The sequence below is a fragment of the Oreochromis aureus genome, linkage group 1 (assembly GCF_013358895.1).
Source record: "Oreochromis aureus strain Israel breed Guangdong linkage group 1, ZZ_aureus, whole genome shotgun sequence".
Classification (NCBI taxonomy): Eukaryota; Metazoa; Chordata; class Actinopteri; order Cichliformes; family Cichlidae; genus Oreochromis; species Oreochromis aureus.
Genome location: NC_052942.1, coordinates 19677429 through 19738376, shown reverse-complemented (window position 1 = coordinate 19738376; position 60948 = coordinate 19677429). Strand labels below are relative to the sequence as shown.

The 60948-nt window shown below is 41.9% G+C and overlaps 2 protein-coding genes across 2 annotated transcripts; both read right to left on the bottom strand.

The window, feature by feature from the left end:
• Positions 1–397: 397 nt before the first annotated feature.
• On the bottom strand, positions 398–31930 carry lgr4 (leucine-rich repeat containing G protein-coupled receptor 4). The gene is made up of 18 exons (XM_031748685.2): positions 31005–31930; positions 22137–22208; positions 15980–16051; positions 15031–15102; positions 10802–11017; positions 9322–9393; positions 8027–8095; positions 7446–7517; positions 7164–7235; positions 6922–6990; positions 6772–6843; positions 6467–6532; positions 6268–6339; positions 6103–6174; positions 5891–6016; positions 5467–5564; positions 5127–5180; positions 398–5032 (listed from the first exon to the last, which is right to left on the bottom strand). Exons 1-18 carry the CDS (start codon positions 31184–31186, stop codon positions 3624–3626), a joined length of 2937 nt encoding a protein of 978 aa, XP_031604545.1. The 5' UTR covers positions 31187–31930; the 3' UTR covers positions 398–3623.
• Positions 31931–59289: 27359 nt separating this feature from the next.
• On the bottom strand, positions 59290–60151 carry LOC120440585. The gene is made up of 3 exons (XM_039613317.1): positions 59956–60151; positions 59713–59851; positions 59290–59581 (listed from the first exon to the last, which is right to left on the bottom strand). The coding sequence occupies exons 1-3, from the start codon at positions 60149–60151 to the stop codon at positions 59290–59292; spliced, it is 627 nt and encodes a 208-aa protein (XP_039469251.1).
• Between the last annotated feature and the right edge of the window lie 797 nt (positions 60152–60948).

Below are 60948 nucleotides of genomic sequence, written 5' to 3'. Positions count from 1 at the left end.
GCAGGCAGGTTGAAGACACTTTCACATTGGCTTCATTTCTCCATCCAAGAAGCCATGTCCTGGTTTTATACGCTTTAAGGCTCTAGCTCAGAACTAGCATTGTGTAATTAATCACATTGTTATCTTCAAGATCAACTAAGTTTCTGTAATTTACATTTAGTGGCAGAAATGGTATTTCTGTTTTGTGTACCCATCACATACTGGGACTGATAACTCCTCACTTTAATTCATCAGTTGTACCTCAACTGAACATGTGGACAGAGCAGCTGGCTCAAGTCACTTCAAATGTGGTACAAGCAAGCAAACAAATGACCTTTCTTCTCATATACCGCCAGTCAAGCTGGTTTGTGAATATGACTTTCATGGTCTTAAAAGCAACACAAAAGTACAAGAATTATTGTGTTCATCTAATTTTATTCATTCAAAATTTAAAGAAATACCTTTTTTCTACTTGAACAGAATAAAAACAACTCGGGGAGATCTCACGTGTAAAACTACAAGTAAGATTTAATTTGAACTGAAAATAAGTGAGATACTTTATATATAATCTGTATAATCTGCAGGTTCATATCTATAAAACATAAAAACAAAAAAAAATTCATAGTTTAAGGTTGGTTAAAAAAAAAAAAATCACAGTATACAGTACATAGATTCCTCCCACAATTTGCAAAGAACTAAAACGATGTACAAACAGAGGTGACAAAATAAAGGAAAGGCCAACTTTAAGCCGTATGTAAGGTGTGGCATTCATTCATTCATTCATTCTACAAGTCTGTTTGGATGACGGTGCCGGAGAGCCCCGTCTTACTCATCAGTCTACAATCTCCCATAGGTGCTGAGATCTGGCGACTGTGAACACATGACAAACATTATTAACGATTCAATGATCCCTCATGCCCTGTGGGATTATCATCCTGGAAGAGACTGCTCATATGATGACAGAAATGCGTCACCACAGGATAAAGCTAGTCGCTAAGGAAAAGTTGTATTTTGTAGAGAGACAAGCAGACCTAAACATATCAACAAAGCACAGCAAAGCTTCCGAATCCACCCCACTGCATGGATGTCAGGTGTCTGAGTTTTCCTTTAATTTGTCACCTATCCTCTGTCAATGTAAAGCCAAGAATGCAAAAAAAAAAAAAAATTAACAAAGCACTGTTGGTAGCCACTACAGCTGAGGAGGTAGCTTCCTTAGTTAGCATCCCATTCTTGATTATCTGTGTTCAAATAATTTACAGACAGACACAAAAACAAAAAACAATAATCAAAACTACACAAGAAGAAAGAAAGAAAGAAAAGGATGCAAACATTTTCACCACGTGGAGCATCGGACATCTCAAACAGTCAGCGAGACATTTTGGTAAGTGAACTTATTTACACACTCAGTTGGCTGGTGCGTGAAAACAGACGATGGGAGTCGAAACTCCGAAATTGAAAGTTGCAGTAGAAGAACACAAGAACGTTTTATTGGTGGAAGAAAATGTTTCCCTACATTGCCTGAATTCCAAAGCGCTCACATGACGTGCACTTGTGAATACATGCTCAGAGGGTGTATCCACCTCAATGTGTACAGTCATGCTCTAGCACAACACCAGCCAATCCCTCGTCAAACACAGCCTCACTCAGGTCAGCTCTCAGGATGGAAAGACCTACATTTTATTTTAAAGCATTAAAAAAATGCTTTTCTGATCAGCTATACGGACAGGACTCAGTATAACTGAAGCTGATAGCGAGTCTCAAACAGCAGAGTTAAAGTAGTCCATCTGTTTGAAGATAAATCTTCCTTTTTTTCAAATCAAGGCCTTATTTTCCTTTCTTTTGTACCATTACAGTCAATCCATCATATACAGGAAACACACAGGCTGCACAAAAACCTTTTAATACAAGAGCACACTGCAGATACTTGTCTTTAAATATCTGTGGCTGACTAACAACCGCCCCCGTTTCAGTTATACTCGTCCATTTCATACTTATTGGCAATGCTAATGCACCATCTTGTCAACTCAGTTGGCTGCCAGTCTTGTGTAGTGTTCAAATCACGTGAAAGTGAAAGCAGGATTACATTCATGTGTTTGTCTTGGATGATATTCATGACTTTTTGTTTTTTTTTTTCTTGCTCATGAGCCAAAATCTGTTTAATATGTATACGGCTTCAATCAATAGTATGAAAAAAAGCATGTTTTGGCTGCTCCATTGCCACAAGGGGTCACCGGAGCGGGTAGCTCTGCATGTTTTTGTAGTATAACCAGCGTAAATGTAGCCGATTTAAATTTATAGGCTGTTTATTGCCTTTTTTTTGCAACATATATGTGAGTTTTCATGCTCTGAAGTAAATCCAGGGTCGTAAATGTATGCTAAACATAGAGCTAGAGCAGCAGGTGGATAAAAAAACTAATACAAAAAAAAGCCTGGCTTAGGTTATGCTAAGCTAACAAGCTGCTGGCTTTCATCTTACTCTAAGCAACAAGCACATTTCCCAAAATGTTGGTTTATTCCTGTGATTTAAATGATTTCTTTTTTTATTATTATTTTTCATAGGATTCAATTTTTGAGCAGTTTATGCTTATAAATACTCTGTATTCAGCACCATTAACAATCACCCTGTAGGCCACAACCAATCTGAGTATCAGGCCTAGGCAGATCTCATTTGAGTGTCATTGTACTGAAAAGGCTAACAGCGTGCATCGCTCAGTAATTTAGCAAACAAATAGTTCAAAAAGGAAAAACAAATATGAAAATAAGGCCCGGATTTTAAAATAACTGGAATTTTCCTTCAGAAAGATGGAAAATAGTGACATGAACCTGCATGCGAGTGCTTGTTTTGGTTTTTTGGTGAGGAAAAACTAATAAAGGTGCTGTTGTTTTGGTGAATGCTTGTTATTACACTGTATGGTGTATTTATCATTCAGAGGCCAGAAACTGTCTCCACCCAGGCAGAGACTTAATGCTACTCAAACAATAAATAATCTTTCACAACCACCGCGCCTAGTTGTTGCTGAAACAGTGATATCTGCTACTTTTAATCACATTCTTAGTCTTAAAGTAAAGACATGTTTGTTTTAGACTATTTTAGACACTTTACAATCACACGCAGGCAGGGCAGAAGTTATTGCTGACTTTATATTATCCCCCCGCTAGGTGAAGACCACCTGAAAGTTACATTCACACATGAAAGTTTAGAGTGATTATTACATTTGCTACATTTTTGTAAAAAAAAAAGAAAAAAAAAAGTATAAAATCAAAGGCTGCTGTGAAGAAGCTTAAAAAATTGACAAGATGTATAATAATTAAAATTTTAAAAGCTTATAAGTACAGGTGAAACAGGGCAAAAAAATCTTTAACACATACATGGAGGCTTGCAGACGCAGGCACCGGTGGCAACATTTTCCTTTGCGAGATCCTTTGTCGACCAGTTTGTGATGCAACGTGCTCGGTTCAGGTCTCCTAGAAACCGTTTCTCAGCTCAAAAAACCAAGTTCCCTTTAAATGATTGGCTGCGTCTGTTAACACAGTTATTAGAAACTAAGTGCTTGCTGAATTTTAGGGTAGTTGGCACATTTTGCTGTTTGATATAAAAACGTTTATTCTTGTAGCATCCAAGTTCACATGACACAGATGCGTCATTAGTCCTTGACTCGAGGTATGTTGTATGAGTAGTGTACAAGAGGAAGGCCTCTGCTCTGACAAAAGCAAGCTCGGCCACACGCCTGAATCTGGTCCGAGCTGTCTGACACAAAAGAGTCCCCCTCGTCTGCGTACTCAGACTGTGCAGACGGCGTGCTGCTGTCTCCCCAAAACCCCTCCGAGCGCTGGTATGCCGCAGTTCCAGCCAGGAGGGTGGGACAGCTGTGGGACTTGACCAAGTGTCTACAGACTGTGGAGGACGAGGGGGAAGAGCAGGTCCTGGCACGCAGTGCTGCCTCACACTGCTCACAAACAACCACCTCACCGCAAAGCTGCGAGTACATCCCACAGTCAAAGCCTAGGTGTGTGGAGGAGCCCCCGTCTGTGAGCTCAGACCCTCCGCCACTGTCGTCTCGGTGACCTTCTGTGGTGGTCTTCATCTCCCTGGTTGAACTTCTGCGACTGCGTAGTCTCAGCCAGTCCTCCCTGAAGGCTGGGCTGAAGAACACGTACAGCACTGGGTTCAGGCAAGCGGGCAGCGGGAAGAAGATGAGGGTGACGGTCTTGGCGATCTCCGGGCCACCAGCTGTGGAGCCAGTCAGGAGGGGGGCAAAAGAGAATGCCGCCACAGGACAGAAGAAGATGCAGTTGGTGAAGATGAGCCAGGCGATGTGTCGCAGGGCACCCGTCTGCTCCGGATCAGCCAGCTCCACCCTGCCCAGTGTGCAGTACAACTGAGTGTACACAGCTGCGGTGAACAGGTAGGCCACGGCGTTGAGCAGCACCAAAATGACCGTAACACTCAAAGCTGGACGCTCGCCGCCGGCAAATGGCAGGCAGAGAGGAGACGAAGACTGATCACCGGAGGTCACGAGAGGCAGGCAGGCCCCGGCGGCGGCCAGCAGCGCCAGCAATCCTGCAGCGAGGCTGAAGCGTCGATCTCCTCTTAAGCACCCGCGACGGCTGCTGGCACTCCTCCTGGGCGACATCATCACCTTCCCAAGAATCATCCGCACGGCCACGCTGCGCTCCACGGCTGCCAGTGACAGCAACAAGACCGACCACTCTGATGAGAAGACGGCCAGAACTCCTGTGATCTGACAGCCGGGTCCCATCTCCCACCACACCCCGAACTCAGCGAAGGATCCCCACGTAGCAACATCGAGCACAGTCAGCACGCCGACGTACAAGCCCGTGAGCAGGTTGGCCAGAGCCAGCAGCCCCATCAGCAGCCTGGCTGGAGAAAGAGACGGGGTCGGGCAGTGGGAATGGGCAGCAGCTCGGTGTGAGGGAGAGAAGGTAGCCACCAGCACCAGGCTGTTAAAGACCAGCGACACCAGGCAGATGAACCAGACTGTCAGACGGATCATCCAGTTACCCAAGAGGTGTTCACAAGGCTTGAAAGCTCCTGAAAAGCCAACAATATGACAAATTCAGTTATTATCTTTTTTGGGATTATTTCAAATCTTTAACACTGATTGATAAACACAAAAGCTGACTACCTGGTGAAGGAGAACAATGCATAACCATTGAGATTTTTTCCACATCTTCCCCACCTACAAGAAGAAAGAAAAAGGATATACTAAGAAGGAAAAATTGTTTTGTTTTTTTAAAAAAAAACCTCAATCCAAACTAGTAACATTGCTGTTTAAGCTCTCTATGATACTTTCAATTTAAATTTAATTTAAATTTTTTATATCTTTTTTTTTTATATTTTACACACTCATGACAGCCAGGAAATATAGCACAGTATTTAATGTTAGTAAGATGGAGTTACACTAACACTGCAAACAATCTTTTTACTTAAATAACACATGGCGTTAACATGTCCGCCATCCCCACCTGCAGTTTTCTTCATGTGCTTTTTCTCAAAAGAAGTTGTCACTGAGTCACATCCAACGAATGCACAGCACTGGTAGGCGTAAGGGACAGAAATGGACCTTAAAAAAAAGAAAATGTTTATCATTTAATAGCACTGGCAGTTTTAAGTGTTGTATATACATTTCTGGCCCTTCTGATTGCTTCCAAAAGTAGTATTTAGATGTGGACTAGCCTCCTCATTCGTGGAAGCTGTTGTGTTTTCCTCGGTTTTTCTATACCATTGTTGATTTGTTTCTCTTTGCTGTACTGAGGGACAACTGTTCAGTTTATACTTGTGTGCACCATGTATGCTTTTCAATTCTTGAAAACTACTTGCCCTCTTTGTCTAAGCATGCAAGTGTATTTTACACTTACATGCCCTCAGTCTACACAGCGTCATTCTCACCTGAGTTTGGGCAGGTTATTTGCAGTTAGCACATTTTTCATCTGCGGGTTCCCGGAGAGTTTCAGCTGACTGAGCGCGCTCAGTCCAGCTGTTGGAATCCCAGTGAGAGAGTTCATACTCAGGTCTCTGCAGAAATGATTGCACACAGACAGTTTAATTTTGTACGGCACAGAGAGTGACACCAAAACAGTGTGACTGAAGGTCCTACTCACAGGTTGGTGAGCGCCCTGAGGGTGAGGAACGCATCTCTGTGGATAACTCGGATTTCATTTCTACTCAGGTCTCTGTGTAACATAACAACTCAGTGAATTCCCAAATCAGGCATAAAAACATGTGTTTATATTGCAGCAAGGAAGTTCATGACTAAGTGGACTTACAGTAAACGGAGAGCAGAGAGACCTTGGAAAGTGTCTTGGTTAATTTTTTCAATATGATTGTGCTGAAAGTTTCTGTAAATGGGAAACATAATTTTATCAGGCTATAAACAAGCAAACATTTCTTTAATCGCCTTATTTGTTTATTTGTTCTGCCTTTTAAAGCTTTCTTTTGTGTAATGGCTTTTCGATCTTCACTCACATCTCCTGCAGGTGGGTGCAGCCCTGGAGGGAAGGTAACTGTTTTATCTCATTGTAGGACAGGTCACTGATGGAGGAAAACAAACAGCTTCAATAACTGCACAACTGGGACAAATTAAAATGAAAGAACAAAGACAAAAAGGTTGGACTGTTCCATTCAGCGATAACTGGTCTGTAAAAATGAGTGCACAGACCTTACTAAAACACTATATATAGTTCTGCACTGTTCGACCTACTCTACTCTCTTTGTATGTTCCTAACAATCAATTACCTGCTGTGGGTAACAGAAAAGAGAAAGTTTCTTACAGCGTTCGCAGCACTTTGAGGTCCTCGCACAGATCACTGGGTATGGACGATATCTTGGTGCCCGACAGGGTCCTGAATATGAAAAACTACTCAGTCACTTCTGAAACACAAAATCGCACAAGCAAAGATGCAGCATCTGAGTTCACTCACAGACTCTCAAGGTTGTTGGTCCACGTAAGGATGGGGAAGACCTGCATCATACTGGCACCACGCAACATCCTGAAAACACAAGTTTGAAGAATAGTAAAATCATTATTACAGAGATCAAAGTGTGAGATGGTGTGACTTAAATAAGACTGACTGACTCTTAGAGCACATTCAAAGTGCCTTTTTCATATATTTTTATTCAGCACTACCATCTGTCAGGAGTTGAGCCTGATGGAGGGACTTACAGTGAGTGCAGGCTGGACAGGTTCTGGAAAGCCGACGCACCCACAAACGACAGAGGGTTGTCATAAAGATGTCTGGGAGAGCAGAGGGGGGAGAATTCAAAGCAAAAGTCATTCACTATGCGAGAATGGCACCATCTTCTGGACATTCATCTTTCTGAAGCCTCAAACTTGTATACAGCGTATTGTGTAAGGTGGCATTTTATTTACAAAGTTAAGCTATGAGTGTGCCATGTCTGTTTATAAATGAGTGTCTGCAAGTCAGAGGGGAGAGTTGGACCTTACATGGTTTTCAGCAGGGGATTGTTGTGGAAGGCCCCCTCGGGTATGGAAGCAATATCATTGCTATGAAACCCACTAAAGAGAGAAATTCAAGGCAGGAGTGTCAGTAAACTTTCCACAGTTCAACACGTGGCATACACATTACTTAATTTCGCATACTCGAAGCCAAAGTTTAAAAAAAAAAAAAAAGACATAATGATTCTATCAGTGAGTTAAGTGTCAAATGCTTTAAAAAAAACTTTTATCAAAAAAACATGTTATCTATTTCTCTTTAAACATCATATCCAAGAGGTAAAAGCTCAGATATACAACGATGTAAAAAAAAGTCAACAGAATATTTTGTTTCTGTGTGTGACAAACAGAAACAGTCACAGAAATGAAGGTAGCTTAAAATAATTTCAGTATACATGTGTCTAATCCTCTAATATTTAATATAATTAATATTTTCCTCATTACATATCTGTCCTTTTTTAAACCAGAAAAAAAGACAGCAACTTGCCTCAGTGAGGCATTAAAAGCTTCCTGGCTTTAGTAACAGTACAAAATGTCTTTCTCAGGCAGCAGAAATGGGGCCGTATACTCACAGCTCTTTCAGTTTGGGGAGGGCCTGTATTGCTTTGGGAAAAACCTTCAGGTTGTTGAAGTTAAGATCTCTAGACAGAGAGAGACACAGGAAATCAGCGCAGTTTCATCCACCCTTTTTCGCATCCAAAAATCAATGCAACATTCAAACAAGGACATCTACAATTAGGAGGAAAGACTGGTTTTGTGACTAAGGCTAGCACAGAGTCACGCACTAATGCTAATTAGGTTTCCAAATGTTTTATTTATTTATTGGGGGGGGGGCAGAGTCAAAGGAAAATTATCAGCCCTGTAAATATTTTATAAACACTTTTGTTAATTGGGGTTTCATGTACTCGGACATAACTGATGTTTTTGTTTATTAATGGTCACACATAATGGGGAAATGCATTGATTTCTGTCAAATAAGGTAACGGAGACTTATTGCCTCTAATGAGCTACTGATCTACTGAGCCTGTTTCTTCCCCCAAAGGCCCTGGAGCTGCTCGTTTCTCTAAATATAACAAAAGCACATTAATCTATTAAATATTAAAATACTGAATGCTTCCAAGTACACTGTGTTGTAAGAAACTAGTTAATAATCCATTTTTAATCAATTTATTACTGGGTTCATATTTTAAGCGAAAAAATAAATATTGTTGACAATATCCTTGTTCAGGTTCCAGAACTGAGACATATTCAGTTTCAGTCATAAGCATATTTTTTGCTTAATAAACATATACAATAACCCACAATGAGTCTGCCCCTGTGAATGTATGAATGAATGACTATTCAGCAAAAGCAAAGAAAGCCCTTCAAGTCCTTAGCAAACCTTTCAGTCAGCAGCTAAACCTCCTGCCTCCACAGATATTACACACTTAAAAAAAAAAGATACATTAAAAAAAACTGTTGAAATGTAATACTACACTAATTTTATAAGCTTACTTGTGTCCTCTGTGCTGTGTCATTGTGTCTGTAAATACCGACAATGGCTCAGAGCAAGAGCCACCAGATTATGTGTTGTACAGTAGCCATTTGCCAGGAGGTACGGCTGTCACTGAAAGGTTTTTCATGGCTCTGTGGCAGTAGGAAGTGAACAGTGGGAGGGCAGATTTGATAAGCATCATGTACTTTGCTCTATTTATCCTAGAGCAATTAAAGGAGGAAGTGGACACAATGATGTCTGGAGGACTGAAGCAGAGGAGGGTGGGGCGAAGGGGGAGATGTTAACACACACAAATATGAGCACCAACACACACGCACGCACGCACACACACACACACACACGACAACAATTACTATACGGCTGTGTACTTACAGCGTCTCCAGGTTTACAAGTCCAGAGAAACAGTTGTCTCCTATCTCGTTGATTCTGTTGTTGTGAAGATGCCTGGAAAAGGTAAAACACAGATCTGCAAGACCGTCGTACCAAAGAGAAATAAAATCATTCAATCATTCCTCGTGGGTTCTACTACTTTTCTACTTTTCAGCTTTTGCAAAAATATTCCATGGATGATTTCTGAATGGCGCTTGTGAATCAGGTGTCTGTGCTGTGCTGTGATGTGTATATGCAAAGAGTCCTCCTCGCCTAATAGATTCAAGGTCTTTTCTTCCTGTTTATTCTGACGTGTTTATACTAACCCTGCAGCAATGCCACTCAATGCGTGTGTTCTTGAGCGTGTGTTTATGTGAACGTATAACAGCAGCAGTGGAAAAAAAAAAAAAAAGGTCTGGAACAATCCCTTGGATTCGCAGTGCAACGCATTTTTGTACAAGCTCCTGGCAAAGGATGGTTTTAGGATTTCCCTTAATACATAAAACAACATAACTTCTGCGTCACTGCTCAGCATTGAGCTCTTTTTACAAAGATTTCGCTAACATTCATTTGCGAGGTCCGGTGCCTGTGGCTTGTTTCACTGCAAAAATGCCCTCGCGCATAAACACAGCAGAGAATGAGTAGCGACCTGTTTAGCTGACTTATTAAGCTGTAAGCTGTGGAAATAAACTATGGTATGTCTGTGTTTGGAATTTGACCCGCAGTCCCGCTGAGGATACATTGATAGCTAAAGCTCAGCACAAAGAAAGGTATTTTATGTTGACTTGTGGTGACGGAATAATACAAATGATATATGAAAAAACACATACTATAGCTTACTTAACTCAGATGGGATCACAGGCAATACCATTTAGATTTTACTAACATGATGTTAATTATACAGCCAAGTAGAAGAGATTTACCCATGACTCAGAAACTTAAGTACCTTTAAACTATAGCTAAACTCACCCTATAGAGAGTTAACATGTGCTGGCATTTCAACCTGAGAATCATCCTGATCTTATCGACAACCCACCCTCGAAGAGTTTCACTTTGGCATCTCCCTCAGGCCATGTGAATGTTTGCAGTCACATTACCTGCTTAATTATAGTTTTTCCAAAAAGTACACCAACAAGTTGTTCCTGCTGAGTTATTCTGTGTATAGTTCTATGAAAACTGCATGCAAAGGTCCTTTAGCTATCCTGGGAAATCTACTTTTATGTCAACTGTTTCACAGGCAGGCTTAATAATTTGATATTTATACCAACTATCAACAGATCATTTATAGATTTACATCCATCTAAAGTTAAGGGCACAAGGCGGTTTGGTGCCCTATGACGTTCATCATCCGACCTGCACTGTGCAGCATTGGCCCGACTGGCCAGAAACAATTGTCAAGTACACTGTAAACATTTGCGCTCAAACGCTACTGTGCAGATTTTCATTCTAAACCACAATTAAACAGAAGCTTAATATAACTTACAGTACAACTAAACTGGTGAGGTTTGCAAAGGCGTTGTCTGGTATGTACAGGATGCGGTTGAGTGCCAAAGTCAGAGCCTGAAGGTTCGCCTGATGCCTCAGAGAACCGACGGGCACCTCCATCAGGTTGTTATCATCCAACCAGAGGTGGCGAAGCTGCTGAAGGCTTTCAAAGCTGTCATCTGGAACAGTTGTAATATGGTTGGCATCCAGGCGACTAAAAAACAGAGCAAAGTAGAAACGCATGGATTTAATAAATGCATATAGAAATGACATTGGAATAATGGCACCGCACCTAGTGCTACGATTACCACTGGGACCAGTGTTACCTTCACCCTCTACATTTTCTCGAGCTCTTCTCTGAGCCCTTGGTATTTCTCGAGCTTCTCGTGTTCCTTCTTCCTGATGTTGCTGTCACCCGGAACCGCTACATCTATAACTACACCAGTCTTCTTCTGTTTGTCTACCACCACTATGTCCGGCTGGTTAGCCACCACCATTTTGTCCATCTGTATCTGGAAGTCCCACAGGATCTTAGCTCGGTCATTCTCCACCACCCTAGGGGGCATCTCCCATTTTGACCTCGGGACTTCCAGGCCGTATTCGGCACAGATGTTTCTGTATACTATGCTGGCCACTTGGTTATGGCGGTCCATGTATGCCCTGCCTGCTAGCATCTTCCACCCTGCTGTTATGTGCTGGATTGTCTCAGGGGTATCTTTACACAGCCTGCACCTGGGGTCTTGCATGGTGTGATAGACCCCAGCCTCTATGGATATATATATATATATCTATGGATATATATCTATGGATATATATATATATATGGCATTGCTGGCACTAATCATGGCAGCACAGGAACAAGCTCTGAGCACAACATCCATAGAGGATGTGCTCCAACTTCAACACAGAAAAACTGAAAACCCTGTGTAGATTTATGTCTTGATGCATGTTCAATCATCCAGGTAAGAAAATCCCAGAAAGTTGGTTCTGTTCACGTGGACGGAACAAAAACAGCAAAATAAAATAAAACAAAATAAAAATAGGGGGAAAAAAAACAAAAAATAATCCACCTATTAAGAGTACGCCTGTGTCAATAAAAAGGTTTTTAGTCTGTTTTTAAATGTATGCCGATGTAAAAAATCTCAAACAACAGGTCCACAATAACTGAAAGCACCCTCAGCACACTTAGATCTAATTCTAGGAACAGTTAAGAGATCTGCACCTGATGACCTGAGCGCTCTGACTGGACTGCAAAGTGAAATGCTTAAACAGGGTGGCTGTGGCACAGGAGGTAGTTGGGTGGTTCAATCCCTGGCTGTTCCAGTCGGCATGCCCAAGTATCTTCGGGCAAGATACCGAACCACAATTTGCTCTCCGATGCATCCATCAGAGTGTGAATGTTAGACAGGAAGCACTTAAACACATTAAAAAGTGCTTGTGTGAATTAGCCAAGTAAGCGCTTTGATTGCTCAGGTAGAGCAGAAAAGCACTATATAAGAACCAGTACTTTTACTAATACTTCCTACTTTATTTAATTGGATAGAAATTGTATTAAACATGTAAACATTCTGTTACAACCCGGCTTAAAAGCCGCAACAAAAATATGGAGACTAATACCAGAATTTCACAGAAAAGGGGTTTTATTTTAAATTCCATAACAAGTGGGGCGTAGCACATTCATAACTTTACTGACAACAATGGAAATCTTTCTCTTTTCTTTCTCTCGTTTTCTTAAACTGTCCATGTTGTAGATTAGGTGGTGTCAAAAGCAAATTGCCTATATCATCATGTTTCTTTGGCATGTTCTATAGAACATAAGACAAGCCCTTTTGCCACAGTGAATTAACTCATAGCCTACTTTTATCCCTCACTTCTGAGAAACAGTGAAGCACCTGAAATTCTCCACTTCCCCACAAACTTGTAGCTAAGACATGAATGTTTATTTAGCAGCCATATATAGCAAAGTCTAATTCTTTGTAGACAGTTCACAGAATTTACATTTAAAAAAAAGCAACACTCTTGCGTGGATATTCTGGTAATCAACATCTGCGTGTACCATGAATGTAACAAGATCCTAAAATTTTGATCACTGACAGTTTTGGGATTAAAAAAAAATAAGAAGGTAAAAAAAGGATTTAAACCGTTTTATGAATGCACAAGTGCTCTTTTCACCATCATCATGTTACGTTCTCCTGCTATCCTCCCTAACTGAGTGTCTCACCCTCCCTCAAAATTCCTCAAGTGTCTGGGCTGTAAGAAAAACAGACATGATTGACATTTAGCTCTCTACAGGCTTTATACAAACCAAGTCCTTACTCTGCCAGTGCATAATACTTCAGCTACAGACCCTAAAACCCCAACAGAGAAAAGACATCTGTTAAAAAAGGAAGAAGAAAGCCAGAAAAAAGAAAAGGGAGGACATATGGAGGGATACAGAGGAGTGATTATAGCTGAAGGCAGAATTTTCAGCACATTTCTCCAGCTGGATGCATTCCTACTTTAGTCTCTGTCAAACGCAAAGGCACGGTGCTGGAGAGAGGTGGTGTCTCGAAGAAACTGGTATTTTGAAGTTGGTGAAACGACACTACATATGAGGGTTAATGGAAAAGGAAATTGTGAATTGGCCGATGCTTACAAGCAAACGTAAAAACTCCAGAAACAAACAGAAAAGTTAGCAACGGATTGGCTGAATAAGACTCACCTACAAATACAGCAGTGGAGTGATAAGAATGTGATATGACTGAAAGAATGTTCAAATGCCTCATAACAGATTAGGCAAATAAATCATTTCAACAATCACTCTCAACATTTTAGTTACTGTGTACAGTCACACATTAAACAGGAGCCACTATCTACAAGAATTTGGTCCACCTGGTGCGCAACATAAATGCAACTCCACCACACACTCAGGCATGAGACAACAAGACTATACAGTTTACAGCACAAATGCTTACATCTAGAACAGTTATTAGAAAAATTCAGCACACATTTTTAAAGACTTGGAGCTCAGAGCCATGCTGGCTGTGCGTTCAGCTAAATCCTAACAGCAACACATCTGCAACAACAACACTAACATGATGAAGTTCAGGAGGTAAAGCGCTTACTGTCACCGTCTTAATTTTGCAGTTTAGTAAATAAATGTTTACTAGTGAGTACTGAACACACAATACATCCTAAATACTACACAAGATGAAAACCAAGATACTCAGTTATTCATTAGTTGCTGAAGACAACTTTTGGGAGTCACTCCAAACCACACGGTAGTACTGTGAATCACATAGCGGTACTGTGAAAGTAACTGGGATTTATCATCTGACATTTGGGAATCTTTGTGGTAAATTTAAAAGCGATCCCTCTCGTAGATGTTTACCACCAAAATTGTGGGCCAACTAATCAACACAGCAAGAAGCTACAACACAGCCCTCCCCCAAAAATAATCCCAGTAAAAATCAGCGCAGCCTTTCTTGATAACCCAAGATTGATGTGCTGAATTCATTTCTACAACTATTTTTTTTCCTGTTTTTACAACATGAAACTAAAAGCTCAGCTGCACAGTACAGACCCATTTGAATACATTTGTTATGCAAATTTTCAGCAGCGAATATTATCGTTACATATCATAGTAGATAAACTGTCCTGCAGTGCTACTGTTGCTTCATTATCATCTTTGTGAGTACCCATCTTGAATGGGCTTGTTAGTTTGACATTAAATTCCATTTCCACACCGTAAGTTGCTTAATACACTAAGAGTGCTTTGTTACTACAGTGCATATTCCTAACTACACACTTAAAAGACATCAGTATCTGTAAATTCTAGAAGAAACAGGCTTGTTAGTTGTTGATTGAGCCTCTCTAATAGAAACACTGTATGTTTATAGTAATAATAACAGGACTTTTACAACAGCATCTCCACTTTTTGACCATTCATGTTTTCCATAAGCAATCCAAAACAGACAGTTGAGGCTAAACTTTATTTCCCCTGTGAGACCACGTTTGGAAGTTTACAACCTTTTATAACTAATCAAACAATATATCTAAACAGCACTGGAATACAATAATAAAGAACTTTTACAATCTCTGGAGCAGGCCTGTGCATCGCTTCCTCCAAGGTTGCTGCAGGAGAGGAAGGTCCACTTGAATCCTTGAAGGATTTTTAACTAGACAATACCCGGCACATGCTTATACAAGCTGCACGTGTGTGTATGTGTGTTCATGCAAATGACTTACAGAGACTGGAGAGAGTGAAGGTTCTTCAGTGCCGAGTTTGGCACCGTCTTCAGCTGATTATTCTGGAGCATCCTGAGGACAAATTGGAAAAAATATATCTGAATATTTCAATCATTTCAACTCTTGTTACAAAATAATAAATTCATTTCCTGAGGTTCCCGTCCATACGCTATCACGTGGCTTCACTTTGGCTATTATTACTCACTATAGAAAACGGAAAAAAAAAAAAAAAAAAAAACCTTCACAGAGTTTCCCCGAGCAAATACAGACAACCTAAAGTCTACAAAGTCTCCCACAACTTTTGTGTGTTTAATAAACTTAAAACAACATCACATTCCTGTCTAACAATAACTCTAAAGTCTAAAGTTTGCAAACAAAATGAAGAAACTGTAAATGGTGACCCTGACCTGAAGTGAATATTAACTTAGTCTGCCTGAAGCCAATATACAGCCAATTGTTTTCATTTGTGTACTTATAAGTAACATGAATAAATCACTGGATATGACACGCATATATGTTTCCATGTGTTTCTGTTTGCAGTTTCTATTCAAAACTTCCCCTGTATATCAGCAGGACTTTGAACTTTTGGCTAAGTGCACAATCAACAGGACTGTGCTTTGTTTGTCACTCCCTGTGTGCAAGCACACTAGGGTGTGCTGCCTGATGTACATTTTGGAGTTCTAGCTTTTAAAGCAGAGCATGTACGCAGTTCTCTGTTGGGGGTTCCCATATACACAGTCATAGTTGGGGAAGGGGTGGAAAACTACATTTAGTTTACACCAAGTGTATGCCTAGCCTTTCAGTAACTGACACTGCCACAATGTTACCGCAAACTGCAATATTTACTCTCTCCCCCAGTGTGTAGAAAACACTGTCACAACCGTAAGTGCGTCTGTGTGTTTGTGGGGGTATGTGAGTGTTGAGATTGGCAGAGAAGGCGAATGCTTACAGGACTTTGAGCTGATGCAGTCCAGAAAAGGCTTCGGGGTGGATGAACGACAGGTCATTTCCTGGAAGTCGACTGGGTGAGAGAGAGAGAGTCAAACTTGTATTTAAGACATTTCTCAAATGATCAAAAGCTGCAAGAGGCATTTAAGCAAAAACAGAACAGAGTGTAAGAAAACTGCAGACTGGGTTTTATTTCTGAAGCTATGCATTCGGTTGAGGACTTCTTCATATCCAGCGTCTCTGCATATCATGTTCCAGCTCTCAGGGTGAACACGGGGCCTGGAGTGTCAAAGACATGCGTCTGTGCCCCTGGCCTGTTGTCACTTCATCTGTCACCCATGAGAGATTAGAGCTGTTCCTGGATATCCCCTGCTTAAATCCCTTTCTGAGCCTCCAAACCATCACTATGAAGTGCTCTTTTTAGAGAGAGTGAAAAATAATTCACCTCTCTGAGGCTGACACAAGCAGAGTTATTCCCTTTGAACACTGCTGCCTTGTTACATTTATCATCACACAGCTCCTTCAGAGCATTTATGAATAATTTGAGGCTGAGGGGACAACTCCCTTTCCTGTTGGAAACAGGAAATATATAGGAAATATGGGTGTAAATAAGCATGGGACAGACTGACTGGGATACAGAGCCCAAGTATTCTATCTAGCCTGAGAGATTAGCAACAGATTTATCACTCTGCAATGCGAGTCAGGCCAGGCTAAATTCCCTGCAACAAGAGCTGCTGGGTGTGAGCCTGAGAATCGAGGCTGAGCGTATTAGAAGACAGTTTATCCGACTTAAAATTTGTCTTTCTTTGCATGTCACGTGTTCAAATTTATTTGAGAGTTAGTGCACTTTAGTGCACAAATTTAATTGGTTGGATTAAGGAAGAGGTCAGGTCAGAAAGTTAGTAAACTCTACACATAATAAGCAAAAAACACAATAGACTCAAATGTGTCCGCTCTCCCTGTTCAAGATCGTTTCCTTGTGAAGACTTGCGTCTCTGCCGGCACTGCTGCAGATGTTGGATCAGTCTGCAGGAGTCTTGTGCTGACCACCTGCACATGCTCATTTGTCAAAGCTTTAGCATGGCCCTTAAACTCATTCAGAGAGAAAGCATTAACTTCTGTGTCAAACTGACCCGACCTTCATGCCGAAGACCATCAGTCGTGATACAAGCAGGGCATCTGGGATCCAGAGAGCAAACATCAGACTAGGTGCTTCTCATTTGATCATTGACAGGGATTGTGCACCACCCCCAGGCTTGTAAAGCCCTGAGGCATCTGAGGGAAAATGTTTGGCGGAAACTTTCTAAACCATGGCGCGTGCCATAACGTCATCGCACACTTTCCAAAATGAAATTCAAGTTCAAGGGTTTACATTTTGTTACTGGGGGAAATCAACAGTGTGTTGCAAATGTGCGCCTGCAAGTGGTCAGAACAGGATTTCTAAGAAGGGCTTCACATGAGCCGAGGTCATGGTGAAGTTTGAGCTGGGTAACAAACCTTTTCAGAAACATCTCACAAAAAAAACTGTCATATATTTACTGTGGTGTTATACTTTTTGTTATACATGTTCTTTAAACACTAAGCAGTTTTCTTATAGTTACATGTACGCATATTGTACCACAGATGATTAATACAGGGCATTAATCATCTGAGAAAAAGATTTTTTGTCATTATTGAAGTAATCTAGTGGTGATTTCTAGTGGTACACACTGGATGCAACGGACAAAGAAACATCAGGTAACCTTGCAAGATTTGTACATAATGGGCATTGTGCTGTAGATTAGCAAACTATATCTATAATATTAAACTTATTAAATCTGCTTTCAGAGTTTATATCTGTTCACATGAATAAGACTTAAAAATATTATAATTTAATTGCAGAATACCATCAACCCATTTTATCCATCACACTAAATCAGGCACAGCTACTTTGCTGCAAGCTTATAAAGTGCAATAAATGAAGCAGTGAAGTTCCTGGTCAGACAAATCAGACAGATTAAATATTCCTGCTTCAATAGTCAAATTGGGTCCACTGTTGACTTTATCACAAAATCAAAAAGCATGAAAAACAAGCCAATATTTGTTTCTTTTTTTCTGTTAGGGTCATCTAAATAACTTGATAAATTCTGATTTTGGACTTGCATGATACGCACATTTCACGGCTGTTTGACTTTAACATTTAGTATTAACTGTGAATGTTTGCCAGCTATTAGAGGCTGCTACCTCGCACTTTGAGACAAACCCAATTATAACCTCCAAAGCAGAAGCCCGTAATTCACAACACCAAAAAATCAACCGATAAATATAAACATTTGTTTCACTTCCGACTTAAAATTTGTCACAATGATGTCTTGCAACAGATGTTGGACTTCTAATTATTAAAGACCAGTCTGCAGGTATAATCGTGACTGCAGCACAAGTTGGCACACGCATAAAGACGCCTACAAATCAAACATGACATTAATCTTGTCAGTAGCTGTTGAGTCACTCTTGTTCATTTCCAACAGATAGTGACCAATGTGGCTAATTCGATGTGACTAACTCCATGGGAACTCACACAACCCAGAGCTTGTGGTGACTGTCACAAGCCGCTAATTACGACGCGCAAACACAGTTTGACAAATCGTTCAGGTTTCTCAACATTAAAAAGGTTCCCCGCCTCTTGCGTCTTTAAGCGAATTCAGGACATGTCCCCTCAGGGCTTTGATGGATCTCACTGAGGAAAGGCTAAATCCTTTCCTTGTGCAATACCACTCCCACAGGTCTGCCTCTGTCAACAGCAAATTCACTAGAAAATGCACAGTTTTGTAGCAGTAAATCAAAACAATACGATTACTTTCTATCTGGTAAACCACTGTGGGTAAATCAAAACAAGGACCCCCTCCCGCACATGTGTAATGCACACCTGTTTGCACCACTATTAGTACAGTTACCTGTGATTATACGGGCCTGATGTCATTTCCTATCTACACACAGCAGACGCACTCCTATGTTTTGGATGTGAACTCCTCTGGTTTATCATCTGATAGTGAACAATAACAATTAGAACGTGATCTGTGCCGTATCGTCTTCTGCCCTGCAATAGTGGCTGGAACTTCAACTTCTCAGAAATGAAACCATGTTATAAAAGCAGGAATACGGAGTAAACCCCATCACAGAACCACCATTTCTTCTTTATATACTTTATAATAGAGATGGCACGATACCACTTTTTTATGTCCGATACCGATACCGATATCATAAATTTGGATATCTGCCGATACCGATATGAATCCGATATAGTGTGTTTTAATCAATAAAACTGTTTTTTAATATCTTGCTGCATTTTGTATAAGTTCATACTCAAGTTTAAATAAACAACAACACTATTCTGTTATACCTTGTATGTAAAAAATACACTGCACCCAAAATATTTCATAGTTCAGCAACACTGATCAATCTAATAAACTTAAACCTGCTCCATCCTCCCTATTCTGGTATTTTAAAGAGTACTTAGCAGAAATATTAAGCAACCTAACTAATAGGGTTGCAAACCCCCCCCCCCAAAAAAAATAGGGAACCACCCCCCCACCCTCCACCTCATGACGCTTAATTGATGTAATCAACTTAAATTTGATGCAGTGTGAAAAAAAAATGCACAGATAAATTATTTTTCAAGAATAATTAAATAGATTCAACATCTTTCTTCAACAGAATTGCAGAATTCACAAATGGTACTTTCCCAAAGGAAAAAGTACTATAGCTTACTAGGTTAGATTAGACTATAGACTACAGTTACTATATACAGTAATGGACTTCTATACATTTTACATCAGATTAAAACTTTGGGTGTAAGATTCAGATAATTATTTATTAAAAGCTAGACATTTTAAATGAGAATAAGAAAGAAAAGTATGTCTTTGTGCCCCTTTTCCTGTTAATGCCCTATCGGCCCCCTGGCTAAACTTTGCTAGATCCGCCCCTGCACAGTTACCAGCAGTCAGCTACGTGAAAAGGATCCTGGTGTAGAAAGTAATAATAACTAAATTCTAACAACAGCTTATCAAGCTTAAACGTGCTGCTGTTGTTCAGCCGCTGGTTTCCTCTTTCTGGTGCAAAGTGGGCCAAAAACAAAGAAGAGAGACGGACTCCCGACAGAAAAGCCGATCAGCTGATCATTAAGCAGTTTCATGATTGAAGTAGCAGCAAGAAGAGGCAGTCGCTCCATATATGGGTTGTTAAGCTTAACGTGGGAACGCTTTACAAACATTCAGAGATGAACTTACACACTTGCTTTACTTCTCTCTGGGATAACTTCCTCAGAGATGAAATGCTGGTTTGGTAGCAGGCTACAAATACACACAGCCACTCTATCACGTGATGCGCACTGCTCCGACGTGCTACGGTTATGAGCCGAGTTACGCCATGTCGCAAGTTTTGTGAGGTGCTTTTTTGATATTTAATGGATCGGATTACATTTTTTATTTCTCACCGATATCCGATCCAGTAATTTACGTCAGTATCGGACCGATACCGATACGTAATATCGGATCGGTCCATCTCTACTTTATAACTCAACAATTTTCATTACACTGTTATATATTAACTTTACTAAAAAAAAAAAACTAAAAAAAACCTAAATACATAAGCTTACATTTACTAAAATAATATGCCAAATTCTGCAACTTATAATTATCAGAAATAAAGAAACTTTTATGTAACCATTTCAATGCACAAAAGAGAAAAAAGATGTGGGCCATGCAGCTGCAACCAAAAATATTTAACAAGGATGACTAAAAATAATAAACACATTAATGTTTAAATCTTTGTGTCACGAAACTAAACATATCAATGCTGACTGACTCAGCTGACCGCAATTCCCTCTTGATACACAGAGAGCCAATCAGTCACAGGTTACTTTAAAGAATATAAACAAACGGTGAGGGAGACAGAAAATACCTCTGTCATCACGTCTGTTGAGCTTTGTTGTGCCTTTGGCAAGAAAGAAAAAGAGTGAAGGAGATTGCGTGACTAAGAAGGAGGGAATATTCCTCCCTTTTCTGTGCTCCTGTTCTGTAAAGGGATGGCCTGCACTTTTTTTTTTTTTTCCCTTCTCCTCCTGATCTCTTTCTCCCCCTGTTTTTACTCTCAGGGCCCATGCATTGGTTCACTGACACTGCTGAAGCCCTAAAGCGAAACAGTCGTCCACCAGAATTCACGGAATACTGATACTGCTGATTTGCTCCCAGAAAGAAATGTAAAAAAAACAAAAAAACAAGGGGGGGGGGGTTTAAACAAACACAAAAATGAGCTAAGGGTTTTTATCAATAAACCCCTGGAAATGCCTTCTCTGGAAACACACAGCTCAACGGCGGTCAGACAGTTTTGATGATCTAAGACGAGACAGAAGTGGCAGCGAGACTGGGTGGGTTTTTTTGGCCTTGTTTCCATAGAAACCATTGTTTTGCCCTCTTCCTTCCTGCCTTGCATTCCTACACACAATATGATGAAAAGTAAATTGCCCCTTCCACAAAGCAGGTTGGAGTGGTACACTCGATGAAGACTCTGCCGGCTGAAAGATGCACAAGGAGCTGGAAAAAAACAACAAAAAAACAACAACACACAACCGCATCGAGTCAAGTGGCGCTGGAACTGCCCGAGTATGTTCACTCGCTGGTCATTTTTCTCGGGGCTGTGTGTTACCTGATACCAGGTAGACAGATTTTTATCTCTGGCACTCAGGAGCGCCGAGCCAGACAGCGAAGTATTTAAAGAGCATAGAAATAACACCCACGAAGATTAGATGGAACTCCACTCCAACAAAGCCCCAGAGCACAGATGTGCTGTTGCCACCCTGATAATCCCTTAAAAGCAAAAATCCACACAGGATGTCACATGATCGTTGCCTCAATGCATGTTGCCTTACCTCACCTTTTTAATTGAGCATTACTGCACCTTTTATTAATGCCCTTGCTCAATTCGTGAATGGTGAGTGATTCGTAACCTCAGTTAATGCTATGCTTATCTCCCTCAGCTAAGAGGAAGGGCACACTCTGTGCACTTTACAGTGCAAGCTCAAATACCCAGGTGCGTATCATAAAGACCAGCCCTCATGTCAACACTGTACAGAATAAATACATCATTTAAAAAGGGGGGGGGGGGGGTTGGCATGTACTCACAGTTCTTCAAGATAGGGGAAGTTTTTGAATACGTATGCTGGAAGCTCAGTGATGTTGTTCATGCTCAGGTCACTGTGGAAACAGGAAAAAAATTTGTTTCAGTTCACTGATACGTTTGCAAAGATCACTTTTCATTCATTCAAGACTCTTTTTTTTTAAGCTCTTTTTCTTTTGGCTTGATTTTACACTAATTTTCCAAGTGTTCACTTTTACGTTGATTATAGTTATCCCCTCATTTTCAACAGCTGTAAAGTATTCATTTAACCCTAGATTTAAATAGTAAAATACTCAAAATAAAGTTTTGCTTAGTTGCAAAATAGCCTCCACGTGAGATCATCTGTCTATGAAGCCTGATTTTATCACATAAACTAAACATGCAGACATGAGATATTACCGTGATGCAAGATTTTGATTGCCCTTGCAGCCTATTTACACAAACAATAGGGTCGTTAGATCATTCGTCCCCAATGGCAGCTTTCTATCTTTGACTGTGCCTGCATGACTCTAACTTCAACCAAAAAAAACCCTTGAAAAAGCCCTTCTCTTTAGCCCCAGGGATCTTCATTTTTCAAATCAACAAGTAAAGATAGGCATGTAGCAGCATGAAAAATATGCACAGAGGACTTGATTTGCTTCCCCACCAAACCTAAAGTGAGTGAGTGTGTGTGTGTGTGTGTGTGTGTGTGCGCGCGCGCAAGCCTGTGTTTACATAACAATAATAATAATAATAATAATACTAATAATAATAATACTAACTTTAAAAGTAAGACTTTATTGTGTTTAGAACTGGCAGTACATTGTTTTCAGCTGGTGATGAAAAGTAAGCGTCTCCAAGAATAAAAGAGCGGAAAAGGATGTCTTGGGGTTTACTGCGGATATCACGTCTGGATGCCTACTCCTAATGTGTAAAGAGACATCAATCCACAACAGAGAGGGATAAAACATCCGGGATTCGCGAATGAAGCAACCCCCTGCACCCCGCTCTCTCTCCCCTCTCACTCCTTTCACTCCCTGAGTGACCATCTTGAATTTCACTGCCAGATCTCTCTTGGACCTTGTGTGTGGGCCCCTGAATCTTACAAGGATCATATTGCTCTTCCTCTGCAGACCCAGATACACACACACACACACACACACACACACACACACACACACACACACACACACACAGATACATAGCCAGGCAGACACACAAACACACACAAAAGCCTTAAAAGGCAGGCCCTGACAGAACCCTCATCATCCCTGCAACCTACAGCATGTCCCATCTCCATTTATCTGGTTATCCAGTTACCATATAGACTATATAGACACAAAAACACTTGTATCAACAGTCCTTATGGCTTTGTTCCTACACTGACAACATCTCAAGTGGTGTTCCCCAACCACGGCTGCAGTGGTCAGATGGATACGTCCTTAACCACATTTTTTAACCTTTTGACTAAATCATCCACGCAGACTGTTGAGTGGCCTAAACCACATGCCGTTCTGGGGAGTACAGGAGGCTTGAATGACTCTATCACACTTCCTCCCCTCCCACTGTGCCTGGCTGCTTTACTCATCAAGGTCCTGGCCTGTCCCTGCTAAGACAGATTGAAGAGGACACTAAAACTGCAGCTGTGATAAATGGTGACAAGCCTAAACGCTTCTACAAACAGGTATCTGCAAATTTCTATCCCGTGTGCTGTTTGGCTTCATTTTGCCAGCGAGGAAAGAGATAATCTGAGAAAGGTATGAGATGTGCTAAGAGAAGAGGAAAATATGGAGAGCTAAGGTGAAGCAGGGATATATATTCTTAAAGTCAAAACATAGGATCTTAAAAAAATGCAATCTAAATCTGTCAGATAAGTTGGGTCAAGGCAAGCAAGCGCTTGCCATAACACAGAAATACTACATATAAAACTGTGTTGAAAGTGTTGGCACCCACACAGACATTGTTTAAAACATCTAAAACATTTCTGAAACTTCTTACATTCTCAAGTAATTATAAAAAAAAAAAAAAAAAAAAACCAACATAGCTATTTGTGACCTAGAGCCAATTTCAGGTAATTTTTGGCATCATTTTAAAATCAGCAGATTAAGAAATTAAACAAAGCACAGGTCTGCAACCTGCAGCCTGTGGGTTCAAACTGAGTACAGGTATAAAAACTGCTAAATTACCACAAACAAAGTCTTAACAGCAAGCTTACATGTCAGTACTTACACCTGATAACTACTGGGTGTAACTGTTGCTCAGCCCCTTTAACCACATGATTCAGCTCTCTTGGGAAACAGTGTGACAAAATTTCAGAGAGAACAAGAGGACTTATAAGAAGGAAATAAAAAAGCACTTGCGCTGATTCTCCAGAGAGCTAGCTGTCTGACCAAACATAAATAGGAACCGGGAAAGGACTTTAATTAGGGTCTGAGGCCAAGATGCCAAGAACTACTGTAAAATAACTCGAGAGGTCATCGGTTCCTGTGGGACACTTCACCGGAAGAGAAAACAATCGCTGCAGCGCTTCACAAATCAAGCCTGCATGACAGAGCCAAAACAAAAACCACAAAAAAGGGGTTGTGTGAGGCACTTCAACATTTCTCCAAATCCTTTTACTTAATTTATTATTTTTTTAATCTGGCATTAAATATGAATATTGTCAGTATTTACTATTAAATGATTACTTGCAGTGAGACAGTAAAAGCTGAACAATAGTTAAATAAGATTTAAGAAAAAACAAAAGTGCGACAGAGACAATCTGACATCTGGGATATGAAAATTAACTCCTATCCAAAGCATTTTTATATGCTCCTAGATCTCAGATTTTTCCAGATCTTGTGTTGTAAGAGCAAAAAAGTAAAACATACAGACTATTGGAGCACACTGTGCCACCTTTTTCCTCAATCTGTAGATTGATGACTGATCTACTTCATTCTCCATGTGTGACACTTTCCACCAGTTAGATAAAGAAATGCACAATAAGCAGAAAATGGTAGAAACCTTTATACAAATATTTGACTTTTTAAAAATAGTCATTCACTGGGTAAATATTTTTAAATTCAGATCTTTGTTTTTTCAAAATGTGGAAATATACTCTGCTTCAGTGCCTGATACCCTCATGACATACTCACAGCAAAAGCTAAGCAATGCTTTCATGCCACACAATTACATAAAGAAGACATTAACTGCCCCAAAAACTGATTCAAATACACATGAGTATGGAAAAATTTCAACTGTGCTGTTAAAGGCTTGTCAGCTGGGATTGATCCCCATAGACTCGGCATTCTCGTGATGCCTCTAACAATCACAAATTTGAACAAGTTATTGTTTTTGTTTGTGTGACAAACAAATTGCAGGACTTCTTGGTAAGTTCTTAAAGTCACCCAACAGCCACTGGCTTTCATGAGCGACTATTTGTGGGCCTCAAAAAAAACACAAAACTACCCAATAAAGAAGCGGAAATATAGCAACAGCCAGCAGCCCTCCAACCACAAGCACACCTTGTCTACTTTGTTCAGTGAGGGGCTGAAAGAAGAGAGCAGCTTGCATGTGAGCAGTTGCGTGGCTAAAGGCCTCTGAAACCCTCCACTCCACTGAACTGGACTAAGAATTAACCGATAATTACAACTATTTTAACAATGCTGTCAACTGCCATTTATAAGAAAATTATTAGGACAAACCTTATTTCATGGAAAATGCATGCTATATAACATACATTGAAAAACACATAATAGCACTTATTAATAATATTAATACACTATTATTAAGTTAAGCAGATGGTTAAGTTGGCTTCATTTAAGCTAAACTGTGACGAAGCATAATCAGAAGACCTGTTGCTATGGCTACAGTTCAAAATCCTTGCACACCAATGGTGGTTCAAATGTTGACCTGAACAACATTTTATTTGCTCTGGTTTTTAGGTGAATATACACCCACCCGCCACTTCATTAAAGACACATGTTCAACTAGCTCATTGACACAAATATCTAATCAACCAATCACATGGCAGCAACTCAATGCAATTAGGTATGCAGACGTGGTCAAGGCCCCGACTATATTCTGGTTGCTGCTTCACGTGCCGTGTCACAAAGCTCAGATCATCTCAAACTGGTTTCTTGAACATGACAATGAGAACCTCAAACACCCTCCACGGTCACCAGATCTCAACCCACTCCCGCAGGGATGTCAAACTCAAATTAAATTGTGGGCCACAATCTATACACTATACACAGTTTCTCTCACTGTGAATAAGTTTTACTATACATTTAATCAATGAACTACACACTCAATCTTAATGTAAGAAGAGAAGAGCATTTTCAACATTATTTCACAGAATATATAAGTGGTAAAGAAATGCTGCTGTGGTAAAAAGAAATCTGTCAGCATTACCTAAGCTGTAAGAAGTAAATGTGTAAAATTACAGAAATTAAAAGGTAAAGGGAGAGTCGAACTCTATCCCAGCAAAGTTAGAACCAATAAAGTGTCAGACAGTCGTTAACGGGCTACAGGAAAAATAAAATACAGCTTTTAGAACAATAGATTAAATGTAACTAATGTACTACTGAACTACCAATTTCTGGAAGAAGAACTGAAAATGTGCACAATAGCCCATCCTGTTATAAAGATATGCAATGGCATTTATGAGGGCATTACTCTGAGCTATGGCGCAGGTTGCACAGCAACACTGCAGTTAAACTGTTATATTGTAAACTATTGCACAGGGCAGTAACTGATTGTCAAGTTTTGCAAATGCTGTTGGAGTGATTAAAAAAAATAAACAACGAATCACAATTTCAGGTAAAAAATTTTAATTGCAGTGGCAATGTGGCCATGAATCATTCATGTTTTCTTAAACACTCCAAAAAAAAATTTAAATAAAAGGTTTGGTCATTTAATGTTAAAAATATTAAAATAAAGGAACCCAGTTAAAAGCAACTGCAACTATTATGGGGGAAACAAATAGAGTTGAAACATCTCCACTGAACTTTTGGGGGTTTTTTTAAACTTTAATCTAGTAAATTAATTATTTTTTGAGAATTTTAAATGACTAGTCTACTTCACTGGTTGACTTATTTTACAAGAAAAGTAAGTATCACCCTTCACAAATGACTCCATTACATCAGTGATGTGGAGCCTCGTAATTCACTCATAACATATAATTAGGTTGTTAAACAGTTCAAGACACTGAACACAAAACATACAATTAGATTAATGCTAGAGAGCACTTCACAATAATTTAGCACGACAGCAAATAGACAACATGATGATAAGCATTTCATGTGTATGTGTGAGACAAACTGGTGGCTCTGGTATATTAATGGCCAACAAAGCATGTTGGACGACTCATTTTAGTATTGAAGTACTTAATCCACCAACTAGTTGGTGGGTAAGCTACCAGGCTAACAGCTGTAGTTCAAGTCCATCCACAGGACAAGAGATCTACTGGAGAGCCAGCTGAATCCAAGCATTTAACATCCACCATATTACCTAAGTGCCACCCTTAAGCTGATTTGCCAGACTGTCATTTGCATATCACCTGCCACAGATTCATTTTCAAGGATGTGGTCTCACATCCTTTTGAGTTACCCTGAAACCTCTTCCAGTTATCTCTCTTTGACATTATAGAAGACCAGACACTTAAGTAAAAAATCTGAAACCCTGAGTTTCTTGTAGAGTTTTGTAGAGAATTTCTTAAAAATCTCTGAATGTTTGAAGCTTTGCAGGTGGAAAGGAGGGAAATAGGTATGCCAAAAAAGCTCAGTGTTAAGAACTCAGAGAGGACGTTGATATTCTTCCATCCACAGCTCATCCTGTTTGGAAGCAGGAACTACTAACTGGCTCCTTTCACCTCTGCTGACCAAGAACAAAAGTATCATTCAGTTAAAAATGGATTGAGGGCACCAGTGGTGAAGTCGGCAAGCTCCACCAGCAGAGTACAAGACCCCTGACGCCACCCTCCCAAGTCTCAGGCGCCCTCACACTATGAAAGGACCTAACATTACTGAGATATCAGCTCTAACAATGCCTCTATGCTTGCTTAAAATACACACGTTTGTGCAGACACTGCAGCAAAAGCGAAACCTATGTGGGGACTCTGTGACAGGTACACTACAAGAGTGTTTGCCTTGTCACTGGCTGAGGGGCCTCTTCTTCCATCTGCTTTTCTGTGACAGGCCTGTTTCCATTATAGAAGCCAAAACTCAAGCCCCTGTGGGCTGAAGGTAAGAGTCCACGCCAACACTGTCACATGATTTATTGTAAAAATGCGTTGTCTCCCATTACCACGTTTATTTTTTCCTTCATGACAACGATACTCTATTCCACAACATTGAGATCATTTCCTTACCTTTGGGCGCTGAATCTGCTGTTGTGAGCGAGCACACTTGTGTTTGTTTCTTCACACACCTTCTTTCCTGTTGCTGGCACTCACCAGTCTGGATATAGAAGTTTCTACTTTTGGAGTGTTTCTGATTCACACACATGATAAACAAATGGCCCTTACTGTAGTGACAAAACGCTCATATGAGACATTTCCTTTACACTTCAGCGGGCCATTTTGGGTGCATTAGCCCCGAGAGAAGGAGCCCTTGCAGCTGCAATATGTCTCACTAATCCATCATGATCCTTAACCCCCACCCCCCCGCCTTGCTCTACATACAAAAGATGGAGGGAGTAAGAGAGGACAACTAAAGTTCAAGAGACCAGGAAGGGGAAAAAAAGAGAGAGGGACAAGCAACCTTTCACATACTTTAAGTCTCAAATGAATCCATTAAGCGGTTTAAAATGTGTCACAGAGCATTTAGATTGCTATGAGTAGGACAAACTATGAGAACCGAGGACGCCACAAGCTCGCAAACAGCACAGTGTTTTCCATTTTGGCATAAAATTAGCCAACAGAGTAGCATGGAGGGCAGCAGTGTTTTTCTGTGAAAACACTGCACCATATTGTAATTCAGATGTCATAATATACTGGTGAACCTTTTATATTTTTTTTTACCCAGAGGAGCAAGTATGCCGAGAGGTTCAGCTGTAAACCTCATGTGCCATGCAACCACTTCCCCTCTGTTTAGTTCACCTTACACCTTCAACAATGGGAATTTCAAGTGGTACACTGTCCATTCTGGTGCAGCAGGGCTTTGGCCGCCGTTCTTCGGAGACAGCACAGCAGCACAAAGGTTTCAACAAACAAGCCTCTACACTTTTGTGAAAGTTGCATGCACTTTTGCGCATTTAACAAGGCCAAAACTTGAAATGGCTGTTCGTCTGTGTGAAGCTCAAGTGTGTTTTTCACGCGGGAACTGGCAGAGTCAGTGACTAAAGAGTTACTTTAGTTTGTGATTAACCCAGAAGTTGTGACACAAACATTTTCTTCGTGGGCCAATCATCAACTGTATCTGCACCGCTCCATAAAAGACCAAACCTACCTGGTCTCTATTTGCTCAACTTGTTGTAAAAATGAGTGCAGCAGTTAAACATAGCCAGACTTGCTGTGAGAATGTGATAAAGGAACAGGCTTGACTCCTTATTTTATTGTTTCAATCTTACAGTAGAGGGAACAAGACACTACTGGCTACCATCCATGCATTACTCACCCAAATCTAGCCCTATTTGTGATCACAGCACTTGGTACATTACTCTGTGATTCAGTCATTTTTCCCACAAAAACCTTAGGAGAAACAGTTGGATAAGTTGTGCCTTTACCTGGAGGATTTATTTTAAATATATTAGTGATACTTGTGTTTACACTTCAGGAGCTAAACCAATGTATAAATATAATATTTCCACATAGACTGTCCATGCAATCTGCACAGATGACTTAACATGGTTCAGGTAAAGGAAAAATCAAGAGAAACTTTAACTGTATTTGGCCACTAAATGGACGGTGCTTTTGTAGTGCTTTTCTACTCAATTTGAACACTCTAAGCACTTTCTTACAACAAGCCTCATTCACCCATTCATAAAAACACTTGTAACCCAACATTCACCCCCGACTGATTCATCAGGGTAACTCTGGATTCAGTATTTTGTGGGATCCAGGGATCGAACCACAAAACCTTCCAATTTACCTCCTGAGCCACAGCCACCCCACTGGAGAACATTTCATTGATCGTGGCAAAAGTCAGACATCACCGAGTTCAAATCTACTTTAGAAATGGCCCTCTGAGGCTGGGCAGTATTTAACCATGACAATCGAAATAGGTAAATATGTGTATTTCATTTCTTTGCAGTGTGTTTTCCTTTTTCCTTTATGTTGTCATGTACCATAGACAAAAGTTTTGCATTAGATCAAGTATTGCAAAATCAATGTATCGTGGGAAGCTTAATAGTAGCATCATAAATCTTTCACTTCTCAGTGTCTACTGCTTTCACTCTATGATTAGTAGTAGATATTTTCTTATAAGGAACCACTTTTAGTGGCAAACCAAGCAAAATGTTTCACCCTCTGCTTAAAAATGACTTTATTCACCTGTTCTGAAAACAACTTATGCAGATCCATCTATCAGCTGATTCCCTGTTTTAAACAATAACTGATAATCTAGTTAGTCATTAGCTACAATCATTACACATGTCATTACAACATTAATGGAGGCTGTGCTGTTATACTGACGCTATAATACTGATAAGTCCTGAAGATTCAGCTGTGTATAATTTGTTTCTGAACTACGCCAAGCTTTTGAGTGTTGTGATGCATTAGATAACAGGTCAGCTTTTCTAAGTCTGAAGTCCTAACATCCCCGGCAGGACATTCCCTCCATCTGCACTAAGTTTACCCGGTGATGTTCAATGGCCATCACTCACTTACGTCGTAAACACAGTACAGTAAACTATGAGGCAGTTTTTAAGTGTGCAAACAGCTTGTGTTTCATCGTGGATGCTTGGTTGTCACTTACAGGTAGTAGGTGAAAGTACTGAGCCCGGTTGGGACGGCGGTCAACCCTCTCCCGGAGCAGTCTGCACCCCCATCTTCATCGCAGCTGCATGAGAGCGAACAAACGGCCGTCGACTGCCCTTGACCGGTGGCACCGGGGCGAAGCAAACACCACAAACAGACCCAAAACAGATCCACACGCATTTTCTCCTCTTCGGTTCAGGTGGCAGCGACGGGAGAGGGGGGGGGGAAAGAAGTGGGGCCTTTGTTTGCGGTTTAATCTACTCCGGACGTCGTCTTCTTCTCATGTGGTTTGGTAGGTTGTGAGGCATGAAGAGGTGAAGCCTAACCGACGCTTTTCAAAACAAACCCCAGCGGTTCAAACACTTCATACATTCACAACCCCGACCACACAAAACAAAAAGCAAAAAAAAAAAAAAAATGTACCCACAAAAGCGTTTAGCTAGCTCAGAACACAAACACTGCCTTCGAAGACGGCCAGTTTACCTTGGTGGGAAACATTTCTCAACCCGTGTGTCGTATTAGTCCGTGAAAATAAAAGTAGCTCTGCTGGCGACAGGAGCGGTAGCCTACCTTGCGTTTTTTTGCGTTTTCGCTGTCCCATTAAATAATCCCCCCCTCTGTAAAAGAAAAGAAGAAGAAGAAGAAAAACACTAGCAGTGCTTGTTAGTGCGTCGCTGAAAGGCTGGTCCGGGGGGCAGTCAGGTCTTCAGCTAAACATAGCGGACGTTTGTGTCCCGGTTTGTTTCCTTGCGGGAGATCACCGTCAGTTTTCAGCCATTCCTCACGTTCCTCTCCTCTGCTCCTGACATCAACAGCATGCTTGTAGCTCGGCAGGCACCCTACCGGACAACCTGCAGCACTGGGCCCGGCCTGTGTAACACTGAAACCTGCACCACCGCATCAGGCAGCCAACCACTGCACACTCCCCCACCACACACACATAAAAAAAAAAAAAAGTCAGGTAAAAGTGCTCACACATGCATGGAGGACCAGTACGGCTGCAAATTTTCTTGCAGCATTGTGCTGTTGTGCATATTAGGGACCGAGCCAACTGCTTCTTCAGCCTTTCAATTGTATATAAGCATGAAAACTTCTCAAGAGTAATCGTGCAGTACACGTGTGAACATGCACACAACATGCATATATGTAGTTTAATGGTTGTTAAATGCACAGGTAGTTCATGGTGCAAATACACAAAGCCCAGTCTTATATATGTAGTTTTACATTATATTTAAGATAAGATATACATTATTATACAGTTAGGACATCTCTGAATATATCCAATAATCATCACCAATCCAAAAGATTGTTTTTTTTAAAATCATTTATTAGTAAGCTGCTATTTTAGCAGTAATGAATCTTTTAAAAAGTTTTTTTAAAAGTCCACAACATTTGCGAAATATTGTGTTTATAACACAGTAACACATCCATGTGCAGTCTTTTACATAATATATTTATTATGTAAGATTTAGATCTTGGATGTAACAGGTAATGTAGTACAATACAGCTGAAGAATGCAGTTTAGCTTTTCTCTATGTTACCTGTAAAGGAACAAAAGTATGTGATTTCACAAAATGGGAATAAGCACATGTCATTCTGCTTTAACTACTTTACACTTTGAATGTAGTGACTGAGCACCAGTAGTTTTGCTCACTAATCTGCCCTGACAGATAATTGACTGGGTGTATACTTGTCAAAGTAGATTTACTACGTACAGAGTTCACTTGAGATCACATTATACATGCATGGATGAGCCAGGTAACTGTGCATGCAGTGGAGGATGTCAATAAATGTAGATATCATTGTAAACATATAGCAAGAATTAGTTTCAAATCATATGACAACAATCACACATAAATGTATTTTTTTTAAATGTGCAGGCTTTTTTTTTTTCAAACCTCAGAAATGTGATGATTAAGCATAAACTAATACTGTGAAGGCAGCGTCAAAGACTCCTTGTTTCAAGGGGATTACATATTGTTGTTTTTAGGGTTATTTTTTTATCATCTTGTCTGTTAAATGTGCAAGAGACGGGAAAGCACTCTAACGAAGAATAAATCAAAAACTCCCATCAAAGAGCTTTGAGCAAGAAAACAGTAAACCGCCAACAGCTCCTGCTAAACTGTTTAGCAGACCACAGCTTTTCCCTGAAATGCTTTGTGTGTCTGTGTGTCATTAAAATGTGGGCATGTTGTAGATAACTAATCAGCTAGACTTGGCCTGCTGAATGTGGGGGAAAACTACAATTCTAAAGAATAAGGCTAATAGTGAAATTTAACATTTTAATGACCAAGTGAGTTTCAAATGATTTACTGCCTGTGTTAGGTTTTAATGCTTACACAAAGTGCAATCAAAAAGTTTCACAACTGTGAAATATTCTTATGAAGTGTGGTGTCTCCAGCACCCTGGTTATGTTTTGAATCGCATCCTGGATCGCACTGACCATTTGCACCTCAGCACTGAATTCTGCATGAATTTCAATTTGGGGAAGAGGACTAAGTCTCAGAGAATGCCATCTGGTGAGTTAAGTAATGGTATAGACTGGGACAGTAACTGTAAAGTTATACAGGTTATCCAGATGAAATTCAACTTATCAGGGGGAACTTTTCTGTTGTAAATATATTCTAAATTACCCTTAAGTCTGGTAATGCATGGTCTTGCATTTATAATATAGACACTTGATATGTTTTTGGAAAAGTGCCTTCAACAGCTCTCTTTTTCTTCTTCTAGTTTTTTGAGCCAGCACCATTTGGTGCACTGTGACACTAAATGGCAAGCACATTGCATTATATGCAGGAATATGCATACACTGAATACAATCATTCAATTAAGTGCTGACTGCAAACATAAACTGGCACAAGAAGCTGCAATGCAACCAGAGTAAACCCACAGAGCTCTACATTAACAGCTTGTCTTAAACACCACAGCAGTTACTTCTTTTTTTTCACCCAATTTAGTGACCTTGCACTTGCCTGACTACTCTTTTTTCTTTGTTTCCATGATGAAGAAATTCCTCTTATTCGCTAACTACATACAATTTCAATTTAACAGCACCTGACACTCAGAGCATCTCTACTGTTTGCATTATAGGATAATCAGTGGTCCATGGGCTAAAGGGCAATCAACCAGAAAAGGCACAAGGCGCACAGGGTGTGGTGACTATGTTAGGTATCTGTGTGCCCAGAAGCACATGGCGCACCTGCGGCACAAGTAGAAATTGGTATTGTATTACTATCAATACAGTGTGGTGTTTACTATTTGGTATCTAAATCAGACTTGCATATTCACTTTAAAAGGACTCTCAGCAGTCCTGTGAAAAACTAAGTACACCCCACGATTCAGTAGACTGTACTACTTTTAGCAATAGTAGCTTGAAGTTTTCTGTTTAAATTTATCTTTCTCTCACTTTGTTGTGGAGAAATTTTGGCCTCCTCTTCTTTATGATGTTTCAGTTCACTGAGGTTTGCAGGGGTTCATTTATGCACAGTTCTCTTAAGGTCCTGCTGCAACATTTCAATCAGGTTGAGGTCTGGACTTTGACTGGTCCATTGCAACACCTAGATTCAGATGACATAGGTGACTCTAGAATACTTTGTTATGTAGAGGAGTTCATAGAGACGTCTTAGAGAACCACATCTGGCAAGTTGGGTAATAGTGTAGACTAGGACAGTCATTGTTCTAGTCTATACCAAATTACTGTATTCAAGGGAAAACTCCAACAATCAGACAACATCCTAAGAGTAAGCAGTTTGCAGTGGTGGGAAAGAAAAACTCCCTTTTAACGGGAATAAAACCTCCGGCAGATACAGGCTCAGGTACAGGCAGCAGTGAGAGAAAAGAAAAAACAGAGCATAGGGAGACAGGACAAAACAGAGTAAGGGAGAGAGTAGAAAATTTTTAAATAGCATGCTGGAGTAGTATATAAACATGTGGAGAGTGAAAAGACATGCATGGAGAAAAAGTGCTCAATGCACAATTCCACAGCAGTCTGAGCCTATACCAACATAACTAAGAAATAGGTCAGGGTCACCTGATCCAATCTTAATAACAAACTTAATCAAAAAGGAAAGATCTTGAATCTGGAGATGATGTGCATCTCCTGAATCTAAAATGGAAGCTGGTTCCACAGGAGAGGGGCCTGAAAGCTGAAGGCTCTGCCTCTCATTCTACTTTTAGAAACTCTAAGAACCACAAGTAAGCCAGCAGTCTAAGAGTGAAGTGTTCTGTTAGGATTATAAGCTACTATGAGGTCTTTAAGATATGATGGGGCCTGATTATTCAAGATTTTGTATGTGAGGAAAAGGATTTTAAATTAAATTCTGGATTTAGTAGAGAGCTAAGGAAGAGAAGGCGACAGAGGATAAACATGGTCGCTCTTTCTCGTCCTTGTTAGCAGGCTCAGTACAGTGTTTTGAATACACTGAAGCTTTTCACTGAACTTTTACAACAACCTGATAATAATGAATTAAAGTCATCCATCAAAGAAGTAATGAGCTCCTGAACTAGTTTTACAACATCAATCTGAGACAGGAGGTAAATTTAAAGATATTGTGCAGATGATAGAACAGCCCTACATATTTGTTTGATATGGGCTCTGATGGACAAATCCTGATCAAAAATGACTAAAAGATTTCTCACAGTGTTGCTGGAGGCCAAAATAATTCCATCCAGATTAAGTATCTGATTAGGCAACATGTTTCAAGGAAGTCTCAACTAATTGATTTGTGTCATCTGGCTTGATGGATAAATAAAGCTGGGTATCATCTGCACAGCAGTGAAAATATGCAGTTTTCTGATAATCTTGCTGAAGGGAAGTGGGTGTAATGTTAAAAAAGAGTGATCCCAACACAGAACACGGTGTAACTCAATGACTAACTTTTGTGTGTGAAGACGACTTCACACACAAAAGTGATAGATATGTCTAAGGAGCTTGGAAAGAAAAGCGTCTGGACTTCTTTGAGTTGCTTGAAGAAGAGGGTGGAGCCAGGTTTCACAATGAGCTCACCCGAAACCCTGGCTGATTGGGACCCACGCCCACTTTCACACCTTGGCTCATGTGATTAGGTAGAGGATCATCAGGGGGTCCTTTGTCCCTCTTTGGGGGGAAACTCCCACTGGGTTTAAATCTGGGACTCTCCACCATTGACCCTTAGAACTGAAGAAGCTTCTCCGATGAGAGGTGAAACGTCTTCAAGTAACTCAAAGAAGTCCAGACGCTTTTCTTTCCAAGCTCCTTAGACTACGATGACCTGGATGACTGAGAACCTTCACAGACATCTGATAGATATGGTTCAAACATTGCAGCTTATTTGTTTGAATAACAACAGTGTAGTCTCTTCTCTGTATTAAAATGTTATCATCAGTGGTACTGAATGCTGCACTGAGGTCGAACAGGACAAGCACAAAGACTCCACTGTCAAAGGTTATAAGAAGATGATTCAGAACTTCAGTAGTACAGTTTCACTGCCATGGTGAACGTCTGGATTTAGGACACTGATCCAAGAGTCTTGTGGTTTGTTCAGATGCAGCTTTGCAAACCGAAGCTCTGCTTCCATCTTCTTTCTACATGTTAACAAGGCTTGTAGAGTCTGAGATGTAGCTCTTTATTTTCAGTTTCTCTGTACATTGACCTTGGTGTCAGTTTGCATTCACTTCTAGGAATATTGTGGCATTGTGTCAATGCACATGTGAATCCTCCAGACCATCAGACACTTAACGATAATCAGTTAATCAAGTGAATTTGATTAGCAGCACTATTCCCTAATTCCTATGGAAGCAGGAAGGGCGTACTGCAATTTTTGTTTTGTTTTGACTATCCTTTTTTTTTTTTTTTTAGGGACTGCAGATTCCTGTGAAAATGTTCTTTTTCAGGTGATTATATAGGAGGCCATGGACCTCACAAAGATTAATGTCATCTGAATGTGCAACTTTATGAGCAATGTATTTTCTATTGAATTTTTAAAAAAGTGATTGATTAATGTCTGCACACTGTAATTACAGGTTAAGTTCTCATGCATGGTATCTAATTGACTAAGAAATTAGACTAAAGGTCAAAACACACTTAATTTACTTCTAGACTGAGGTTATTAATTTTAGGTAGTGCTGCAGAGAGTACACCTTTCGGTGCATACTTTTCTTTTTGTTATAATACTTCCTTAGGACAGTGAAAAACATCAGTAGGAGGCTTGAATTCTGGTACGGTATGTTCATTAATATGACTTTAAAAAATAATGTGCAGAAGTGTAACTGTAAACAATATTACTGAATAGGAGCACTATTTACTGAGAGTTTGCAACAAAAAAACCCATTGAGATCTGCATTTATTTTATACGTCCACACAGTAGAAGTCCATGTACTATGATATTTCAGTCCAAGCAAAGAGAGGTGAGGTGAAAGTGCATATTATTTTTATAATCTTTTCTTTATTAATGTATTTGTGGGTGTAGCCAAATTCTTATGAAGAGAAACACTACCCCACAGTGGTTAGATTTTCTCTGTGCTCCAAAATGTTTTCCTGTGTCACACAAGTGGAAATACTTTTGCCCCCCGCAGAAAGATTCTGTAAAAGACAAAAGTGCATTTTTACATACGTCATGTGAGCAATTTAAATTAAGGTATATGTGTAATAAATATAACCTCCACTGCCAGAAAGGGTTTCATCTGCCTTTAAAAAGAAAAGAAACAATGCAAAAGGGGAAAGAATGCTTTAATTTAATGCAAATGAATTTAATGATTTCTTTGTACATGTTGGCTATAATATAGCAAAAGAAATACCAGAGCCAAGAAATAATAATAAAATAAATAAACATATTACTCAGAATTTGTCCTCCATGTTTATTGGTGCTGTAAGTCATAGCGAAATACCTGATATTGTGAAAACATTTAAAAAGTCCACTGATTGTTTTGGTATTGATATGGTATTACTTGAAACTGTTATAGAATATATAGTGCAACCTTTCACATACATTTGTAACCTGTCCTTTCGAACTGGTATGTTTCCCTCAAAAATGAAAATAGCAAAAGTTTTTCCCATCTATAAAAATGGAGAGAGGTGTCAATTTACCAACTATAGACCAATATCACTACTTCTGCAGTTCTCAGAAATCTTAGAAAAATTATTTGTTTAAGGACTTGATAAATATATTGAGAAACATAATCTTTTAGGTGATAACCATTATGGCTTTAGAGCAAAAAGGGATATCTACTACATTAGATAATAAGAAATATACTGTTGGTGTTTTTATAGACTTAAAAAGGCATTTGATACAACTGATCATAGTACATTAATGAATAAACTAGAGAGATATGGTATGAGAGGGATAGCGTACAAGTGGATGAATAGTTACCTGGATGATAGACATCAATATGTGCAAGTCAATGATGTAAAATCAAATCAGTTTAAGGTAACTTGTGGGGTTCCTTAGAGCTCTGTATTAGGCCCTAAATTACTCATATATAAATGATGTATGTAATGTTACCAAACTGTAAAAAAAAAAAAAAAAAAAAAAAATTTAAATTTAAAAAAACAAAAATAATTATTATTTTGGCACCAGACCAATGAAAAATGTGGCTACAGTTGGGGATCAGTGGCTCCGGGAGGGAGTATCGTCACGCCGTACAAGCTGGCTACAGCGACTTATTTCTGGCTTCCCATGGCTACTGGATTCACTTCACCCATTAATTCAGGACTTTCTCCTCAACGCCCTGCACCTTCACCCTCCGACTCCAACCGCTTACCTGCCCGGCCCGCCGGGGGATTCCCTGCCCGGCCCGTCGAAGGACTTTCAGCTCGGTCCACCGGAGGATTGACTGCCCAGCCCACCGAAGGATTTTCTGCTGAGCCCACTGGTTCTGCCTTCGAGGAGGAAGGAGCGCCCATGCCGCCGATGCTCCTCACGACAGCCAGATGCCAGACATGTCCAGACGTGATAATATGACTGCAAATAAAAGGCCGATGTTCCCAAAAGGTTGATTCTGATAATCTGGACGTAGCGTTTTCAGTGGGAGAAACGCTTTGTCACTCATCCAAGTGACTTCTTCAGTTTCAGCCTACTGCAGGTTTCCCCAACCTTATAAACAGATCAGTGATCAGTGGTCTTTGATCAATGGTCTTTCAGGGGGCTTGTTTCAGTTATTGCACAATGTACTATTTATGGGTCTACCTTACAATAAAAAGCGCCTTGAGGTGACTGTTGTTGTGATTTGGCGCTGTACAAAATTGAATTGAATTGAATTGAATTGAATTGAACTGACCTCTGGCGGAGACGTTGCTGGCCCAGATGGCAGTGTGGCAGTTGCAAGTGGTTCAGCTGGTGGCGGCATGGAAGTCGTGGAGGGTTGAGCTAGTGATTCAACCAGTGGTTAAGCCATGGTTGGTGGAGCCGCAGGCGACGGTGTGGCTAGCGTTGATAATGGCACAGACAGCTGGATGGGCTCTCCTAAGCCTCCGGCAGGAACAGGTGGCAGCGTGGAAGCCGCAGAAGGCCGGACAGACTCCTCGGAGTACCCAGCGGAGACAGACGGCAGCATGGAAGCTGCAGACGGCTGAAGCGACCCCCCAGCACAAACAGACAGCGGCGTGGAAGCCGCAGATGGCTGAAGCTGCTGTCATGATCCCCCAGCGAAAACAGATGGCTGGAGCGGCTCTCCCGATCCCCCAGTGGGAACAGACGCAGGGCCAGCACGTGCGGAGAACTCTGGCTGAGGCGAAGCAGGCTGAAACTGTGAAGGGCACAAAGCTGGCTCAGGAGGCTGTGGCTGCACAGCATAGACAGTCTGTTCATGCAGCAACAGTGAAATGAGGTCCATTAGTGGCTGAGTGAGCTCACCAGTGCACTCGGCAGATGATGGAGGTTGCTGGTTCGGCTCACCCGAGCTCTCAGCGGAGGCTGGAGGCTGAGACGACGCGGCTAGCCTCCCAGGTGGAAAGGCTGTGCAGATCTTGTTACCTCTAGGGGCCACAGGCTCAGCCTCTGATGAAGCCCTGGGAAGAGATTCAGACTCTGGGGGGCCTGACGAGGCCGAACAATGCATAGTCTCGGAGTGAACAGTCTCAAGGGTGACTGACTCTGGTTGACTGACCCTGGGCTAACAGTCCATTCAGCTTGAATAAACAGCCTCCGAGGAAACAGTTCTTTTACTTTCAGCCAAGGAACAGGCACGAGTTAAACAGTCTATCTTCTCCACAGCACTGGAAATAGCATGCATAGAAAAAACAGACTTGGAGTCAAAACACTCAGACTTAGAAACAATCCAATTAGTCTCTGACAGAACAGTCTTTCTTCATCTTCACAGTCAGAAGGAGTACTAAAAAAAACGTGTTCAGTCGCCATGGATCCGGGCGTGGATGCTGCTTCCTCCTGGCCGAGGAAATTGAGATGATTGGAGAAGCTGGGGAGGACGGAAAGATGAAGGTCGGTAATTTTCACCCGAGTCCTTCTATATCTCTGTGGCTGAAAGGGAGTTTAAACTGGTTTTCCTGTTGTTGCCATACAAACGGACATTGCAAGTGGCTGATGTCGCTTCTTTGCCTGTAATCTGGTCCAGTGCACATGGCCACCTCTACTGATAGATGCAGGTAATTCTTGATAATCGATTTCATCCCCTGTGTCATCTTTATCCTCTGGCTTCTGAGTATCACTGGCAAACCATATGCTCCTTCCAGCTTCTGATCCAGTTGTGTCCTCTTCCTCTATTTGTCCCACTATCCTAGCATTCAACAAGCCAGTCTTTGTCCACTTTATTTGTTTGTTCTGTTTTGCTTTTCCCTTGGACTTCTGACGACCCTTAGTTTTCTTAGCATGTTTCTTACTGAGAGCCTCAATCTCCTCCTCATGGTCATTATCAGTGTCTTATTCTTGACTCCCATAATCTGAGTCACTCATCCTCTCATTTTTTCTGGGCTTCTGAAGTCCTATTGGAATCCCGTGATTTGCCACACAAACACTTCGTACTGCAGCTCTCCCGGCGTTGTGCACACCTCCTGATGAAATCCATGAATCCACTTAGTTATTTTAAGGGACCTACTGGCTGAAGGATGTGTCCTAATATATTTGGTTTTTATATTCTGTTTCTTTAGTCAAATAACAGGAACAGGAATAGATTGAGTGTTATGAATGAAAATATCACACTGTCTAAACTGTGGTGTGTCATACCCAAACAATGTCACTAGATGCTTCTAGCAGTGAAAATACAGTCAGCTATTAAGTGGGTGCCATAATTAACAGTACATTTATTGTACTATTCGGAAATAAAGACCTCGGGCCTTGGAGTAAACACAGGCATGGAAAGCGCTCCAACCGTAATGGTAATAGGTGGAATATGGGAGGAATGCTTCATCTGTCTCCTTAGTCAGGTTGAAAGGAGGTATTTAAGTGTGTCTAACATTGTTTTGCATCCTGAATGAAACATTTCAGTGACATTTGCGTTTATGCTATCCTCGTCGAGTACAGCCAGCACTGAACTGGTCTAACCCGGACTACTGTTTAAGGAAAGACAACCTTGGACCGGAAACTGATCTATGTAAGGAACATGTAAGGGTAACACCACCTGGGTCAAGGTGCAGTTTCCCCCTCTAGGGGCATGGGTACCTGGACCTGGGGTATAGAGTATGTTTGGGGAGTGTGATTGTGTATACAGTGTCTATTTATGTCTGTCTCCACATTGGGTGAGTGCTCCTCCCAACACTCACTGATTAAATCATAAAGGAATAGAAAAATGAGCGTGGGGGTGGGAATGGATGTTCATATCTGTGTGTGCCTGTTTGTCTGTGTCTATATGTCAGGTCGGGTATTACACGCCACCTCTAGGAACATCTCAGGCCCTCCAAGGTATGGAGGCCTATCTCCCCTCACTACTCTCCCTGCCGGTGGCTGATGCCCTCAGACATTGGTGCATTAGGGGTTCTTGGTGTCTGGGGCTGGGCGCTCAGGTATGCACCGTCTCACTCCCGGTGGCTGCTTGTTGGGGCCTGGCGCTTGTGGCTCGGTCGGGCCCCTTCGGGGGGGTGAGGTGCCCTCGGCCTCTGGGCCTGGGGCTTGATCCATTCTGGCACAGCTGGCTGCCAGCGGAGCTCGCGGACACGTCACTGCAACCCCCTCTGGCTCCTGCTCCATGGCTGCTGGGTGACCCCTCGTCTGGGGATCCCCTTAGCTCTTTCCGGGAAGGTGGCACAGTTGCCCCTCCGTTGGTGTTCCTTGGACTTTCGCACTCTGGGGGTTTGATTGATTGATTGATTGATTGATCATACTTTATTCATCCCGAAGGAAATTGGGTTAAGGCTCCCAGCCGTGCCAGTGCCGTCTTACCCTTCCGACCATATATACATTACACAAACATCACATGGGGAAGACAGGTCAGAGGGGTATAACATGGAAAAGCACAACATGAGGAAAGATAAGGAGAAAAAAATAACTCCCCCCAGACTGAGTTTCTGGATGCCTGGAGCCTGGATCTCCTCCATACCTGCTTCATGCCCTGGGGGACAAGGCTATGGCTCCCACCCTCTAGCAGATCGTTACATGAAGAAACCTTTTGAATACATGCGCGCTCATGCTCACAGGTGTACACACAGGTGTTCACAGACACAAACTACACCTTTCTCGGCTGCTACCTCAAAGCACACTGTGCGCTGTCGATCTTATGTGCTGTACAATAATATTCAATATTTAGTATTTACTGTTATATACACATAGATTATCGCGATGGTGTTGTTTATTATATTGCTCTCTTTTTTTACCTGTTTTCTCTTTTTTTTCTCAACAGGTGATCCAGGTGAGATATTCTTTTTTTTTTGATGATGTGTTCAGGGAAGTAACAGTCCTTTCACATTCCAGCTGCATAACTTTGAGAGAGAGACAGAGGGAGAGAGAAAAAATTCTTTCCAAATTCAGTTTTATTCACAATGGTATCTCTCATTCCTTGTCTTCCTTTCTGGTTATGTTTTCTTTCTGTCCCTGCCTTCCTCCTCCCCTCCGTGTTATTCTCACCTCCAGCTCCCAAAACTGCAGCCTGGCTGACTCATCACTAGCCTTGCTATTAGGTTCCTGCCAACACTCACTGATTAAATCATAAAGGAATAGAAAAATGAGCGTTACTGAGCAAACTGGGCCCTATGCATGTGCCAGTGATAAATAAAGAGAATACCTTAAACAAGGTAATAAAGCCTGCACAGGCAGTGGGGAGTGGTATGTTTAAAGCATATTTGACAACTTAAATTCTCTCATGTCCGGCTGGTACATAACACACATAACAGATGTACAGCGAGTGGATTGCAGAGTATAGACACGAGTTTCATCTGTGTTATTTAAACTGTCATTACAGTGATCATGAGCTCTACAGTTTAAGCTATAATAATATATTTATTTTCCATTAGAGGGCAGAAGAGCTCCAAAACGAGCTGAGAGACACACACAGACCTCAAAATGTTCTCACCTTGTAAATATGGCAAGCGTAGCCGACTCATGGTAAAAGATTAGACATCTACCAAACACTGGACAACATTACAATCCCATCCAGTGTTGAGGAGTAACAGAATACATGTACCGGCATTACATATTTCAAATACAAAATATGAGTAACTATATTCCGTTACAGTTAGCGTTTAAAAAGGTGGTATTCAGAGTACAGTTACTTTGTTGAAATAAATGGATTACACGGCGGTCTTTTCCTGTTACACATGTTAGGCTATGCCCTCTCCATTTCTGGCAATTCCACACCGGTGGAAACCCAAAGAAAACACGCAAACAAAACCCAAACAGGCTCTAATGCCTGTGTCTCAATCTCAATGTGAAGAAATATTTTTAAAAATTATTATTCAATTCTTTAATATAAAGACAATAGGCAGAGTGTTACAGGCATAGCCCTAAAGAATGTAGCCTCACGGGCAGTGTAGTCTGTGCTGCAGGGAGAATGGACTGCCATACCCGTGTCTGTGAGCGCGAGGGAGGGAGAAAAAGGAGAGTCGAAAAGTACGAGTTGTCACCGACCAGAAACGGGAGATGGAAGCATGTAAATATAATAATAACCACTGAAGCCAAAAAGAGTGTCTGATGAGCCCAGTTGTAAGTAAGCAATTAAGACTCAACTGTGCACTGTGTTCGTGTTTTCCTCCGAAACAATACGTTCAGTTGGAGCAGCCTTTCAGCGCCTCTCTCTGTCTCTCGCTAGCAAAGTTGACCCAGACAACAAAGTAAAGCTAGTTTTCGGCTACGAGCCCAACACGGAACCTGACGTATTAGCCAGAGGTCCCTTTACTACGCGGACCTGTTTTGTATACGCGCGGAATAGTTTACTATACGAGATCGCTGCAAAAAGTGCAGCCTTACCTAATGTCCACCCTACTGTTACTCATTTTATATTAAGATTTAAAAATCTTGTTGGTATCGGTATGGCAAATAGCCTTCAGTAATAGTAATAAATTACACAGGAATAGTACATTCATGTAGTTGTAAAAAGCATGATAATATATTAAGTAATCCAAAGTATTCAGAATACATTACTCTCATTGAGTAACTTAACGGAATATGTTACAAAATACATTTTGGGGCATGTATTCTGTAATCTGTAGTGGAATACATTTTAAAAGTAACCTTCCCAACTGTTACGTGCCAAGAGATATGGCTTTGCTTTTGTGTTTTATTTATCTTTCAGGTGTCAAGCCTCCACCTATTGGCCAGTTCGAAGTTGATTGGCATGTGTCTATTGGCTGGTCTGGGCCCAGTTGGCCAATCGCACTCTAAGGATCACTACAAATGAGCAGCTCCCTGGCAAGCTGGTGGCTGCTGGCTTCTGCTTTATGACAAACATTTGTGAACAGGCTTCTTTGTATTGTGTGTGGTGGGAGGCTGGACAGGTAAGCTGGGGTACCCTATACACTGGTTGCAGGTTTTAAACTGTTAGACACACTAGGTTATGCGGTTGATGCCACTTTTGTATGTTTTCACTGACTTTTTGTCGAGCAGCTAGGTAGGCCTTTTGTTTTGCATTTTTGTTTTAGTTAGGCCCTGGAAGCTATCGACCTCTTTTTGTTTTATTACTTTCTTTGATTTGGCTCAACCGCCCAGTCCTCCTCCCCCCACCTTTTTCTGTTGTTAAGTTGACTATCAAGGCAAGCAACCAATAAATCCTGCCTGATTCTTAACTGTCCTGTTGTCCTCCTCCTTCATTGATTGTGGTTGTCCGGTGTTGCGGTCTCCTTCCTACCTTTGCCTCCACCATGGTGGGGGGGACGTAACACAAGTGGGGGCTCGTCTGGGATCTCATTATGCTGAGGACAACCTAAATTAATGAAAGGGTGTCGTGGTTTTAGGGTGTCTACGTTTCATGGTTGCAGTCGAAGATGAGTTTTGACCTGCTTGATTTTGTTAATCAACCTAGCGTTGAAAAAATTGACTTGTGTCGCAAAGACGACTTGTTAAGTGTTGCTGCCCAGTATAAACTTTCCGTACCAAAATATGGAGTGAAGAAGGATATTAAGCAGGCTTTGTTGGAGGGGTTAATCGAGTTGGGTATTTTAATTAGCCCTGCTACAACTGGGGTACCTTCTCAGGACCCCTTAGCTTCCCCTGGAACCTCTGCTAATCCAGCTTCTCCAGAGAGAACTGAAGAGCAAGCTCTACTTGCTACACCTCCGGGTGCCCAAGTTAAGTTAGAAGCGGCTCCCCAAACTCTACCTCGCTTTAAGCCTTTCACTCCAGAATCCCAAACATCTAGCAGTGATGCAAAGCTCAAGCTTCGCTTATTACGCTTACAGTTGGAGGCACAGGAGAAGGATAAGGTGCGTAAAGCAGATTATGATCTCCGGCTGGAGATCCGTAGGCTTGAGATAGAAGCTGAAAAAGAAATCAGGTTAAAGCAGCTTGAAGTAGAAGCACTGAAGATGTCCTCAGAGGAGAAAACACATGCCACTAAAGAAATCCCAAAAGTCTCCCCGGAAAGTTTTGATGTTAGCAAACATATTGCTCTAGTACCTACCTTTCGTGAGACTGAGGTAGATTCATATTTCAACGCTTTTGAAAAGGTGGCTACTGCTCTGAAATGGCCAAGAGACATGTGGCCTATTTTACTTCAGTGTAAATTAGTGGGCAAAGCTCAGGAGGTAGTAGCTTCACTTTCGCTAGAGCGGAGCATGAAATATGAATTGTTGAAGGAAACAATTGTACGTGCCTATGAACTGGTACCTGAGGCCTACAGGCAGAAGTTTAGGAACCACAAGAAGTCCAGCAGTCAAACATATGTTGAGTTTGCGCATGAAAAAGGGGCTTTTTTTTTGATAAGTGGTGTGCTGCTAATGAAGTTGGTAATGATTATGAGTCTCTGCGCGAGTTAATGCTACTGGAGGATTTTAAAAATTCATTACCTGAGAGGGTCATAATGTTCTCAAATGAACAGAAGATGACGTCAATGTCAAAAGCAGCTGTGTTGGCCGATGAGTTTGTGTTAACACATAAGAATGTTTTTTCACCTATTTCTCATCCAGATAGACCCACAGCCTTGCGCTCTGCACAGCTTGAGTCTAGTCGCTCTGCTGCGAGGCCAGTGAGACTACCTTCACCTCCCCATGGTGAGCGTGAATGCTTTTATTGCCACAAAAAGGGTCATCTCATTGCAGATTGTCAGGCATTAAAGCGTAAACGGCAACTATCCACACAACAAAAAGGGGTGGGACTGATTAAAGCTACAGAGAATGGGAGGGCATTTCAACCGAACAATAACCACCCTGATCCCTGTTTCAAACCATTCATTCTAGAGGGAGTGGTTTCACTGACTGGGAATCCTAAAGATCAGCAGCCAGTAAAAATACTAGAGATACAGGGGCCTCTCAGTCCATCATTAGAGAAAACGTCTTACCGTTTTCAGAGGAGTCATTTTGCCAGTCTAGTGTTATTGTCCAGGGAGTAGAACTCGGATTTGTATCTGCCCCTTTGCACACTGTTCACATTCAGTCTTCCTTAGTCTGTGGGATTGTTAAAGTGGCTATTCGTTCTGCATTGCCTATCCCAGGTATTGACTTCATCCTAGGTAATGACCTTGCTGGAGGCAAGGTCATGCCCGTTCCTGAAGTGTTAGACAGACCCGAGCTGAGGCTAGACGCTGACTCAGCCCAAGACCAGCCTGCCATTTTTCCAGCTTGTGTAGTTACGAGGGCCCAGGCAAAAAAGTATGGTCCTGACTTGGCCGATTCCTTTATGAGGTCAGATCCCTTTGGTGACGTGATCACATTTACCTCTGGATCTAAGGTTCAGGCCAAAGTTCCACCTCCTGACAAAACACAACCAATCCTGAATTTGCCAGTCTCCCGAGAGGAGTTCATTACTGCACAGAAAAATGATGTAACCCTGTCCAAGTGTCATTCTTCTATCCTCAGTCAACAGGATGCCAAGAAGAAAAAGCTGGATGACTTCTCAGATGAAGGTCTACTGATGCGCAGATGGACGAGTGAGGTCTCAGAAGATGCAGACTGGTCTGCAGTTTATCAGGTGGTTGTACCTACTGCCTATCGTACCCAGATATTGTCCTTAGCACATGACCACCCATGGTCAGGACATTTGGGGGTTAACAAGACATACAGCAGAATTCTGAAACATTTCTTCTGGCCCGGACTGAAATCTGATGTTGTTCAATACTGCTGTATATGCCATGTATGCCAAATGACTGGCAAGCCAAACCAAATAATTCCACCAGCTCCTCTCTGTCCTATCCCAGTAGTAGAGGAGCCATTTCAAAAAGTGATTGTTGACTGTGTGGGGCCTTTACCTAAATCTAAAACTGGAAACCAGTTTCTGTTGACGGTCATGTGCGTTTCAACTAGGTTTCCTGAGGCAATCCCACTACGGAGGATTACAGCTCAGATTGTTGTCAAAGCGCTGTTGAGATTCTTTTCTACCTTTGGTCTGCCTAAGGTTGTGCAAACAGACCAAGGCACTAACTTTAAGTCTAGAGTATTTGTCCAAGCCCTGAAAACATTAGGCATTGAACACATAACCTCAAGTTCTTACCATCCTAAGAGTCAGGGGGCGCTAGAGAGGTTTCATCAGACTTTGAAGTCCATGTTAAGGAAACACTGTTATAGTTCTCAACGGGACTGGGATGAAAGTATTCCTCTTGTTTTATTTGCCTGTCGTGAAGCAACCCAAGAGTCTCTGGGGTTTAGTCCCGGTGAACTGGTGTTTGGGCGTGAGATGAGGGGTCCTTTAAAGGTTTTTAAAGAGAGGCTGGCTAATCCGGTTGACAACACCAAAAGCCTTCCTGAGTATGTCAAAACACTAAACGACAGGTTAAAGAGGGCCTATTCCTTAACAAGGAATGCACTAGCCACTTCACAAGCGAAAATGAAGAGACACTTTGACCAGCGGGCTGTCGACCGTTCATTCCAGCCAGGTGACAGAGTGCTCCTTCTCCTTCCGGTGCCTGGCTCCTCTCTTTCCGTTAGATTCTCTGGTCCTTATGTTGTAGAGAGAAAACTCAGGAAGACCAACTACATTATTCAGACCCCGGATTGCAGACGTCCTACTCGGGTGTGTCATGTCAACATGATGAAGCTGTACAACTCGCGTGAACCTTCAACTGTGCCATCTGTGGTCCAAGAGCAAGTGGTTACATCCCCGATGGCTTCCGTGTCCAAGGTGGAGATTACTCCAGATGAAGATGGGTTGGTGTTACGGGGTGCTGAGCCTCAAAGTGCTCGATTAGGTAATTCTGCGATATTGTCAACACTATCACAATACCTGTCCCACCTTCCTGCTGAACAGAGCAATGATATCATAACGCTCATATTGGGATTCCCATCTCTGTTCAATGACATCCCGTCTCAAACCACTGTCATAAAACATGATGTGGTGCTGACAAACCCTACACCAATCAAACAGCGCGCTTATCGGGTTAGTCCAACAAAGAGGGAAATCATAAAACAGGAAGTTGAGTATCTTCTTCAGAATGGATTCGCAGTTCCAAGCTCCAGCTCTTGGAACTTGGAGTTCACCATGTCTTCTAGAGACGAAGTCAGATGGAAGCCCAAGATTCTGTACTGACTTCCGAAAGGTGAACTCTGTCACTGTACCAGATGCACATCCCTTACCTCTTATCGATGACTGCATTGATGAAATTGGGCCTGCAAAATACATCACTAAACTTGATATGTTAAAAGACTGTTTGCCCCGCACAGCCCCAGCCGTTGCATCCCAAGCCGTCTGCGTGCCCTGTGCAGCTACAGTTGGTGTCCGCTGACCCAGGGGTCTCCGCACCTGCTGGCTCTGCATCTCTTCTCGCTGGGGGTTCAGGAGAACCGCTCCAGCCATCCCTCGTCTCCGCTGGGGGTTCAGGAGAACCGCTCCAGCCATCCCTCGTCTCCGCTGGGGGTTCAGGTGAACCTCTCCAGCACTTCCTCGTCTCCGCTGGGGGTTCAGGAGAACCTCTCCAGCACTTCCTCGTCTCCGCTGGGGGTTCAGGTGAACCTCTCCAGCACTTCCTCGTCTCCGCTGGGGGTTCAGGTGAACCTCTCCAGCACTTCCTCGTCTCCGCTGGGGGTTCAGGAGAACCTCTCCAGCACTTCCTCGTCTCCGCTGGCGGCTCTGGAGAACCTCTCCAGCTGCTCCACGTCTCCGCTGGCGGCTCTGGTCAGCCCGGCCAGCACCTCCTCGTCTCCGCTGGCGGCTCTGGTCAGCCCGGCCAGCACCTCCTCGTCTCCGCTGGCGGGTCCAAGTCGCCTTCGCCGGGTCCGGCCTCTGCTTTTGTTCCGCCTGGTCCAGCTCCGGCTTCTGCTTCTGCTCCGCCTACGCCGTCGCCTGATCCAGCTCCGGCTTCTGCTCCGCCTGGTCCAGCTCCGGCTTCTGCTTCTGCTCCGCCTACGCCGTCGTCTGGTCCAGCCTCTGCTTCAGCTTCACCCTCGTCTGGTCCTGTCCCCACCAAGCCTCGACCAGTACGCCTGACGCTTGAGAGCCGCCGCCGTCTTCCACGCGGCCGGCCTCCGGACCCGCTCTGCAGCCGCCGCCGTCTTCCACGCGGCCGGCCTCCGGACCCGCTCTGCTGCCACTTCTCACGTGGCCGGCCCCCGGAACAGCCGGACTATGAACTTTTGTGCTGTCGCCCCCCGGATCGACCTTCTGTTCTCCATGGCCGCTGTTTCCCTGGGCTCCAGCATCTTTTGTTTTGGACTGTTTTTGTATGTTTCTGGGCTCTGTTTTGGTCTCATGCTCCTTGTGTTCTGTTTGGTTTCGGTCCCTCCGTCCTGGTCCCCCGCCTCCCGCCCTGGTTGGGTTGTTTTCCGTTTTCTTGTCTTTTGGTTCTCGGGTTTGGGCTGTCTGGAGTCAGCCCTTAAGGGGGAGGTACTGTCATGGTCCTGGGTCATTTTGACCCAGTGTTCTTAGTTTTCCTGTGGTTTTATATTTTGTTCTTTGTGTTCATAGGATTGTTTGGTATTTGGATTCCCCCCGTGTCCGTGCTTGTATTGTGGTGTTTGTTCTGGTACCGTGTTCCATCCTTTGTGTTCTGTATTCTCCTCATCCCCTCGTGTATTCCTTCTTGTTCTCTGCCTCTCTCTGTGCTCCTCTCTGTGTACTCTGTGTTGTGTTTATGGTCCACATCTTAGTGTCAGTATTTTCAGTTTCGTGTCCTCCCCACTCTGTCATAGGTGATTGTCCTCAGCTGTGTTCCCCGTGTGTTCCCACTTCGCTCATTACCTTCTGTGTATTTATGTCAGAGTATCCCTTTGTTCCGTGTTGCGTCGTCCCTCTAGGTTGTGTGCATTCCCTCGTGTCTTCCTAGTGCCTCAGCTCTAGTTTCCCCCCAGTATAGTTTTGTATGACTTATGTTCCTATTAATAAAGACCTGCCTTTTGAGTTATCCCCGCCTGTCTTGAGCCGTGCATTTGGGTCCTCTCTCGCCTTCACACAGCCGCCGCATGACAGCTGTCTCCTTCCTACCTTTGCCTCCACCATGGTGGGGGGGACGTAACACCAACACTGATCCCATCATAGTGCTTTTTCTGGCTCGTGGCCTTCAAATGAGACGAGGAAACAGAATTACTGATGTGATACCCTCTAGTGGCAGCACAGCCTAATTTGTACAAGCTTTTTTTCTTGTTTAGTTATAGGTAAATAGTTAAAAGTTGTTAGGAGAAGATTTTGTGGCTTGGTGTGATGAGTCCTTCCTTTCACTGAATGTGTCAAAAACTAAAGACATGATTATTGATTTTAGGAAGTCCTATTATAGCTCATCACCTACTATTATTACAACTGCTGATATTGGGATTGTGGAGAGTTGTAAGTATTTAGGTGTGGTGCTTGACCATAAACTGTGCTTTGAACCTCATGATGCCACTACTAAAAAGTTCAGCAAAGACTGTTCTTTTTAAGGAAAATTAGATATTTTAATGTCTCATCTGAGATGTTGTCTTTATTTTATAAAAGTTTTATTGAATCCGTTATGCCTTTTTGTATCTGTAACAGCTGTTGAAATGCTAGTGTTTCACTACTAGGTAGACTTGTAGTCAAAACCGCCTAATCTGAGACCAAGACCAAGACCAGAGGGTATCGAGACCAAGACAAGACCAAGACCAAGACCAAGTAGACGAGACCGAGACAAAAAAAGTCTTTAAACTGCAGCCAGATGGTGCTACGTTTACGGGTGTCCGGCATATTTATGTGTTTTTGCTTTCGCACAGCCCTCCTCACCGTTGTCTACTGTCTCACTCACTTACTGAGAGGACAGACGCATGCTCCACTTGACTGTCGCGTCTCTCACCCTCTGTTTTTTACATAATGATATTATCCTATATCCTCGCATGTGATTGGCCACAACATGGAGGGATTGGAGCATAGCTAAGCCACTGTGTGAGAGCTGAGCAGCAAAAGGAAATTAAGTGAGGGTAGAAATGACTGAAAGATTATAAGGCTCTGTTTTGAGTTTTGTTCAAAAAAGAATGACTTCATATAGGAAAAAAAATAAATATCACATATGCAGGACACCTTAAACTGTATCAAGACACAGGGACTAAACCCCAATTCAACCAGACCCAGAACTGATCCGGAATTAAAACAGGACTACAACAGTTCAAAATCAGGACTACTTAGAACCTAACCAAAACAGAACCAGAATCAAAACTAGATGATAGTAGCACTAAAAATCATCATAGACCTGCACTACACTTATTTTTTAATTCTACCAAAGTACACTATTTAGATTCAGAAAAGTTTATATAATTATTTGGCCTTCATAAGCCTGCATAACTTAATAAATATAGAATTTGAAAAGTAACAAATGGTATCTAAAAAGTTACACTATGTACTAGATACATGTTCTGATGAGTTTTGGCAAACAACCATTTGACTAACATGTGTGCCTCACCTGCTCTTGTTCCATCTCTTGTTACATTACCAATAAGTTTGATGTGTCACATGGCCCTCTTCCTATTGAAAAAACAAAAGTTGTATCCAAGATGGCTGACTTCTAAATGGCCACCATGGTCACCACCCATCTTGAGGAGTTTGCCCCCTCACATATACTAATGTGCCACAAACAGGACTTTAATATCACCAACCATTCCCATTTTATTACGGTGTATCCATATAAATGGTCCACCCTGTAGTGTTGAAAGTTAGGCAGATAGTCCTCCTTTGTCCTTGGTCCTTTGTAGCGTTTTAAAGCTAATACGCGGGAGTTTATCTTTCTAAAGGAAATTAGAAATATACGAATCCAGAGATCTGAACCAGTCTGGTGATGGTTTACTTAGGATCATTGAAAATAAATAATTGATTTTTGGTAAGACCAACATTTTTATTGAAGCAACCCTTCCATATGGGATAGAGATTTCCATCTCTCCAAAACTGCTAGACAGTCAAGCAATGACACTGGAGGCTCCAGGTCCAGATGGCTTTCCAGCAGAATTCTGGACAATTCTAGCACCAATTTTTCACAGAACGTTGCAGGAAATCAAGGAAAATGGCAGACTTCCACCAAATATGAATTCTGCTAACATTAGTCTCCTGCTAAAACCAGCCAAAGACCCTGTATTTCCCTGCGTTGTTCCAGGATCTCTTTGGGGAACTGGTCGTTCATGCTGAAGTCCGTAGATCAATATCAGCCTCTTTTATTTTTTTATTTTCTATGTTTTTTCTATTTTCTATGGGTCACATTCTCGGTAACAGAGTTGACCGAATCCCGTACCGTGGCGTTTTCAGCAGCAAGCATTTTCACCTGTTGCGGGCTGAATTCCAGGGATTCCCTCAGGGATTTAAATTCCCAGTGTAAAAAAGTGGACAATCAGTTAGCAATTGACTCCAGGAACGTCAGCAAAGTCTTTGCCGGCAGGCAACGTTTTGCCGGGAGTCTGCCGGGCGACATCTTTTTGATGATGGCATCTCATTTTTGGCCTAATCTGGGCCTACTTCATCACCATGTCCTCGAAGCACCGGTTGATGAAATCTTGGAGAGTGTCTAAGCTCTCCCTGCTGTCCTCCAGGGTGTTGGAGATGATTAAGCAGATGTGGTTGGTTATATGACAATTGAATAGTATATTTAGTATACTTGAAGCTTGAAGAAACGTTGGTTAAATTCTACGCTACCATTCGCTTTCTTTTCCGCCAAAATCTCCGGCATCTGATGTCACCTACAGCATGACTCCCTTACCTTTCCCGTCACTTCCATCACTTACCTCTTTTCAAATAGTGTTTCAAAAAGATCTGAGCCAGAACCACCCTCTGCTTATTCGTATCTGACATTACAGCAGCAATTAAAGAAACATAGAAGACTAGTCAGTACATATGTCATTACTCTGACGTAACAACAACAACAACAACAACAAACTTTATTTATATAGCACATTTAAAAACCAGTGGTAAGGTGCATCCAAGGCTGTCTTTGCAATGAGGTGGTCCTTTAAAGGCGTCAGTGCACCACCCACTATTTCTTTGCTTCTACTGGACTGCTGCAGCTCATATCATTTAGCATTTTATAAATATCACTTTTGTCTCATTTGGGAATACTGAGCTTTGTTTGTTTTTCATTATATCAGTGTCCTTACAGTGTTTTACTAGTTTTTTCAGTTATAGTCTTCACCTGTTTGTGTGAATGATATCAAAGACATTAAGGAAGTTTCATCTACAATGTTTATGGGTTGATGGAGCAACATCACATACCCACTTCAGCACCTCAGTTATTTATGTATTCCATGAAATTTTCTCATTTTTCATATTCACTGACAGTTTGGACTCAAGCATCATCATCTATAATTTAAGCATCTGACTTCTTCATTCAATCAGAGTCTGAAAATAATGTATAAAAAGACAGTTCAGTAGATCATTGTCACTTTTAAAGAAATATAAGTTACTTACTTTTGAGAGTTTTATTAATTTCTCAGAGTTTTTAAAAAATTAGTTTTCAAATATATAAACAATCTGGCTCTAGTGTGTCTTTCTAGATACATTCAAAGACAAGATATTGGATTACTAGGAGTCTGGTGGATGGCAACTATGAAAACCACAACGCAGATCTAAATGTGGACAATCAACATACGTCCAACTGAAACCAAACTGATTACACTCTTTTACAGTAAAGGTCAAAGGCTGGTTAAAGTTAAATCATTTTAATCATTTTAATTTTATCACAATCATTTTAATATTAAAATTTTACATTTATCCATACTTTTGGAAATAATTTAAATTTCTCTGTCCCTATCTGTCTATCTTTCTCGGTCTTTCTTATACTATATTTTATACTATGTATATTCATTGTAGTTTTGGTTTTATAGTGTAACTTAATGTTGTAAATCTTGTTTGTGTATTTTGAATGTAGGAACCCAACAAGGGACAAGGGTTGAAGTTCAGCAATAACTGTAAACTCTATGAATCACATCTAAGAGTTGAAATGTTGAAATTCATTGTCCCTTTTAAATAATTAAATCAAAATTGAAATTGAAATTTGCCCTTTTTGTCTCTGCTTTGGTTTATGCATCTTTCCTGTCAGCTTGATCCATTCACTAGACAATTTGGGATATCCAAAAAGGGTGGCATGATACATTAATCAGCTAATGCTGGCTTGCATGGTCAGCAAGGTGCATCCAGCAGGTAAAGGGGTGCACCAAACTGAGTTGTGCAGACAAAGATGCTTGCTCATAAGTATCTATGTAGCAGAAACAGTTGAATTTCACTCACCAAAACTAGTGTGCAAACTCATTGGATAGTTTGTTTGTAGGTACATTAGATACACAGCAATAAATAATTTAGTCAGGTTATTATTTTACTCCAAAAGGCACGAACACCGCAAAGATCATCAAACAGTCCAGTTCAGTGATTCATATTAGCTGAAGTCAGGACTCCCCTATTACTCACAACATCCTGCATATCTTTAAGCACAAATACAAATAACATGAGTGAGTTACATTAGAGTTTCTTAACTGTGGAGCTGCAGTTCATGATTTTTGTTTCTTTCACCAGGTTGCAAATGTGTTTATTTCATTTTCTAGCCTGCTGCTTAAAGACATCACAAAGAAAAAGTAGAAAATTACCACAAAAGAAATATGACCAGCAGTCATAGGATGAGCACAGAGTCTTAGGTGGGAGTGAGTGTGCTTGACATTTAGTGAGGCTTGTAAAACAAAATAAAGTCCTTACTTACTGAAATTTGTCTGGCTTACAGTTTTAAAGACATCAGTGAAATGCTCCATCCCCCACCACGCTCCGCTGTGATGTGTCCTTTTGACCCCACTGATGTAAGATATTTATGTGAGTCACACAGAGATATGTTTCCAACATTCAAACTATGTAAACTGCCATTTGCCATTGGTTTTGACTCCTGTTCCCACAGGAGTTCCTGACAAGTTTCAATATTTACATTTTTCTATGGCGTCAAAATGCAGCAGACTGAACAAGGGGAGGATGAACATGGTGCAGAGCTCTTGCTTTGTTCTTCAAAGGGAAACTGTTCCTCATCCCCAAAATATCTGAAGTGCTGTCACATGGACTCAGTGGAATTTGAAGCATTTACAGGCTCCATCTTGTAACTGTCAAAATGCTAAGTGTTGAGGGTAAGTGTCGTTATTGTTTTGGAATGCCTGTTCTGCTATCATTGTCTCTTCCTGTATTTTTGGAGTTATGTAAAAAATAAAATAAATTCACGTGAATGGTGTTGCTCAACTTATCTAATTTCATATCCACTCATTTCATTCAAAGCCTTCTGAAGGTGTATTTGGATAACTGTTTGGTGCCTGTCCTGATTTGGTGAAAAGTAAAAGTATCTTAGTTGATCTTAATGGATAAACAGAGTCTGATGGCACTTGGGGTATTTTTCAAGTAGCTGCAGAAAAAATAAAAAAAATAAAAACGCCATGTAAATTTTTTTTTTTTCAACATATATGACGCAGACTTGCCCGCAGGGAAATCGTGGATATCGTGGGTCACAGAGAATCGTGTAATGCTGGCGGCAGGCTGAACCAGATGTTCTCAAGTTTTCAAAATTGATCTTAGTTGATGGACGATTGATAAATATTTAAGCAAGGGGCTAGTCTTTTCTCCTTTTGTAAGGCATACCCTCCCATAAATATTATATCTCACAGGTCTTGCACCTGACCCCTATGGGTTGGGTGAAATGTGTGCCAGGCAGCGGCCGGGAGCAGAGGCCCTGGTGGACCGATCCCCAGCTACCGAGACTAGCAACTGGGACATGGAATGTCACCTCTCTTGTGGGGAAGGAGCCTGAGTTAGTGCATGAGGTTGAGAGGTACCGGCTAGATATAGTTGAGCTAATCTCAATGCATGGCTTGGGCTCTGGAACCAGTCTCCTGGAGAGGGGCTGGACTCTGTCTCAGTCTGGTGGGCTAGGGTGGGTATCCTAGTATCCCCTCCGCTTGCTGCATGTATGTTGGGGTTTCTCTCGGTGGATGAGAGGGTTTGTTCCCTGCACTTTCGGGTCAGGGAATGGGTCCTGACAGTTGTTTGCACTTATGCGACAAAATACAGTTCAGAGTACCCAGCCTTCTTGGAGTCCTTGGAGTGGGGTGCTTGAGGGTGCTCCACCTGGGGACTCTGTTGTCCTACTGGGAGACTTCAACACTCATGTGGGCAACGACAGTGAGACCTGGAGGGGCATGACTGGGAGGAACGGCCTCCCAGATCTTAACCCGTGCAGTGTTTTGTTGTTGGACTTCTGTGCAAACTACAGTTTGTCCATAACGAACACCATGTCCATAAGTGCACATGGCACCAGGACACCCTAGGCTGCAGGTCGATGATTGATTTTGTAATTGTATCACCAGACCTGTGGCCATATGTTCTGGACACTCAGGTAAAGAGAGGGGCTGAGCTGTCAACTGATCACCAATTGGTGAGTTGCATCTGGTGGTGGGGGAGGATGCTGGGACAGACCTAGCACAAATAAATGTGTAGTGAGCCTGTGCTTGAAAGGCCTGAGGGCAAGGGACCACCAGGCTGAAGAAGGAGTCCTATAGGGCTTCGTTAGCCTGTGGGACTTTGGTGGCAGCTGATAGATACTGACAGGCCAAGCGGAATGCGCCCCGGCAGTGGCTGAAGCAAAACCTTGGGCGTGGGACGATTTGGAAGAAGGAAATGGAAAAAGACTTTCGGACTGCCTTGTAGAGATTCTGGCAAACAATCAGGCGTCTCAGGAGGGGAAAGCGGTGCTCTACCTGCACTTTGTATATTGCAGATGGAGCACTGCTGACTTCGACGGAGAACATTGTCAGGGGGTGGAAGGAATACTTCAAGGACCTCCTTAATCCTACTGGCACATCTTCTGCGGAGGAAGCAGAGTCTGGGGACGAGGGGGATGACTTGCTGGGTTCGAAGTTACTGAGGCAGTTAAATAACTCCTTGGTGGCAGAACACCTGGGCCCGTATCCCTAAAGAATCTTTGTGCAAAAAGTGGCTCCTAGCGGGCAAATTCTAAGAAAATTCTCAGAGTCATGACGTTTACTTAGAATTTCCCCAAAAAGTGACACGACAATCCCAGTTAATATAAAAGCTATTCCTCAAGATTCCTAGCGCTTAAAAGGGCTCCTAAGGCGAGATTTGCTAAGAGCAGGGAAGAGGACTTTTAGTGGCTTAGGAGTTCCCCTAAGCAGCTGCACAAAATGGCCAACAGAAGAGGCAGGAGAGATGTCCTGCAAACACTGGATGACAGGGAATTATTGAGACGCTACAGATTGGATTGTGCAGGAATCATGTTTGTGGTGGATCTCCTTAGAGATGCAATTACTTCACCAACTCGACGCCACAACGCTATTACACCGGAGACGAAAGTAATCACAACCCTGAGGTATTTGGCAACCGGGAAAATGCAACAATGCAGCAGTGATGACTTGGGTCTGTCCCAATCCTCCATCAGCAGAGTCATCCGCCAAACACTGACAGCTTTGTCACAACCTAATATTGTGACACAATTTGTTTCATTCCCGCTGGATGCCCGCACTTTACACACACATAAAAGGGCATTTATGGACATTGCAGGATTCCCTGGCGTTGTGGGTGTAATTGATGGAACACATGTGAGAATAATTGCGCCATCAGAGGACGAGGCTGTCTTTGTTAACAAGAGGAATTTCCACAGCATCAATGTGCAAATAGTGTTCAATGCGGCCTGTAAGATTTTGGACATTGTGGCGAAATGGCCAGGCTCCACACATGATGCGAGAATGCTCTCCGAGAGTGGCATCAGACAGCTTTTTGAGAGACGCTATGTGCCAGCTAATTGCCACTTGTTAGGGGACAGTGGCTACCCATGCAAACCATGGCTCCTTACACCTTACCTCCAGCCACGCCAAGGGCCCCAACTAAACTATAACAGTTAAGCCAAACAATACAAAAATCATGGAAATGAAATGCAAGCAATATGTTAGAGCATCCAAGTAGTGCAATATTTCCATCGAATAATTAAAGGTCTCTGTATTCTATTGTAGGGCCCACAAGACAACAAGAGCGGTGGTGGAGCGTGGCATAGGCCAGCTTAAGAGGCGCTTTCATGTTCTCCACGGAGAGGTGCGGCTGAGGCCTGAAAAAGTCAGCAAAGTCGTCATAGCCTGTGCAATATTACACAATATTTGCAAGGTTAGACAGATTGCAGAACCTCTGGAGGATGGTGATGAGGATGAGGATGAAGACAACAATGAGGATGGTGGTGAAGAAGATATTTACATTCCACAGGGGAACCTAGCCCAGAGTGCAGAGTGGACTGCCTTACAGGGCAAACTTCACAAATTTACATTTCAGGCAAGCTGTAGCCCCATGTCTTTTGAGAACTTGTGATGGTATTAAGAACTACCACAGTTTTACTGCACATCACCTGCAATTGTTAAATGCAAGACACAGAACACAATCTGTAAATGGTTTATTTTTTAGGTGTTCAATTTTAAGGCGGTAGTACTCCTGAAGGGAAAGGACTTTTTTTTGTTGTTCAAGCACATCAATTGTGAGTTGCAATCTGCTCTCCTGCAGGGATGTTGACGGAGCAGGTGCTGCGGATGGGAATGGTGTTTGATCCGCCGGGCTATCCTGAGTAGCAGCTGCAGATGGTTCAGGCGGCAATCTCATCGGCAAACTTGATGGGCCCGGTTCTTGTGATGGCTCCATGCTACAGAAATACATAGGCCTAGTTTAATTATTGTTTTGATTAAATTAATTTGATACAATGAGCATGGATAACACATGAAATGGCTTCTGCAATGAATAAACACTGTAGATATGAATAACCCTGTGTCCTACCTTTGCTGCACTTCAAGGGCCTGCATCATTGATGTGTCAATGCCTGTTGGCAGCCCAGTGACACTGACCTCAGAGTGTCCCAGAACTTGAAAGACAGTGTCGGCCACCTGGGACAGCCGCTTTGCGGGTGGTCCACCCCCTAGAAAGAAACAGTCAATGAACACAGTACTTAGGCATGTAAATTAACTTTGCCAGCAGGAGCAAGTTGCCAGATTATGTGGTAGGCTATAATATTTTGCTCACCTGTGAGTGAGGATTCCCGCTTGTGTGCTGCAATCTCATCTTTTGCCTTGGACTGCAGCACATACCACCTTTTCTCACAATCGTCGCCTGTCCGCACCACCAGTGGAAAAGAGGCATTGATTGTTTGGGATATTGTGTCCCAGGCGCGCCTTTTGCCTTGGCTAGTGACAGTTGGGGCAAATTTTCCTCGTAACATACCTTTATGTTCGTTCACCAACTGGGCCAGCAACAAACCTTGCTCCTCAGTCCAGTTCGGCTTGCGAGTCCTTTTTTTTCTCCATTTTCTGTGTTTGTAGGATATTTGTTAACAAGCCTTTATAAATAGACCAGCCAGCAATCACAGACACTGATAAAAGCTGAGCTGTGTTACCCTCGTTAAGACCACACTGGACTTGTAACGTTGTGATTTCTACTTCATTAGGGACAGCCCCTTGAGATAGGCCATCTTGTTTTCAATGGGGTCCATATGGGAGTGAAAGTACAAAATATGCCAGCTAGGATATTAATATGAGCAAATAAGACACGAATCATTATTTGAACAGGGTGTAATGAGTTTAAGTTTTCACATATTTTAGATTCTAATGTTAGGCTATAACCCTTACAGCTTACTATTCATTTTCCAGATATTTTCTTGAATGTGAAATATTATTTACAATTACAGTCAGCATAAGATTAGAGTGTATAATTATGTTTATTGATTTGAGGGTACACCCTTTGCTCATTCTCACCAAAAGCTCATTTCCATCAAACTTGTAGGATCAACCAATCACGGCTTTTGAAATGATGACTCATACCTAGCAACGGGGTCAACCACACCTCCTCACTAAGATAGGATTTTCCATCCATTCCTTGCTCAGAGTTCACTGAAAATGTTCTGGAATCACTTCTAAGCTAAAACTCCTGGCAAGGAATTTTTAGGTTAAGTTAGGAGCTCTCTGAGAGGATTCTCAGAATCTTTAGGGATACGGGCCCTGGTGTGGATGAGGTCCGCCC

Bases quoted from the DNA above. Each gene is read 5' to 3' on its own strand.
- lgr4 (XM_031748685.2), bottom strand. From the start codon at position 31,186: ATGCGTGTGGATCTGTTTTGGGTCTGTTTGTGGTGTTTGCTTCGCCCC. The intron at 7,236-7,445 runs GTAAGGTCCAAC...CTGCTCTCCCAG, and splicing joins AATCCCCTGCTGAAAACCAT to ACATCTTTATGACAACCCTC. The intron at 6,017-6,102 runs GTGAGTAGGACC...TCATTTCTGCAG, and splicing joins CTCAGGGCGCTCACCAACCT to AGACCTGAGTATGAACTCTC.
- LOC120440585 (XM_039613317.1), bottom strand. From the start codon at position 60,151: ATGTTACGAGGAAAATTTGCCCCAACTGTCACTAGCCAAGGCAAAAGG. The intron at 59,852-59,955 runs GTGAGCAAAATA...GTTTCTTTCTAG, and splicing joins GCGGGAATCCTCACTCACAG to GGGGTGGACCACCCGCAAAG. The intron at 59,582-59,712 runs GTAGGACACAGG...GTATTTCTGTAG, and splicing joins GCCCTTGAAGTGCAGCAAAG to CATGGAGCCATCACAAGAAC.